At 38.9% G+C, this 72,089-nt stretch overlaps 1 protein-coding gene across 1 annotated transcript; it reads left to right on the forward strand.

The window, feature by feature from the left end:
• The first annotated feature begins 2,670 nt into the window (after window positions 1-2,670).
• meox1 (mesenchyme homeobox 1) lies at window positions 2,671-14,612 on the forward strand. The gene is made up of 3 exons (XM_047376221.1): window positions 2,671-3,539; window positions 8,978-9,150; window positions 13,887-14,612. The coding sequence occupies exons 1-3, from the start codon at window positions 3,038-3,040 to the stop codon at window positions 14,007-14,009; spliced, it is 798 nt and encodes a 265-aa protein (XP_047232177.1). The 5' UTR covers window positions 2,671-3,037; the 3' UTR covers window positions 14,010-14,612.
• The last annotated feature ends 57,477 nt before the right edge of the window (window positions 14,613-72,089 follow it).

Here is a 72,089-nt window from a genome sequence, read left to right on the forward strand (position 1 = left end):
TCTTACCAAGGCTCTTCTGTGTTTAGTTTTTTCCTTGAATTATTTTGTGTTGAAGTCAAAAAACAGGGACATAAATATACTTTGGTTTAAATACCAATAAAAATATAATCTTAATAGCTTGAGTCCATTTTTCTTTTCTTTGACAGCACACCAAATTTATCAACAGACGTTTTTCATATTTTTATCAGAGGTTTTCTATTCTATGCTTTTAATTATAATACTTATTTACATAACAGAAGCATTACATGCGGCATCTGCAATGCCCATTGGGGGTTTGGTCTTTTAGTTACAAATATTCAAGTTTAAAATACAGAAACAGGACAGAGTAAAAATAATGCACTCATAACAATCAGACAATGCAAATATCAAAATAATTAAATAAAATACAATGTGGTCAAAATAACAAGAATCTAATCTGGTAATCTGGTGATCATTTATGGCAAACATTGCAAGCATTCATTAAGAAATCACTTCAGTTTTAATCTTAATTGATGCCACTAAGAGTTTAGTTTCAGTTCGGCTGGTTGAGAACTCAACACATTGCTCTCTCGTACACAAAAATCAGTTTGCTCTGGTGTGGACCTCACCTTACAATTCCCAGGGGATGCTCCATGCACCCCCTTGGAATTACTAATTTTAAGTGGAAGTTTTTTCTTGTTTCCAAAATTAGCTAACTAATTAGTCATGGTATCTGCTCAGATAGCCAGCCTGTTGCCGGCTGCTATGGAGTTGATGTCCATAGCTCACTAACTGTAGTTTTAAACATTGTTGTCTTCATTAGACTTATATGAATCATTCAGTCATTCAATCATTTAGTTTCCACAATATGACTGTCTATGTTTTTCAATCCTGGAAAGATTTCAAGATAGTGAATTCATTCTTTCTTGTAGGCAAAGCAAAAGAGTTAGAGGCTGCTTTCAGCCAGCTAACCAGTAGTGTGTAAAAAGGTGGGGGAGGTATAGCCATGTTTCATATAACTGGAGAAAATTTTGACAACTTAGGCACTTCCACTTCGATTCTAATCAAAGACTTCAAGTTGTTGGAATAGTATTCATGTTGGCCACGAAGTTTTTTTTCTAATCTGACCAAATCACCATCTTCCACAAGTGTGCTGTGTTCACTGGATGACTTGTGGCAAACGTTACATGGGACTACTTATAATTTTATGCAGCAATAGCTTTCTACCTCCAAAATGCCCGTGTTTGCCATAACAAAGGCATTTGTGAAGTGCACAGATAACAGTTGCCCTGTCAACAGATTTTCCTACCTGAGCAGTGGATCTATGCAGCTCATCCTTTCAGTTGTTTTTGTTTGCCTCCTGAAGTCGCTGAAAACCCAGCCTGTCAGGTTAAAATGACGCTAGGTTTGCAGTTGTGCCATACTCTTTCTATTTTCAATTGATGGATTAGTTCCTGTGAGATGTCCAAAGCTTGACATTGTTTTCTACCCTAGCCCTGCATAAACCTTCTCCACAAGTTTATCTCTTATACAATCATGATAAAACATACTGTAGTTTATAGTTTTAATGTCAGAAAATGTGAAAAGGTTGCATACACTGTATGCAGAGTTAATTTTCCTCTGATTAGTTTGCTGTATATTAAACACTGAGAAAGACACGAGAAATACCAGCTGCATGCAATTGAATAACCATTAAAGGTTCTGAACAAAGATTTTTCCTATCCATAGCTTTTTCAGTCTCCTGTCAGAGAACGTGCAACTCTCCACCTCTCATCTCGAAGAGGTCAGGCCTCAGCTCACAAATATGAGTAGCATGAAGAAAAACTGCCCTTTTGTGTTGTGTGGTTCAGTGGATTTTGTGGGTTAAAGATATGCTGAGTCAGAGTCCAAAACCTGGGTTTTATGGGGTTTAGAAACATTACTTCATAGGTAAGGAGTATACAGAGATGAAGAATAATAAGTGATCAGAAAATAGACTAACTGCAACCTTATTCAGTTATGGGTATATGGGTAATTAAAATTCTATATCAGTCAAGTAAAAAGGCACAATTTCCCTGCCACAGCTTTTGCTGAGAGACAATATTAGTATTGTATTAGTCCATTTCTGTGAAATATGGCACTGAAATTCCATACTGTGTTTCCTTAACATGAGAAAACCTCAGGAGGTGTGAGTGGTTGCATAAAACCTATATCAGATTCAGTTGTTCTCTCACCTTGAAGCTTTAGAAAGTCCAGCCAGGTGGATTCAGCCACACATAAATGGACATTAAAAGAGAGAGAGGTAGGAAAAGAGATTTTTCAAATTTGATGGGACTGCCAGGGATCATGGTTCCAGGTAAAGGGGTTTCGGTTAACTTTCCTTTAAAGGTGTCAAAAATGGAACTAAATTGGGTGTCAGAAAGCAGTAAGGAGCTGAAATAAGTCAGGGTCTTGAGGTCCCATGTGGGTGGGTGCTTGCTTCATACTTTTCAAACAATGTCCCCTTAAAAAACCCTGCGTCTGGAAAGCCCATTAGACGTGCATATAAAATCCCCCCCCCCCCCCGTGATTAATAGATGATGAGGACGGGTTGGATGGAGGGCACTACCAACATGTGGACGGTGTGGGGCTCCTCCTCCTGCAGGCTCATGTTTCACTCCATAAACTTGCCACTCTTTCCCACCTATGTGTTTAAAAAGGAGGAGGAGGAGGAGGAGGAGGGCCTGCTTGTCAAGAACGCCTCAGAAGACTTGTGAAAACAGCCAGCCAAAGAAGGGAGTCACGCAGTTGCAGATGCAGCTCCCACGCTGAGCCACGAGAGACTCAGAGTGTGATAGAGTGTGAGAGCAGAAACGCCGGAGGACGTCACTTACACTCCCACAGAGAGAGCGCTGTCACTGAAAGGCATCTATCCTCACACGTTCTCAGCTGTGGAAGACTCAGCAGCCCCTGACAGAAATCAGCATTCTGCAGCAGATGAAATGAAAGCTTCGATAAGTTCTATGTAGTCAAAAGTGGCAAGATACAGGTTTGTAGTGCTAGTTTGCTTTCACAGGAGGGTTTAAACACTTAAGATTGAGCCTAGTCCATTTGCATCTCCATGGATCAGCCAGCCAGCAGCTGCATGCGGAGCACCCATCCTAGCAACCCCATCTGGGGGTGCATGAGGAATCCCCACTCTGGGGTCCCAGGAACCAATCTGCAGTCACCCTACCAACAAAGCCCATTCTCCCTGCACCAAAAACCAGAGTTTCTGGCCTATACGGACTTCTCCACCTCCTGCTTGGTGCCGAGTGCGCCCCATGCGGCCTACCCTCGTGACGACAGACTCTATCAAGATAGCCAAGGAGGTTACCCAAGAGCTGACTGGCAGTTCAACCCCTGCGAGACCAGGTCGAGATCTACCAACGCCTGCCCACCCGTTTCGGCCGCGGTAGTTGCCACCGGAGGAGGCGGAGGTCCTGAGCTCGAGAGCGTGGGGACTGAAAGGTTGCTGAGCAGTGTCCCCCCTGGGTGTCTGGATGGAGAATACTCACCCCAGAGCGTGGCATCAGCCGACTCGGACAAGAAGAGCTCCAATAAGAGAAAGAGAGATGCCACAGGTGAGTGTGGGTTTGCTGGGACAAACTTGCCAAATTTATTTTGCATAGCACCATTCATGCACAAGGTATTTTAAGATGCTTTATGGGAAAATATAGGAACAGAGATAAAAAGGAATTACATTAAAAAATGCATTAAAAGAATAATAGTGCAATAGTACAATCACATAAAAACCGATAAAATTATAATTTGACTTCAGTTCATCCAAGACCTCTAAACAGAACGGATTTTAAAATGAAACGTAAAATTAATATGAACATTCATCCATGTACAGACAAGTGGGTACAATGTCTGTACCCACTTATCCTTGCAAGGTCACTGGGAATCTGAACACATAGGAAAATTTAAATATCCAATGAAAATCGATCCATTCCAATCCAGCTTTATTTATAGAGCACTTTAAAACACCATAGCGGACCAAAGTGCTGCACAGAGTCAAAGGTAAAGACAAAACTTGTACTCTGGTGGAAAGAGAAAGGAAATAAAAGGGAAGGAATAATTTGCCAGTTTTATCTATAACTGTCTAGACAAATATCTAGACACACAGTTTATAAACTGATAACCAGGCCACATTTAAGCTTTTTGAAACCCTGTGTCAAGGTCAAAAAGGTCTTGCTTGACCTCTATCACACCTGGCAAAAACAAACATTTCTGTTATTTCCTCGCCAATTTCGCCTTACAGCAGTAGGACTCTCTGCAGATTGCTATGTGAAAGGTTAGTAGGTGACAAGACCTCAGTGTTCAAGACACTCCTTAAGCTGCAGTTGCATCCTCTCATTGTTTAAGAGCTTTTGTTTAAGGCATCCAAATGGTTCATTATGTCTCTGTATTTGTGGGAAACAGAGTATTGATTAAAACCATTTATCTACATTAAAAAGGAGTTTAAAAACTGCAAGTGGGTGTGAAAGTGGGAGCGTGTTTTGACCTGTCAGGTGCATCAACATGTATTTACTGCAGGCGACAAAATAGATGAGTAAATTCATCCACAGTTGGGTGGAAAGCAGTAGTTCTTATTAGAACATTTTTGTTTTCATTTCACTACACAAGAATTGATTCATGACTCCTTATAGAGTATATGCTTTACTTAATGTTAGGTGATGTGTTTACCCTTGAAACTAATAGCACAAGTATTGCTGTTGGATTTTAATGTTGTTTACTCATACTATCTGATTTCACTCTTGCTAATATGAGGTTAAAGTAACTGATAGGCATGGTGGACAGATTCCCAAAAGACTCAGGGATACCTTTAGTAGCAAAGACCAACAGGCCAAAGGAAACGTTTATTTAAACTGAATCTAAATGTGTGAAAGTGTCCGTTCTCCAGTTTTCACTCTGGCAAAATAAAACCGTGTCCAACAAAGTTTACTCAAAGAGCACCTGAAGCGTCTATGGTCTAGACATTTTGATTATTGCCAGACACTCCTAGTTCAAACATATATATATTTTTAAAGACAATTTTTAGTTTAGTGCTTTTAGAAAAACCATATGATTGCAGTATGACATTATATAAAAGAGCATGTTCTGCACATGTTCTCCTGTCTTTCCTATTTCCTAGTTGAGAAAAATTACATATTTATGTCCTAGATAAACAAGAAGTAAAAAAAATACCAGTTAACAGTTCCTAGAAATTGATAAGTTTAAAAATTAAAGTCTAAATTAAAAATGCTTCAGTTTAATTTACATTATAGGCCTTTTAGTCACGCTTATAATTGTAGAACCACCATTATTTTAATGTGTTCTTTTCCTCCCACTGAATAACTTAACTTTCAGATCAGCTTTGAAAGCTTTGAAAGTATTTTTACCGGGTTGCCAATAACAGTGAAGTGTGTTGTACCTGTATATTGACAACAAAGAAGCATCTTTTGCCACATTTTGATATTTTATATATTCCACCACAATAAATCTTCTTCGTCCTCAGTTGTTTGTGACCAAAATTTTTACAGAATTTAGATGATTTACTATACATTACTTATTGAAAATATATTATTAAAAAGTGTTTTAATTTTGGTTTTGATGCTCTTTGATAATAAAAAAACATTGACTGCAGCTGGCCCAGACACGTCCGACTTACTGATTAAGTTCACTGCCTTAACTAAATGGCATTTTCTTGTCTTTTCCATTTTGAGGAGTAGCTAAAATGATTGAGAATTTTATCACAACTTATTTATATGCAGTGAAACAAGATGTTTCTGATTGCTTCATAAAGGTTTCTAAGCACTCTGATCACCTGAAAAGTAAGGCATAAATTGATAGAGTTCCTTTAATTTTACGTTCTATGGATTTTTACTACTGCCCCTAATTACTCACCAAATTTAGAATATTAACAAGATGTTAATTTGTTTTTGAAAAAAGACATTTGGTGTTTCTTAGAAACCCAAATAAGAGCAAGAAAACCCGATTTGTTCAAAAAACCTTTAAGAATCAACACACATGACATGAATGGCATGTTCCTTTATTATCCAAAAAGGTATATAAGACAAATCGAAGTTATGTGTCGCAACTTATTATAGCCAAGAAAAACAAGGAGTAATTTATATTTTCCTAGGTGCTTTCATCCACTTTTTTATTGTATTCCAAACAAACAAATTCTGTTATATTTTCGTTATATTGACGTAGAAATGTTTAAGGGTGCTGGATGGCTTCGTGATTTTGCAATAACAGTTAATTGTGATTGTGTAAATGTGTGATTTGTTTCCTCAATTGAACAAATGCCTTTAAACTAAATTCTGGATTGTTTTCAAATATGTTCAGTGTGTAATTATGCTAATGCAAGATAAGATGAAGTTATACTGTTAAAAACACATTTTTTCTTTTTTTTTTTTTTATCCTCTTGACTGCAGAATAACCAGCCTTATAAATTAACATATCTGATAAAAGCTACAGAACCAATGCATGCAGCAAACATGAGGCTTATTAAAAAAAGAGGAAGATGGGGTGGGGGGGGAGACACAATCCCCCCCCCCCATCCCTGCTCTCTGCAAGCACCCACCCCCACACCATTCCCTCCCTTTCTTACCTTATTGTAACCTACACTCTCTCCCCTGAAAACAAGCCAGACCACGTCTGGTAAATTCACTTTCCTCCAAGCCCACTTCTTACATTCTTATCCATTGACATTTTCCTGTCGTTAAGCCGTAACACAATCTCCCACTGAGTGCATGCAACATGCCTGACCACTGCATCAGATCTTGGTTTTTAAAAAAAGAGCTATTCGCCTTTATAAAATTGACAGGCTGGTAGAAGAGCATATATTAGGAAAATGTCTTGAAGGCATTTGCATGATAGGCACCGCTGCTGTACAGTCAGCCTTCTTGAGTTTTTGCTGATATTGTAATGTAGTGCAGATGGGGGATGCTGCCAAAGGTTTTAATGTAAAAATCATATAATCCGGCATTGAATTCAAGCCAAAAGAATGACCCTATTCTATTGGGTTGTATTAATTTATTTCAAAGATGTTGATGTAAACATCTTCTTTTTAGCATCAGTACCGACATCATTAAGTTTCCCTTTACTTATCTTAGTGTGTTTAATACTGAGTTCAACCTAGGGACGGTAATTTGGTCCAAAGGCGTCAGGCAAAGAAATCACTGCTTAAAAGCTAATAGCCATATGTGGTTTATGAAATTATCATTTCCAGGACACACAGATCAGCTTTCTACTTAACATTTGTGTATTTTTATTGTATTTCTTCAGCAAAAAAACAAAAAAGTTTTTTTTTTTACTGAAGCAAAAATATAATTAAGTTAATCAACATACATTGTTCAGCATCTTAGTTTTTGCATATTAGGTAATGAATATAAATATTAAATACTGATAACTCCTTTAAAATAAAGGCTAGTATAAGGCAAATGTAGCTACTCACATAATTGTTTTCTTGGCTTTATTTACAACAGCTTTAATTCTGTTTATATTGTGACAAACTGCCTGCGGACCGTCCTCCAAAAGCACCAAATGCTGTTTTCTTAGAGAACCCCGATGAGTGCAGAAGCCTCCATCATGCAAGTTTTACAGCCTCTAGCTGAGCAGGATATTTATTAGTGGCTCAGTAGGGGGTGGGGCGTGTTACTCAGTATGTGGCCTGCCAGGTGTTCACCTTAACTGTAAACCTGTTGGACAAAGCTCCAGAGCAAAGCACTCTAAGCAGAGAATCCTTTGTGACAGTTTATTTTCGGCACGTACACGGATCAAACTAAGCATGCACAAGCAGATGAATGTCACATTTGAGCCATTTTCCACTTTGATCCACTGTTCTGGCAGGCACAAGGCAAAACTTCTTACTTTGACAAATTAGAACAATTTTCTGGAAATTACATCAGCTCATAACGTGGCTACAGAGGAGCAATTATGACCCAAAAGTATTCTCTTCATTTCATTATGTAGAGGTTTTACAACAAATTGATCTGCATTTGTTTGTGTTTTTATTCTGATTATTGAGGTATAATTTTAAGACAACAGGAATCAGTATATTTTAACAAAGTATGGAGATCCATAAATGCCAAAATTCTATAAATCAGTGATTATATTATCACTTAAACATGTCATACATTATTTAAAATTTAAAACAAATACATAAGTAATTGATTAAATCTAATTATTTATCAATCTAACAATATTAAATTATTTCTTGATCATGTGTTGCAGCACATCATATAATTTTTTAGGTGTGAAATATATATAGATTTTATCATTTGCACTGACAATAAATTATTGACAATATTTACTGATAAATGTATTTACTAAATGCATTTCTTTATTAAATATTCTTAATTCTGATAATTATAGACTTTTTTCCATAGAGATATCTTTGGAATTTTTCTTTTATGTTTGCTGTCATGCATAGATGAGTTAATGCTGCTCTTCCCTGAGGACTTCTGTGGGAATCCGTCAGTCAGACCCGGACACATCCGCACCTTTGTTCTTTTGTTAGATGCTTTAACGATGTTCCGCTGCATTCCTCTCCTAACTCAGTCCCTCTGTGGCCAGTTTGGTGGCCTCTGCCCTGGGCATGATACATGCTTACACACAGACACACACATTAACACATACACACACACAATCTATATGACCGCTCTGATTGTGGAGCGTTGATTGCACTGTGATGCGTAAACATTCAAGGATAATTAATGGGAAATGCATATTTGAGGTGAATTTGAGTAGTAAGTCAGGGTGGTCTCTTTCTAAATTATTGTTTTAGTGTAAAGTGTACAAGGGGCCTCCCTTTAAAAGGCCTGAGATACTGTGATTTATCAGCTTGCAAAGGTTTTTCTGGTTTGTTTGATAGTTGATGGCCGAGTACTAAAAAGCCTGAGAACTAGCTCTGATTATTTGCAGTCAATTAGTGTAAATATGAAGGATTAGCTACATGTTAAATAAATTAAAAAAGAAAATAATACACCAGCAAACAGTAAAAACCCTTGGATCTGTTTCTGCCTCTGCCTAGATATACAGGATTCCAGTTTTAAGGTAGATTCCAGCTGCAAGGCCAGGAAAGAGCGCACAGCGTTCACCAAGGAGCAGCTGAGGGAGCTGGAGGCGGAGTTCACCCACCACAACTACTTGACAAGACTCCGTCGCTACGAGATTGCCGTCAACCTGGACCTCACAGAAAGACAGGTGCCTAGCTTTTAATGAGAAAAAATGTACTTTCAACACAAATACACTGATACTTTTGGAATAAAAGGGATTACCCTTAAATACTGCTTGAGGGACAATCAGAATGATTAGAAAGGAAAGGTCTCAAAATCCTGCATTCAAAATGGCACATTCAAGAAAAAAATGTTAGTGAAATAAACAAACACAAATGCTCAGCAATGCTCAGCCCTTGCTCATACTGCCATCCTGATGCACAGGTTTAGCTACATCTGAATTACAAAAAGATTTTTCTACAGTGCATTTCAACCTGGGGTTTGGCCAAGATTACATGCAGCTGTAATTGGTTACACTTAGAACTGGTATTAAAATCGTCTTCAGTCAGTAAAACATCCACAGGAGAGAGTGTTGTGAACAGGACCAGGTAGAGCTTATGAATGGTGTGTAAAAAGGATAGTATTGTTAGTTTCCGACTGATAACTTTTCATGGCCAATCAAGCATAAAACCATCAGGTTACCTGCTGGTTATCTATACTTTTCACCGGTTACATTTACAGTTACAGTTAAATTCACCAAACCGCGATTAAATAAGAAGCAATTTTTGACCTGACAGAAACTAAGGGCAATGTTCATGAGCACATATCATCTACTTTAATTAACAAAATAGATAGGCACCAGCTTCCCCGTGACCCACTATGGACTAAGCGGTAGAAAATGACTGACTGACTGAGCTTTAACTGCTTGGATAAGTATCCAAAGAGTGATTATAATTATTCCTCAGTGCCCTCGAAGAGGTTTTAATAATGATTCCTACAGCGTGACACTCTCAAATGTAACTTTTTCTGGGTAAAAGATATAATCACTGTCAAAAATGTCAGTTGAACAAGGTTATCCACAAGTATTATTTTTATCCATTTAACTTTCGGTTTTAACCTCCTGTATATATTTTTTAAATTTCATAGCCCTCAGTTCTCCCATTCTGATCCATCAGCCTACCTGTATCTGAATCAAAACAAGCATTTCTTCAATAATGCCTGTGGTTCAGGCAGAAAGCATGCAGTTGAAATTGGCATTAAAATATTTGTCATCAAATCTTCAGTTATTTACAAATCATCTCGTATCAAGTGTCAAATAATTTTCTAATACCTGCATCTGTATGCACAAAATTATTAATAACATTTCTGAATATTTAAGCATCTAAATATTGTTTTAAATATTTTCTCTGTGCCCTACAGGAGTTCCTAAAAGTCAGTGTTAGAAACTTTCAAACTAAACTATTGCTGAATAAAAAAATAAAATTCAAACATTGTGGAAAAAGGCAAATAAACAACCTTATAACGGAATAATTCTATTATTTTTATCCATTTGATTCTGTTTTTAATTTCTTGTATAACATAATCAAATTTTCAGCCCTTGATCATACTGCCATCCTAATGCATAAAGCGTAGCTGCATCTGAATTACAATGAGCATTTTTCCACAGTGCTTTTTTGCCTGTGGTTCGGGCAGAATGACATGCAGCTGTAATTGTTGGGAGGCAGCTCCAGACTTGGTGAAATCGGGCAAAAACATGTGTCGATGCTGCTGGAAAAAACCCTAGTCTGCTTGTCAGAGCCAGCGCTCTTCCTAATGAGGCCACAGCGCAGTGACCACACACATGCTGTCGTCGGCTGCTTAATATAAATCCCAGACTCTCTTAGGAACACACACACACCCAAATACATACACTAACATCACGCTCATACAATCAGGATTCATCTTCTCTCAGCATTCTTGCACCAACTTCAAACAGCCTTCCAATGACATGCTCTGGCTATTTGCCATAATAGGTTGGAATGAGTGGACACACTGGAACAGGCGACAGTAGGTGGAAACAGATTTATCCAGACATAGAGTCCCAAAGGAAGATGCTCAGAAGTCAGCCAAAGCTTTTGTTTGACCTTCACATGAGCTGGAGAGAAACTTGGACAGTTTAGAGACTACTATTATTTTGTCACTATGAATCTTAAATTCCCTTAAATCTAACTTTGTTTTAATTGATGATTTACTGTCAGTTTCCAGATTAAGGTTTCTTTAAAGAGCTTTCAGTAAAGATGTAACGGTTGAAAATCCAACATTTTTGAGAATCTCATGATACTCATTTTAGTTTTTTGCTATGTCTCTTAACAAGTATTAATAACGCTGTCAGGTGGGTGGAGTGGAGTGGAGGGTGTTGTGGAGGAGTTGCAGCATTTGCGGGTGAGGGGGATGGGGGGGGGTATCCTCTTTTTGGATGTGGGATCACCGGTATATGAATCGGCTGTGCGGTGTCAGTGGACCTGAGCTGGTTGGTGTTTCTTCCTGGGCTGTTGTTGCAGTGGCGGTGATGTGGTGTGTTTGTCTGGTTGGCGGGCTCATTTGGTCCAGGTAGACCTGTGAATAAATTTGTGACCAAATGTGGGGGTCAGGGTCTAGGCCGGGTTCGCTCTGGTTTGGGTAGTGTCGGCACTTGTCTGGGCTGGTGCTGGGGCAGTCTGTCTGTCTCCACCCCTGAAGGAAGGGGACCACCTGTGTGGGTGTGAGCATTTTTATACGTACGCATAAAGGTGGGAATGTATAATTGTGACTGTGTGTGTCTGTTTTTGTCAGGTTGGGCCTTGGGCTATTTCCTCCCCGCTATACTCCCTGCCGGTGACTGGTGTCTCTGCCCACTGGTGTATTGGTGGTTTTTGGTGTCTGAGTGTTTGCCGGCTCATTCCCAGTGGCTGGTTGCTTGGGCCAGGGCCCCCTGGCTCTGTTGAGCCTCTGTTTGGGGAGTGATGTGCCCCGGGGTCTCGGGTCTCTGGATCCATGGCTGAAGCTGCTCCGGTGCACTGTGGATGCTGGGTGGTTCTCCTGGGACTCTCCCCTGCTCTTCTCTGGAGGGTTTGCGGTAGTCCTGGTGGTGGTCTTCTCGGGGTTCCTGTGCTTTAAGGAGCCTTTGGATGCCTGTGGCTCAGATCTCCTCCATGCATGTTTTGGGTCCAGCGGGGCAGGTCTGTGGCTCCTCACACTGGCTATTGCATATTCTTATGGAGAAACCTCGTATACACAAGGGTGCTCAGACTCAAACTCACAGGTGTTTAGATTCAGGTGTAAACAGATAGAAAGATGTTATATATTGAGCTGCAGTTACCACTAAATACCTCCTGCATTCATTAGTACGGTGCATTTTTTGGTACCAACACTGTTGTTATATATGTTTCTGCAGGTGCATTCTCTTCACCCTTCTTTCTCTCCTTTATTCCTTTCTCCTTCTCTCCCTCTTTCTTGCTTATTTTCTTTCCTTTTCGTTTCAATGTCCATGTCCATTGCAATTAAAATAATAACAAAGCAGTTTCTAATAAAGTTTCTTTTATAAATATCAAGCAGCGCATTATAGCATTATTGTGTTAGCCGTAATCCTACGTGGGCAACAAATTTCTCGATGTTAAGAGACTTATCTTGCTAGCCGGTTGGTTTTAGCACTATGGCTGTTGCTAAACAAGCTGGAGAGAAACATAAATTATTGCTTTTACAAAGAAACTTTCAACTATAAGTCTAATGATTGTTCTTAAATCAAGCTGATAGGATCATTCATAGTGTAACCCACGGACATATCAATTTTACTGTTATCTGCGGGACTCTGCACTTACAGTTAAGTGAGCCAACATCTTTATTACATTTGGATCATCTATCTAGAAAGGATTTGTAACCAAAATAAAGAAGTTAATGTTGATAGAATTTAACTATTATTCAACTAAAGCAATGCTTGATTAAATTTTTTTATGGCTAACATTTCTTACTGTCAAAAATCTTAATTATAGTGTACATGATGCTCAAAAATAATTCACTAAGCCTCAGTGTTGGTCCTGCTATTACTTTTAGCATTGAACAAACGTCTAACAAACCTTCTGTTATAATATTTGAGCATTCTAAGTAGTGCAGTGCAATATAATGTAATAAATGTATGAATGTCAAAACAATCAAACACCAATATATTGACCCTTTTTTTTCTAGCAGAGAGTAGCATAGTGAAGGAAAGACACACATCCTGCAAGTCTTTTGTGTATCTGATACCTTGTTTGTATTCTAAGGGGTTTTTGAGCCAAAACCAGAAGCTTTGTTTTGGCAGTTCATGCTGTGCAAAATCCAAGTGATTTTTATCCTTCACTCTAAGATTTGCGGAGGATTACTAGTCAGTCTTTTTTTTTTTTTCATTATTTTCTTCTGACTGTGTCATAAATTTTGTTCTAAAGAATTGCAAAAGGAAGGAAGAAGTCAAATCAGTTGTGTTATGAGAACAACATCTGGTGTAGATTTGTGTGTTCTTAAGCTCCTAAGAGCTTTGTTAGGGCCACTTAAGAATCAAATGTGTTGCTATTAATTAATTGGGCTCATTAAAAAAGTTTTTTCTTTAACAGTATATAAAAATTCAAAACCCAAAGAAAACTAAAAGTTCACTTTTTTTTAGGTAAAAAAAAAAAAATGAATAAATCTTATGTATATTAACATTTATATCCAAGAGACCAAAAGTGGTGATCTAAAATCTTGGGGTTATAATAATTAATCATTTGTTAGACCTTAAATATTAACTATTTTTGAAATCTCTTTGTTAATAAAAAATATAATCTTTGTTGAATTCTATGTTGTTAAAACTAAGTTTAAAAAAAGAAAAAAGCTTGAGACCAAAATGGCCTAATATTGCTTAATACTCTTCCTGTGTTTTTACTTTAATGATATATCTGTATTTCCTTATCCCAGGTTAAAGTCTGGTTTCAGAACAGGCGGATGAAGTGGAAGAGAGTCAAGGGAGGACAATCGGCTTCGCCCAACGACCTGGAAAATGATGACATTGACTCGGCGACTTCACCCAGCTCTGAATGAAGGAGGCCAGAACTGTAGGAAATTACAAAAAAAAGTTGTAACTTGATCAGCTGGACATGGACACATTTGTTTAATTCTGTGGAAAGTTGGCTGCAGGAAGCTTTAATATTTGAGACTTCTTTTTTTAATTATACTGTTGGAAAAAAAGACTGAGTAGAGCTTTTATTGTTTTTTGATGTACATAGTTGATGTAATAATCATTGTTTTGACATTTTACTGATAAATACTCAGACTGACAATCGCTCTCTTTTTGTACTGACTGTTTAAATATGAATGAAACTTGAGCTCAGTGTGGATTGGTGGCAGACAGAAGCTTTAGGTGTCTCGATGACATATCAGACTGTGATTGTGTTTGAAAACATACCCTCTTTGGCCTTTGATGCTTGACTACAACCACCTGGAAAAACTCCGACTGCACTTTCATTGCCAAGTCCTAAGTGCCTCCGAGTCAGACGTTTTTTAAATAATTTGTCTGTTTCTTCTTTTGCTTATGATTTTTTTCAAGCCTTTTTTTTATTGTTCTTTTTATACTATTTGAATGCCATTCATAAAACACAGATGTTGACTTTTTCTGCAAAGAATAAATCATATTTTCAAAAACAAGTAACATCAACTGATTTATTCCATCTGCAACAGCTTCTGAATTACAACTGAACATTTGGTACAGAGTATGTCCCTAGTTGAACAATTTATTTGAGGACAGTTTGGTGAGACAGTAAGCACATTGAGGAATAAAGGTTATGAAGAGGTAGTAAAGAGAATGAACCATTTTTTTCATGAAATCATTTTTTTAGGAATGTTGTGTGATACACCACCAAAAAGTAGTGCACACTGTACCTGTGAAAAAATGTGTGGCAGACATTTGTATTTGTTCTCCTGAGTCAGTGCTTTGTTAAACAACCTCTCACATCAGGTCTTTTGGTGTGTGTCTCTACCAGCTTTGATCATCTACAGAGTGAAATATTGACACAAAAAGCCCTGAAGCTCAGCTTATTCAGACTGGATGGATCATCTTCAACTTTCAGGTCTTGCGACTGGTTTCTAACTGTAGTTAAGTCTGGACTTTGACTAGGCTATTCTGATGCATGAACAGGGTTTAATCTAAATGGTAAATGGCCTGAATTATGTAGCACTTTTGTAGTCAGACTGAACACTGAAAGAACTTTACCCTAGAGTGACATTCATACAAAGTGTGCACATTTACACACCAGTAAGCAGATCAGATAAGTGCTTTGCCCAGGGGCACACCAGCATGTGACAGGAGAAAGCTGGAATTGAACCCACAACTTTTGGATTGCAAGATGACTACCACACCCACTAAGCCGCAGTCGTCCCCTAAAGCATTCCATCATAGAGCTTTGGATGTACATTTGCTGTGGCCGTGCTGGAAGTTGAACCTCCGCTCCACACTCAAGTCTAGCAGATCTTCTTCCATTACTGCCCTGAATTTATCTCCATCCATTTTCTCTTTAACTCTGAGCAGCTTCTCTGTCCCAACTAAAGAAAAGCATCCCCAAATCATGATTATGCCTCCACCATTGTTCGCTGAAAGAAAGAGAGAGATAGAGAGAGAGAGATAGATAGATAGAGAGAGAGAGAGAGAGAGAGAGAGATTTCATTGATGCTTGTCCTTTTCTCTCTTATAATCATATTTACAAAAAATTGTATGCTAAGAAAACTGTCTGGCCAAAATGCCAGAAGTGGGTCATCCAATGAATAAGAGTGACCTTAGCCTATGTGAGAGTTTCTTTCTTTATCTACCAATTAGATAAAGAAAGATAGATAGATAGATAGATAGATAGATAGATAGATAGATAGATAGATAGATAGATAGATAGATAGATAGATAGATAGATAGATAGATAGATAGATAGATAGATAGATAGATAGATAGATAGATAGATAGATAGATAGATAGATAGATAGATAGATAGATAGATAGATAGATAGATAGATAGATAGATAGATAGATAGATAGATAGATAGATAGATAGATAGATAGATAGATAGATAGATAGATAGATAGATAGATAGATAGATAGATAGATAGATAGATAGATAGATAGATAGATAGATAGATAGATAGATAGATAGATAGATAGATAGATAGATAGATAGATAGATAGATAGATAGATAGATAGATAGATAGATAGATAGATAGATAGATAGATAGATTTGATTATTGACAAGATATCCACATCATCTCCCCTAAATCCCACATCAAATCATCACTTTGTTTTAACAGTCAACATTTTTGCATATGGCTAAAGACCTTTTTTTTATTAACCGAGTGTTATTAATAGAGATGATTCAGACTAACCTAAAATAAATTAAAATTATGTTTTAATCTACTAACTACAAAATTGTCAAATTGTATATTTTTTAGGCCTTTGAGGTGGTATTAATCCCGTTGAAGTAATAGAAATGGAAATGTGTTTCAGTGGAAACAGCATAATGCAGCAGCTCTTGTAACCGCATTATAAATATGTCCACAAATGTGGGATTATTTTAACTTCGTACCACATGCCCGCTCACTTAAATTAAACACTTGGCTGAATTTGCTGGAAGCCTGTTTTAGGAATATTGCTGCTGTGTGCTGAGGGTGAAGTCAGTGCCTGTTTGGAACACTGACGAATGTTTTCTTATTGCTCTTTGCCCACAGAGACTGTTGTGTTCAAAGGAGAGGAGTTATTTCAAGAATGTTTCCTGCAGCTGAATCTGCTTTTTCAATCAAAGCTTGTGGAGAAGGTCTTCAGTCTCACTTTGGATGCGACTGCCGAATGGATAGGTGCGGTGACATTCTTCAGGCATGTCGTCTGAAAGCTGTGTGGTGCATTTAAAAAGTCTGCACAACCCTGTTAAAATAAAAGCTTTTAGTATATAAAAAAATAAACCATGATGAATCATTTCAAAACTTTGTACACCTTTATTGTGACTTTTATCCTGTACAATTTAACTGAAAACAAGCAGAATTGAGAAAAAAAAACATATGTCTTCTTGTTCTTCTTGGACTCACAGTTATGCTGGAATATAAATTCACTGTTCATTTTTAGTTTCCTAGCAGACACCAGAATGTTTTGGGTCAAAACTGACTTGTCTTTACAACTCTTCATGATTTCCTTCACCTTCACAAAAAGGTATAGCTCCATCTGAGGATAAGTAATCCCAGAGCAGTGTTAGCATCAGAAATCCTTTTAATATGTAATAATATTCCGGTTGCTGTGGTAAAGGGCAAAGGTGTAAATAATTCTGTCTCATTTCAAGGTCCTGGAAATGTTTCGCCAGGTCTCAAACTGTCCCTCTTGCTCTTTCTCGTATATTTGTTTTCCAACAATACAAAAGAGAAATGCTCTCACAGTTCATTAATGTAACATGAGGGGTCAAAGATATTATATCATAGAAGGCTAAAAATGCATCTTTGCAGCATAAGAGCCCCTGAGAGTTGTTAATGGTATATCCGTGCTTTTATGATCTTTGCAGCATCTGGCAAACCTGGTGAAACTGTGCCTAATAGTTTTCCTCGCTGACTACATAGCCAGTATGCTTTGTTGTTGCTTTGTTGTTGAACCTAAAACTGCTAAAACCTCTCTGTTTAGGCCCAAACAGAGAAGATGCTAGTGTCATTTTGTCTTCATTGTCTGAAATTTAAAGGAATAAAAGACACAATAAATTTTCTCACTAGATCTGCCAGTCACCTGTTAAACGGATGTGAAATGAGGTCATAGGCTCATCTTCATTTCCCATTGTCTGATTTTATTTTTTTGTTAATTCATACTTCTATTCATTATAATTGATTGCTTATTAGGGTTTCTTTTTGCTGTTTAGGTTAAACTTAAACTCAGTCAGACTATATTACAGGAAACTGAAAAAAGGAAAATTCTATATTAAATATTTATAAATAATACATTTACTTCGAGTTGCTGTGGGAGTTCTATGTCAAATTCAGGGGGAGCTATAGCACCTCCTAGTGCCCCCTTGGTGCCACCACTGTCCCAGAGCATAATACTGCCACTACCATATTTCACTGCAGATATGGTGTTCTTTTGGTGATAACCATATATAGAAATAAGTTGAATTTGGGCCATATATAAGGCTGTGTACATATATACCAGCTGATACCTTTTCACGATGAGATTTTACTAGGACAACTGAACTTTATTGAAGGTTAGTCATATTTTCTATCATTTATGGTAGGAGTCTCAGGAATTAATCCAATATGGAGCCAAAAAGTGGTTCAGCAAAGTATTTGGCTACATTTACACTACAGGTCCTAATGCTCAATTCTAATTTTGATTTAGACCTGATATGTTTTAGTGTTGTTATTCACAATATCATTTTTATTTGTCATCAGTCTCGAGTAAGAACAGTTTACAGGCCTGAGGTAACCCATAAATATTGACAAAGAGTTCATATAGGCAAATATGGATGTTACACATTTGATCATATGTGGATCAATTCTGATATAGTTGTGCAAACAGAACCTTCAAAACTATGACCAGCTTGATCAGTGGTGTCTGCTGTAATGTAATGAAATACTGCTGTGGCAAGACATTTATTTTAAAAGAGAGCGTCTCTAAGAAACATATCAAGTGATTAGCTTGACGCACATGTAAGCAGAATACTTTTGTGTAGATCAGACTGTCATAATCATTTAAATATGGGTAATTTATAGGCAAAAAAGTTTAATTTTTGCCACTTTTGCCTGCAGTGCGGCCATAACCTAAGTTTGAGAATTGACAGATTTACAAAACCAGGTTATTGCAGCTTTTTTACTATTTATATTTTACCATCATGCAAATTTGTTTTTATATGAATTGTACAGGATATACGTCAAATTAAAGGTGGAAAAATGTTTGGTTTTATCATGGTCTAATTTTTTTAATTCTCAAATCCTGGCATTTTACTGGGAGTGTTCACACATTTTTGACCTGTTGTAGCTATAAATAATACTCGAAAGACCTGTTAAATCTTTGACGCTGTAGGAAAAAAGTTTAACACAGATGAACCTCTTTACAAACAGATAAGTGAAAAGAGAAGCGTTCATTTTAGTCTTCTTGGGTGTTTTGGCAGAATCACAACGCCGGCAAAATAAATCTGATCCATGAATCTGACCACCCCAGTGCCTTTTAAAGAAACCTCCAGAGTGAAAGAAAAACATTCCAGCCTCATTAGTTTACACTGCTGATATTAATACTATCATTACAATTGGACATGGTTTATTTGGACTACTATTACCACTAATACAATAATAGACCCTAATAGAGGCTGAGTGAGGGGGTGGGGGACAGGATTGTCTTGGAGTTGTTCCTCCCCCAACAGCTGCAATGGGAGCCCACCGGGGTCAGGTGTACAGTAACACTTGACCCCAACTCTGCTTGTGTGTACGTGTGCATGGACAAACCCTCCCACAGGTTCCGGTCCCTACAGACCAGCAGAAAGGGCAGTAACCTCTGAAGGCTTTGTTTGGCTGGCCGAAGTTGGAGCATAGGCCCACCATTGTAAGTCTGGGGACTCCGGAGCTCCAGCTCTTGTTTTCTTTGGGAAGCAGGAAATTGGATGACTGGCTACCTGCTACAACAACATCCTGTACTTGAGAAGTCGTCTTTTCACCCATACCCACCTATTATTTCCTTTTTCCATCATACACAAGTGGTCAGCCAACAAGGGCTTCTTTTTTCTTTTTTTGGTCCAGCAAGCTCCATCATGCGTGGGTTTGTCTCAGTTCCACTCAGGTTGAGATCAAATTGGCCTCATCCAGATGCTTCCGTTAGAAATAGTGTGCAGCGGCCAAATGCTTTTAGCTTTTGGAGCCTGAATCCAACTCGCCAGGTTAATGGCTCTTTATGAGCTGGCTGGAATGACAGTGATGATGTTACTGCTCTGTCAGTGCTTCTCAGGTCATTTTAATCCAATAAGAATCATCTACGGAGACCACTTGTTACTATAAAAACATTCTTTCAAATTATTGAGATCTGCAGAAGATCTGTGTGGGCGTTGATGGGAGCTTATTCAGATCAGACTTTATTGACATTCCACCTTAGTTTAAGACATTAATAAACATCATTACAATAATTCCATCATTGAATGGAGTTTAGATCTTCCTGGGTTGTTAGAGGAACCCAAAATTAGAACTGCACCTGTGACTGTGAATGCAGGGATCCTTGCACACAAATCTGCAGTGCTTTGCAAAACTATTCTAACTTCAATGTATTTTATTGGGATTTTATGTAATAGACCAACACAAAGTAGATCACAATGTTAAAGTGAAAGGAAAATTACTTATGGTTGTCACAATCATTTACAAAAAAAAAAAAATCTGAATTTGGCCCTCTTTATTCTAATACCTTTAAATAAAATCTAGTGCAACAATAAGTGAAAGCTTTGAAAATCTCACAGAGTATTGTTTAAGACATCTTCCAACAATGGCAAGAGCATAGCATGTCTGCAAACCTAAGAAATCACAGCCGCCCACCACAATTGTAGGCTGGGCAAGGACAGCATTAATCGGAGAAGCAGCCGAGAGCAGCTCAGGAGGAGAATTTATTCACAGGACAAGTATTACTTGTTCACTTTCACACATGTTCCTCTATGGAAGAGAGGCAAGAAGACAACCATTGCTAAAAGAAAACCATAAGAAGTCCAGTTTACCACGAGCCATGTATACACAGCAAGCATGCGGAAGAAGGTGCTCTGGTCAGATTAGCCAAAACGTTTCTCACTTACATGCAAAACACTATTTGTGGTGGAAAACTAACACTGCACATTACTCTGAACATACTATCCCCACAGTGAAACATGGTGAGGGTAGCATCATGCTGTTGGGATGCTTTTCCTTTGCAGGGACAGCACAAGGAAAGGTGCTCAGAGTTCATGGGAAGACGGATGAAGCTATATATATATGACAATCTTGGAAGAAAATCCATTAGACTTGAGATTGGTTCAGAGGTTACAGTGCAACAGCACAGGATATTGCAGTAAATAGTGGGAATCAAAATTTCCCTTTCTATTTGTGAAACTCTTTTCAGAACTTCTTTGGATATCTAAGTGTAATTAATTAAATACTATCATGATTTTTTTTTGAATATCTAATTACATTGCTTTGAAATTCTCTAAATATTCTCAAGGTTTTAATAACCGTAGTTCACAAATTACTTTAGATTGCTTACCTACTCTCCCCAAGAGCCTACTTACCTGGAAAACCCAGCAGCCTTTGACTTCAGTAGCTCCTGTAAAAAGATCTTGATGGATCGCCAGAGGTGTGAAGGTCATCTCTACAAGCATTGGCCATTCAAATTAAAGCATGTCCTTCTCCTACTGGGCTTCCATCTGCAGGCTGTTCTGACATTCAGAAATGGTAACTCTTCAGTTACATCAAATAGTTTCTCTCCTCAAAGAGCTTATAAGGGCACTAGATGCTGTAGAGATGTAAGACACAGATTCCTGGTGGTATTTTACAGGAATTATACTGCAGGAGCTCTGAGAAAAGACAATAAGACTTTGCATAAGGTTGATTTCTTAAGACTCCAATAATAAGTTGCGCTATTCTCTGTAATACATTTTATAAACATGACAAACAGGTCGCTGAATATAAAAAGCTCTACTACTCCTCATTTTAAACTTATTAGTAAGAATCCGCCACAGATATCTGTCTTACCTCACATTATTCTGCAGTAGCTGTTTTTTGTCAAATGAAATGGGACCCAAGAGAAACTCAACAGGGCAGTTTTCTCCTTTCTCTCACACTCTGATCCCACTTTCAAAGTTTTTGAGAGAAGGGTGCTCACATCCTATCTTTCTCTTCACTCGCATTGTTATTTTAGGCCACCTGCAAACCCAGTTCTTTCAGCTGTGTGTGTCAGTGTAAGTTTGTAACACATGTAAAACAGAAATGTCAAGAAAAAGAGGGGGAAATGTGCATTGCCTTCCCCACATCCTCCCAAGACAGCTGTTGTGTTGAAGGAGGGATGCAGGCAGCACGTGTTTGCATGGGTGTCATGTCAGAATGATCCTGTTTGCATGTGTGTGAGCTTCCATGTTAGATTGTGTACCTGTGTTGAAGTGAACAAGCCTGGTGACGAAGTCCTGTGTGAAATGGTCAGTAATGCAGCTCTTCTCCATTCATCCCTCTTCCCAAGCCTCTTGTCTCCAGTGATTAGTGGCTCCTCTAGGAGTTACAAATCTTCGATTTCCATTCCACAATCAGTCAGGATGGGCCAAAGTTGAGGAGCTACACAGCATTAAATTATGTAAGACTTCCTGCTAAGGCTCTCTTGGATGTAGCATCTCAAGCAAATTGGAAACCAGAGCCTCAGGCCCTGTAAGTCAGGTCTAAAGCTCCCACTGGTTGGAACTCTGACCTGCTGTGTCCTGCCTTGTGTGGGAGCACAAGGCAGGACACAGGAAGTAAAGAGGCATTTTATCTCTGAAAATAATCACACAAAGGACCAATCAATCAAAGTGTTTGCAGACCAACCTAAACTTTGAAAGCCTTGTTCACCTGAAAGCCAGGGTAGCATGAATGTTTGTGGATTAAGCATTAATGTTTCAATGGATTCAATGTATGAAAAGTAAACAAACCAAATTTTCAGGCTCATCATTACTTTAATTATTCTGAAATTACGGCTAAATGTACATCAAAATAAGCAATAAAGATATTTTAGTAGTCATTACATTTAAATTACATCATGTCTTGCACCACCAGCCTGCACCTGTGCAGGCTGGTGGTGAAATGGTATGGGGATATTTCTTGGCACACTTTGGGTTCCAGACTACTAATTGAGCATCTCTCACTCACAAAAGCTTACCCAAGTGTTGTTGCTGACCATCTCCATCCCTTTATGACCACAGTGTACCCATTTTCTGATAGCTACTTCCTGCAGATTAAAGCACCATTTACAAAGTTCCGATCTGGCTTGACCACAGTAAAACAGAGGCAGCCGCCGTGGCAGCATCTTAGAGGCTTTTACAGCTGGTCTGGCACCTTTTGGTAACCTGTGGCAGCCTCGTGGCCAGGGACTTCTACAGAGTGCTAACGTGTCTTTAAGTAATTCATTTTATTTTCTGTGAGTAACGTCACAGTAACCATTCATGAGCTATAATATACCGACTGTTTGTGAAATGTCTCTTCATCCTCCTTTCAGCACGTTATACATACACATAATGCTATTTAGGGCATAGTTTATATCTCAAGTAAATACAGTCACCTTATACTAACACTGTTTATTAAATAATAACCAGTAATGACATCATCATGTGAAAGTGATTAATGACTAACAGTCGATAGTTAATAACTATAATGACAACCCATTTGCTGATAATCAGCAAATGGGTTAATCAGCTTCCACAAAAACAGCAACAGCTGCCATGGCAGCATCTTTTACAGCTGGTCTGGCACCCTGTTGTACCCTCCGGTGGTGGAAGTACCATTTGTAGTAGCCACTACATGAATTGAACATGCTGTCTCTCAGATTCTAAGGACCGACCTCACGAAAAACAAAACCGCATTAATCTACTCATATGTGTGCCACAAAATGCCACTTCATTTCTGTTCATCTTGGGTTGCCATGAGCATTCCCGTTATCACTAGGAGTTGGTACATTGCCTTTCCGTTAGATTTTTTCATTTGCATATGTGTTTTGTGTGTTGTTAAAGTGATTTCTGAAATGTAAATTTTTTTTCCCAAATGTAAATTTGTTTTCTCTGTTGGAGTCATCCATTGTGGTCACACAGTTGAACATGCACAGCTCAACAGACATCGCAGCTCTGACGTGACCCGGGATTATAAAACCCATGGAAAATAAACTTTCGTTGCCATTTCCAGCGTGTTTCACGGGACGACGCAACAGAGGCGCATATATTTTCTTTTATTATTATTGTTAGGTAGTCGTTTTTATCCCCTTTGTGTAGATTAGTGCTTGTTAGTGAGGTGAAGGTTTTTTTGGACCAGAATAATGGTATATCAGAATTATATGGCTTCAATAAATCTTCATATATACAGTATAATTAAGAAAAGCGTTCGTGTTTATTTCGTGCAAGAGTGAATTATCTGTAAAAACAAGGCCGAAGTTCCCCCACCTTTGGTGAAGCGGTTGAATAAACAGTGACATGTAGTGGTTTTGGTTAATAATTTATCAATTATTAGTGATGAATAACTAATTGTAATTATTAAGAACTTTGAGCGCGTAGCCACAACACCAGAGGACATCTCTAATTTCTATTTGTAAGTAATGATTTTAGTTAAAGCAATTATTTTCCTGAATTATGATATTTTTAAATTATAATTTTTGATAAATATTAATCAATAATCATGATCCTTACATCTCAAATGTTAATTTGTTTAACCAAATGTAAATTTGTTTTCTGAAATGTGAATTTGTCTCAAGCTTTGCAAAAGTTTCCGACTGTGTAATGTTGGTTTGCACCTCCCGGCCACCGTACACAATCGAAAAGAACACCTTTGAGATGTAGTGGCATTTGAGATTCACATAATGAATCTACAGCTATGAAATCTGCAGCAACTGTCTGATGCTACTATGTTAATGTGGAACAACAAGTCCGAGGGAGGTGGAGCATGGCGCTGATAGTGTAGGGGTTACACCACGCAACCTATGTACAAGAGGCTTTAGTCCTTGACGCAGTTGTCCGAGGTTCAAGTCCTGGCCCTGGCAACATTTACTGCTTGTCTGCCCCTCTCTCTTCACCCTTGTTTTCTGTCAATCTACTGTCAAAATAGTCTGGAAAAAACAAAGGCCAATAGCGCCGCAAAAAAAATCTAAAAAAGGAAAAACTGAGGAATGTTTCTGGCACGTTGTTGGAAATATGCCACAAATAATCAAGGCAGTTTTGAAGACAAAAGGGTGTCTCACACGCTACTAGCAAAGCATACCTAATAAGGGTGTGTTCCAATCTTGATATATGGCACAGTGATATGGATACCAGATGAAGGCCTCATAGGTGGCAATGAACAGCATAACCTTCTGAAAAGACTGCATCTATCCATAATGTTATTTTTTAGTCAGGATCCATATCTCATGACCATAGGTGATGACTGGAATGTACCTGTGGGTTTGGCTCGTTCATCACAACCACCGACCAGCGCTACACCCTTATAACTGCAAATAAAGCTCTGATCCATCTGTCCATCTCTCACTCCTTCATACCAATATTTATGAACACAATTTCATGATACTTGAACTCATCTGCTTGCAGCTTAGCCTCATCCTTGACCCTTCACTTGACTGTGAACTGCCTCAGTTTGAAAATAAGCTCAGTGCAAATCATGTTCAAAAGGTGAGAGCCTAATATTGTCAAACCCAATATCATGTCCTCCACAATTATACCTTCAGATCCTAAGTTCATGAGCACCAGAAACTTTGTCGCAGTTGTTGGTATGTACATTCTATTTGGTTTCTCTCAGCCCCAAAAAAGCGCTGTGCCTGGATCTTCAAGAAAAAGTGGAGCTAATTTCCAGTGTGGACTGGAGTATGTCAGGGATGCAACTCAAATATAGTTGCGGTTTCCTTAATGTAAAACATCTGTGTAAAAGAGAATTTGTCTAACTGTCCGTCTTTCACTCGATTCTGCCATAACTTGCAAACAAAACATGAAAGAGTCACTCCTATGACAGAGGAACATCCCTTTTTCCAGTTAGGAACAAGGGCCTTTAAATTTCAAGAGTTGATTCTCTCCAATACTGACATTTTATTTTTGTCAGTTTTGTTTTTTTACATATGCAGCGTTGTGTCCTAATATTTATTATTTATCTATGTTTTTGCAATGCTGAGAATTGGGGAAATTCTAAAAGACTTAATGTCTCATAATCTACTAGTTATTAACCTGTAGGTAGATCAAAACCAGGCAGTCACAGAATTGTCCCATTTTTAAGTGCTTATATAAGTTTTCACGATTAGATTAACCATACTATCTCAGACGTAGATGGTGATTTACAAATAAGTTTCTGTGTTTCAACACTCACTAGCTGATGAATAAATAGCCAAGTAGTTGGAAAGTTAATGCATGTTACTGTCCCCAGTAAATTCTGGGGATTTGGGTTTCCAACTGTAACTTTAGATGCAAGATGGCAGAGGCTTTCAACTACAGGTGTCATAAAAGAGATGAGTGTTATCTAACAATGAGCAGCTTGTCTGTGGTAATACCGTCCATAAGACCCTGGCAGGAACATTGCAAGCAGGAATGTGTTTTGTGTGATTTTTATATTGTTAAATGCATAGTGGATTTTGAAAGCTGAGGGTGCTATGAAATCATAAAATAAATGTTTAAGCTAAATTTGGCCTAAAACTACAAAAGTCAGCTGCAAGACTAAACGTTTCCATATATATTTGCATAGTTAAGGACTGCAGATGTGGATGCAGTCAAACAATAAGTCTGTCTCTTATGGAGGATAGACAGACTCCCCGGCTCTCTATGTTTTAACGACTTGTGAAGCCCAGACTGTGACTGTGTTCACCTGTGCCAGTGCACTGAGCCTGGCCTGTGTCCAAAGATGCTTTGAGAAGAAGCAGAAGTCAGCTCAGCTACTGCAAACCAATCCAACCCACCACCATGATCTATCCTTCTCTCCACCAGCTCCCAATGGCCCTTAAGTTTGGGCTGTAAGAGCCTCTGTCATGACAAACTGTACTTGTGCTTGCCTACTTCGTGAGCGTGTGTGTGTCCGCATTGTGTCTCTGCAGGTATGTGTGTGTGCGTGCAGAGTGTACAGTGTCTGGGAGCCTGGCGTTTGTTATTCTCTCTACAGTCACAGTGTCTTTCATCAGGGCCCGTCCTCCAGCCAACAGACTCTCAGTATACAGTTTCATAGTCCTGGGCCCCTGTCTGCTGGAGCACGTGGGTGGATGATTTCTAACACATGGGAACCTTGGGAGCCCACGCTTTGCTGGAACAATGGAGGACCTGTCAGCATCAGGGGCACTGGAGGAGGACGAGACGGCAAGCAGTGGTGATGTCACACCCACCCACACTTTATACTACCCCCCCACACACACACACACAGATAAGTTCCTGCTTATTCAGATGCATGCATACAAACAAACAGACGCATCAACAAGGAGAAAACTGATGGTGGTCCAGAAAAGATGTTTCTTACCTGTACTGTACATGTGCATTGGATACAGATTTATACCAAAACATTGAAATCAATCAAATATGAACCCCTCAGATGCAGATCATTCTTTAAAGTGACTCGGGTCCCATTATCCTAATTTTGTAACTTTAGTAAGGTTGATCAAATCTAAAGGATTTGAGCAAACAAACATACTGATTAAAGATTTACTTTTAGCATTAAAGTTATCTTTGTTTTATGTATTTTAAATGCACACTAAACATTAGTTTTATATGTTATATTGATAAGACACTGTACTGTCTCCAGATAATTTGAAACCATATCAGTTATTTTATCATTACTATGTCATGCACTCTAATAAGGTTCCCAGGTCAGTTGAAAGAGAAACATGCCCAGAGCATCATAGATTTTCCACTACACTTAACGGTGTGTCCCAGCAGTAATTAGCAAATTGCACGTGTTTACCTTTGTGTTCGTCACAGTTCCAGTCGTTTTAAATATTTTTTAAAAAGGCTACACCTGTGACTTAATTTAGGCAGTCAACTTGAGTTGCGCTGCTGCTTCACACAAGACTTTTAACACAACCTGCAGAATATACCGATCATTCGCTAATAATCTGTGCCCCTCCACCAAAGCGCCACCCCCCTTGGGCTCAGAGACCTTTGTCTCATTTCCGGAAATGCGGAAGAGATGGTCAGGGAGATAGATGCACTTATCACTGACATTTTGAGCAGCATGACCATGTTGTAATGAGATGAGAGGCTAGATGTCCAACTCAAATATACTATACTGGCTAATAAAGGTCATTTAAATAGTTACATCCGTTGTCTGACTGAACCAATGCTCTGACTCTAGATATGGAAATGTTTAGCTATTTTTCTTGTGGCCATTTCCTGACTTATGAAGGCTAACATCTGTCCTTTACTTGAATGGTTATCTGATCTTCCTATTTTGAATAGTTAACTTTAATCTAAATACTAAATACTATAATAATAATAAAGATAATAGTCATTTTCATAGATAGAAATATGCTGCTGTCTTTTGGGTTATTTATCCCAGCTGAAATAATGCCCATTATTCTTTGCAAAATAGCTCAAGGTCAACTAAAATAATGGAAGAGAATCTGTCAATAGAGAATTTCAAGTCTTCCCAAAGATTTTCACTTGGATTTAGACTTTGACTGGACTATTCCAACACAAGAAAATGCATTAATCTGAATCTTTCTATTCTACTTCAGGCAGTATGTTTAGGGTTCTTTATCTCCCGGAAGGTGAACCTCAGTCTCAGCCGCAAGACTTCTGCAGCCTCTAACAACTTTTCTTCCAGCATTGCCCTTGTTTTTATTATTCCTAAAGAAAAGCTTCACAACAGCATAATTCTGCACCACCATTTTTTAACATGAATGTCATGTGTTACGGCAGTTTTGATTTTCAGCAACACATAGCACTTTGACCAAAGGTTTCAATTTTAGTCTCATCTGACCAGAGCACTTTCTTCCACATGTTTGCTATGTCCCCTACATAGCTTGTAGCAAACTGCAAACAGGACCTTCTCCGTGCACAGATAATACTTGTCCTGTCAATATATTCTCCCACCTTAGCTAGGGATCTCTGCAGTTCCTGCAGAGTTACCATTAACTTCTTTGCTGCTTCTCTGGTGAATGCTCTCCTTGCCTGACTTGTCAATTTGGTGAACGGCCGTGTCTTTGTAGGGTTGTGGTTGTGTCATACTCTTTCCATTTCAGATGATGGACTAAACAGCTCTTTAAGATGTTTTAAGCAAAATGAGAAAAAGGTTCAGTAGGTAAGTAAACTATTGCATAGCTCTGTAAGCTGATTCCTCACTACTCAGGGGAAAATGTATTTAATTTTCTGGCATTTATAGCAATAAAATGAAAATAATGAGGAAATCTGTTTTCAGATTTTCTAAAATTAATCTGGATGCAGTTTATGCATCAAATGCTTGAGAGTTGGGCAGTATGTGAAATATTCAAATGGGATACTGGTGAGTATACACTTTGCATTAATTTCAATATAGAGTTTAAACTATTCCTGTTAAGAAATAACATTGAACACTGTGTAAGGAAATCTTCTCCCAGACGATTAGCACCTGTGTTCTCCCAGACAGCTCCCATCTGGGGGAACTACTGTGGGAACTCCACCCTGGCATCTTTGGGGATCTTATGGGGGTCCCTGTCCTCGGTGCACCTTGGTGCCCATCCCCTCCTCCCTAATAAATGCAACACCACACATCATTAGAGTCTTGAAGTATGGGACAATAGATTGTGCAGGCCCTCCGTTATGTTTGGCCCCTGTGTATGTCAGTTTGGGGCTGCTGTGGTATTTCGGAGCTGAATCCATCTGTCCTTTGCCGTTCTTGTGTCCTGTATGTTGCAGACCTTTTGTTGTTCTCATCACTGTAGCAACTGTGAAACTCAAGGTGACAAACTTGCTCTGTTGTTTCTTGTTAACTAAGGCATCAAAGTAGGTGCCACAATAAGAAAATAATCGATGAGAAGTGTTAGTAAAATAATCTGTCCGTGTTAATGTAAAACCTGATTGGTGCAGGGCGAAGATAAATATTTTTTGGGCCCAGTATGCCATCTTTGAATACACCAAACTGCATGTGCTGTAAACTACATTAAATAACCTTAAAAAAAACACTACAGCAGGAGCAGACAACACAAAGGAATTACTAAGTCAAGGATAGCTGCATTTTTGTGTTTCTAGTAACAGAAAAAAGATAAAAATGCTGAGTTTAAATATTAGCTAATTATTCTATTAACTATAAACTATTGAAAAGACCATGCTGATTTGCTTTAATTTGTTCTATCACTTTATATGTTTGTGCATACATGGAGGAGGCTTTCGTGTTTCCTTCCTACAGATCACCCATCTTGGGAGTGTCTGAAGGTGCCGACTCCCTGAAAAAAGATTGTGTGGAAGCTACCAGCACAACACAATGAGGCTGGGCAGCAAACAATAGTCACACACGCACACAAAGCATTTAAGTCCATTGTTTGGTTGCCCCCCTTAGCAGCTACTTTCTCCTTTTCCTGTGGGCCTCTGATGATTGATAGATTTCCTCACTCTCTGGACCTGATGTGTGCCGTCGCCTCATCAGACTCTCCAGCCGACCCCTGGGAACTGCCCTGTTTTTCCTTTCACTGACTTCAAAAAGTCTCCAACTATTATCCATGAAACCCACCTACACTTTAACAGTATTGTGTTGCCTGTTTTTTTTTTTTTTTTTTTTTTTCACAAGCAGATGAACAGAATGGAAAGAGATATTGAGATGTGAAAAAAGATACAGAGTGATGTAACAGAAGTTATTTTTCAGCTCTGCAATGCTTGAAAAAATATTGTTTCCAGCTTTGTTATGCTCACTCTCCCATTTTGCTGACATGTAGACAGGCCAGGTGATCCCATGCCCACATGTGACTAAAGTTGGTTCTCTCTTTCAGAGAGGAGGAGGTGCAACAGGAAGTCAGTTTGCTAACCACTAGGCGTGCAAGTGGTGTGCAGCTGGAGAGGCCTTATCCTCTGGGAATTAAATGGGATTTAGTATATACAGGGTGCACATAAAGACCAGCGAAACACTTGAAGGCTGGAATACTCTCCTGCATGCAAATGTAGAAACAACTTTAAGAGAACTTTTTTTCCCATGTGTTCTGTCTTGGCATTGCAGTTGTCTACCTGTGCCAGGGCAGGTTTTGCTCTACAAAAAGGATATCTCAAGACAATATCCTAATTGCGTAATTAAATTTAATAAACCAAGACTGGATCCAGCATCAAAGCTAGCAGGCCACATTAATGTAATAGTAACCTGTGTTTGTATGACCTTTAACCATTTAAACTATCCGCATGTCAGTGCGTGGGTGTGTATGTATGTGTATGCATGTCTGTCTACATTTTTCACTGTAAGGTCCATTTTTCCAACATATACCAAGTGGTGAGGACCCACTTCACCTTATGGGGCCCAAAGCCTGGGCCCTATAAGAAGATTTGTTTTTGGGTTAGACATTAGGTGTATGACTGATGTGTGTCTGAATTGAAGTTAGGTTTAGTGTTAAAGTCAGGGTTAGGCCATAGAAATGAATAAGAAATTAATGATAAAAAAAATGGTAAAGTGTGTGTGTGTGTGTGTGTGTGTGTGTGTGTGTGTGTGTGTGCGCCACTTACCGGAGTAACAAATAGCACCTGGATGCCCAGTAGGAAAGCAGACGGAGACAGTGTGATGGTTTCAACTATGCTGTGCTGGAAAACCTTGGGTCCTACCATCAATGTGGCTGTTATCTTCTACCACTTACGTAGGCCCTGTTGAAGCCCATGTACACCATTTAATGGAAACAGCTTTCACTGATGGCTGTGGCCTCTTCCTGCAGGAATATGTACAAAGCGAATTGTTTGAAGAGCACAATAACAAGTCTGTTTGTGTTTGTTTGGCCTTTCAAATTCCCCATATCTCATTTCAACCAAATATCACTGAGATGTGCTGGACAAACAAATCCAACCCATGGAGGCCTTGCCTTACCTCACAACTTACATGACTCAAAGAATCTGCTGCTAACAACTTGGTGCAGATAAAACATTATACCTATAAGGTAAGAACGCTGCAAAAACAATGTGTATGTAAAGACGGAAATGTGCGCATATTAGTCATTAGTTGTGCATAAGTAAAATCCAAAGGAGGTATTGTATATTTTCTCTATAAGAATACAAAATAAATGTTACAGCTTCAAGAAATTACAAACACAAAGTTCAAGTTTACAGTTGTGGTTTATTCTTTATGAATACAATATGCTATAACAGTTTATGAATACGATGTATTTTCTATGAGAATACGCATTTACATCAGCGACTTGGTGTCACGTGATCTCAGGCTGGTAGGTGGAGCACAGTTAGTCGATTCGCGTTGCGCATGCGGTGTCACACTCCTCACCGCCAGTAAACGTAGTGCCGGAATGGGAGATAATTCAGTCTAAAAGGAATATTAGGAACAGAGGGGAGACAGGGGGGAAATTAAGAGTATTATAAATAAAGCATTGTTCTTATTTTTATGAAATACAAAACTAAAACATAGAATATAGTGGGTGGAGTTATACAATGATGTACAGTAGGTGGCAGTATGCACCTCAGAATTTGTTGTGAACTGCCAGCAGAAGAAGAAGCAGCAGCACTAGTGCCAAGATGACGGACCAAGAAACTACGGTACACAGCCAGGTAATGTTAAAAAGTTTATATATGTCTTAATGTCGTTAATATATGCTCTTGGTCCACTTTATTAATAATACTCTTGATTCTCCCCCCTATCTCCGCTCTGTTCCTAATATTCCTTTTAGACTGAATTATCTCCCATTCCGGCACTACATTTACTGGCGGTGAGGAGTGTGACACCGCATGCGCAACGCAAATCGACTAACTGTGCTCGTGCTCCACCTACCAGCCTGAGATCACGTGACACCAAGTCGCTGATGTAAATTCGTATTCTCATAGAAAATAAATCGTATTCATAAACTGTTATAGCATATTGTATTCATAAAGAATAAACCACAACTGTAAACTTGAACGTTGTGTTTGTAATTTCTTGAAGCTGTAACATTTTATTTTGTATTCTTATAGAGAAAATATACAATACCTCTTTTCGATTTTACTTATGCACAACTATTGACAAATATGCACACATTTCCGTCTTTACATACACATTGTTTTTGACAGCGTTCTTACCCCATACATACCTTTATAAATGCAGTTCCTGCCATGACCGGTCAGGGTTGTTTTAGAGACAAACGGAGGATTAACACACTGTTAGGTTGACATTCATAATGTTTTGCCTGGTGGATATATAAAATCATAGAGGAGAGTATTGTGTATTAAAAAGATGCATCTAAAACCGAACATTATTCATTCATTCAAGTTTTTCTGCTCCATCATCTAACACTCTGACAAAGAAATGACATAACAGCTAAAAATAGTAGATATTTCCTCTATTTCTAGAACTCACAAAACAACACAACCCATTACTTCATAGGGTCATCTAATGTTGATGGAGGTAAAAGGTTCATTTTGTCATCACTGGACCCTTCAGAAATATCTCTGACTGTACTTTTCTGTGTAAACTGACAGCTTGTTATGCTGATCAGCAGGCTCTGTGGACAACATCAAACAACCTCAGCATAACCTCTGCATTTGTTTGACTGTTTATTCGGGGTAGGGTAGCTGCCTACAGCTAACAGCAACATGGCCCATCACTGTAGGCCATCTGTGGCCACGGGTCAGTGTTGACTTATTGCTTTCAAAACATCTCTCAGCTTCCCCCAGAGGGATCCTGTTCGACCATGCAACACAAATGTAGTTTATGAGAAAATGCATTTGCTGTCAGTTTTTAGATGGGTAATACTTGAAACTTGGAAATTAATTGTATTAAAACATTTAATATTACTTAGCCACTGATAGATTTAAATTGTTATAAATTAATGGGCATTTTTTCCTTAAAAAGAGTTTTTATATCAATCCATTTTCTATAACAGCTAACGTCTATGCATGTTGCCTGCATGTTGTGGTATCTATAACTATTTATAGGTGAGAATCTATGGATGCATACGGAAAACGTATAAACTTCATGTAGAAAGACCCCTTCCAGGATTTGGATCCTTTGGAGGAGTGGGTGGAGGCTAAGTGATGGCAACAATGTTAACTGTGCCATCACATATAAAAGGACACCTGTTCACAGATTAAAATAATTCCATTCAACCTCTCCACTCCTGCACCTCCAGACAATTTGCCAAAAGACATCAAAGCAAGATAGATAATCAAGAGCCCAATTGTGACGCCTGCTATAGAAAGCTCATCCACAGGCCTCTTTTAAGTTTGCTAGTGGACATCTAAATAATTCAGAGAGGCTTGGGAGACGGCCCCTGCTCAGGTGAGACCAAAATCAACTCCACTAACTTTATTTGGAGGATAATAAATTCTGAGTATGACCTGAAGGACACTATACCCACAGTCAAACAGTGAGTTTGAAACATTATGCTTTGGAGGTGGTTTTCTTCAAAGGGAATAGATATCACTCCAACACTTTAAGAGAACACCCTTGATGCAATCACAAACAAGATCAATACTTAGCACAGAATCTTCTCATATTTAGAATCAACCTCTCCAGGATCTCAAGCGAAGACTCTAATGCAGGTAACCTAAACCATCAAGTAAGAAGATTAGGTCAATCATACTTACTGACATGCATATCAAATCATGGACGAGAACCCTTCATCCCTTAGCTTAAACACTGAAGATTGATCATAGATGGGTCTCTGTATGATTATGACTCACGACACACACCAACAAGGTAGCAAAAGAGTGGCTATAAAAAGAATCCCATTAATGTCACCATGGCCTAATGTGGTCAGTCTTTAAACCTCAGTCTTATAGATTATGTATGAAGGGAGCTGAGACTTTGAGTTGCCAAGCAGCACCTAAAAACACAAAGGATTTGTTGAGTTTCTGTAAAGAGAAGTCAGCAAAAATCTCTCCTGAGAAGTCACCAAATGTGGTAACCACCTACAGGCCTTCTACCGAGAACAGACGTTTTTTGTGCTTGCAAGCTAAGTAATATTTTGATGAGTGATCAAATACTTATTTATGACAATAAAATTATAATTTTTACTTTTTAGGTAATAAATTTTTTGTTGAAATTCTGTCCATTAAAATTAAACCACAATTAAGCTCCAGTTCTTTATAGGTCAGCAAACATAAACATCCAACAATGAATCAAAAAATTATATCCCCCAATATGTTTCTGTTTTGTTGTCTGTTACAGGAACTTTAAAATTCTCTTTTGTGTTGCACAACATACACGATGCGCAGCAATTTTTAATGAAGTCTCATTTAATAGAGCCTCATTTTAATGGAAAACTCTAAAAAACTATTACTTATACAGTACACAGTAAAATGAGTTTTTTGTTTATACTGTATGTTTAAATAAGTTGATGCAGTATCAGTAAGCTTGGGTTTTATTGCATTATCTATTCTAGAAAAGTAACAGCAAGGTATCAGTCATAAAACGATTTGTTCAGAATGTTAGAGCTGCAAAAAAGAAATGTATATGAGGAACTCTTTATGAAAGTATTTACATTATCTAGTTATAGCTTTTAAGTAATCTCCTAAGCTCTCAACACTTCCTACTGTCAGGCTGTTGATTATTACGGCCATTTAACACCACATCAAAAACTATGGTGCATTAACCAGATACATGCTGAAATCTAGGGCAGCAGCTGGTGTGAATCGAGTGGAATTTATCCTTTTTCTTAATCTCCTCCTACAGAAGACAGAGCCTTTCTTTCTGCAAAAACACCAGATGAAGTCCAAGTGCAAAAATGCCATTGCCATGCTATATATCAACATCACCAGGTTTCAAAACCCAACAAACAGTCATCATCACCCTGTCTTCTTCCATCATTTTGTTTCCATGATCTGCACAGGTCTCTACAAATAGGTAGCCAGACAGGACAGCTACCCTTACAGCTTTGCTTTGAGTTTCCCTCTGTCTGAAGGGGAAGTTGGTGTCCACAAGTGTCGACTACCTCGGCTGTAAACCAATTCCTGCCAGGCTATCGTCTTTCAGCCCCCCAGTCCCTGAGTTATTACAGCACGGCTGTTCACTGCAGCGTTGGCCCAGCAGGTCTTGGCCTGCTTGGGTCCAGGACTGAACTGAAGTCAGTCACTTCACCCCTAAAAACACCCCCAACCAAACAGCAAGCTTCCGCCACAGGTGTCTCAGACTTTCTTATCCTTCTTCTGTCAGTCCTTTTCCCATTTGACACTTTAGGCACTTTAGTTCTCTCTCCTCTCAATGCTTTACACACTCAAGGTTCTTGTGCCCAGAGCAGATTGTTCTCATTTAGTCTGGTACTTTCCTTTTATAATATCTTCCTACAGACCCCCAGAGCTAGCCCATTGTCCATCTATGTTACACAAGCACACACAGACGTTCCTTCCTCATCCTTTGGGTTTTACATGTCTGAGCAGCTGGTTTGACCTCTAGATCTCCAGGGATTTTGCATAGGCTAGAAGACAAAGCTTGGAAATGGTGAGAGAGGTAAAGTTCATCCTTAACACCAAAGGTATGTAAAAAGGTGTGTCTCATTTGCTTAGAAAAACTAGACCTTCTCCTACCCTTTCCATGCCTGTTGCCCTCTTGTCCTTTCACACTTAGCTCAGACTAAAAGCAGTTTGGACGTTCAACTTGCACTTATGTTGTCTGGTCAGCCATGACCTTTCCAATCAAAATTACCTACATACACACACACACACCTTACATAATTTTTTTTTTGGGATTCACAAAGGATAAATAAAAAATTCAAGAGGTATAAAGGGTTCTGCAAGGCAAAGTTCAGAAATTATGTCAGTTTGTGTGACCGTGTTTCGGTAGGAAGTCACTAAAGCTCTGTACATTCTTTCTGACGCAATCCAAAGAAAGTGAAAAAGTGCAAATCTGTCCAACATGGTAGCACCACCTCTACCTCAGCTGGTCTGCTGAGTGGGAGGCCACATTGTTTGTGTTGTGTAACTACTGTTGGTGAATCAAACTAGCACCAGCAGTACTAAAGTCCAATATCACAGCCTTGAGCTGAATATTTACTTTAGACTACTTTGACCATGGTTTATATCATCTGGGGATTGGAAAAGATCCAGAGAAGGGGCACTTTTGCTTGACCCTTAGCAAAAACCAGTAGACACTTTTAGGGAAACCTGATCAGCAATGAAAACAAGTATGAAGTCAGCTCTTTATTTTAGGTAGTCAGCAGGAGCACATATCTATGATATCCAGAGGAGAGGAGACAGGAGGGGGAAGGAGAAGGAGGGGAGGCCAGTGTGGACTACACCCCCCGTTCAATCCCTCATCCCCCATCCTCCACCCACTCCTCCATATTTCTCTCTACCGAGTTGTTTTCTGAATTCCAGCCAGGAAAGTTTAATGGCTGTGGAATTTGGACAGGAAAAAAGCGGCGCTGGAAGTTTCAGAGGAAGTGGGGATTTGTGCCTCACGAAGGCAGCACCTCTGTTTGTGTTCCTGGCCTGACAGAGAGCGAGGGAGAGTGGTGGACAGTAGGAGTGAAAGACAGAGGAAGGGCGTCAGAGAGCTTTTCCAGCAAACGGCTCAGGCCTCATGGGGAGGTATATCTCAGACAGAAAAGCCGCAATCATTTGACCTCTCAAACACATGACCATGCATAGAACAATACACACACCCACTCACTAGCCGAAGATGCTCAATTCATGCACATACACGTACAAGTGTGATCAGATTTGCAAACTGGGGACGTGCACTAAACCACATGAGCATATACAGACGCAGATGCCTTCACACACTATTTACATCTAACCTCAATTTGAGAAAGGGTCTTCAGTGACCAAAAGCAGACCAGTTGTTTTCACAGAGCCAAGATGTCAACCTTAAAAAAAAAACAACTGGAATACTTTTAATCAAGAAAAAACTGTCAGGAAATTCAGGTTTTAAAAAACTTAACTGTTTATCAGATGCCTCAAATAGAACAAAGGAAACATTGCTTGGTTTTCTACATTTCTTCATGATGATTAATACATTGGGCTTATTATGTAATTGTCACATGCAAAAGGGCATTTATTTTGTATGGAATACATGGCAAAAATAAGTAGTACGTTTCCTTTTTTATTCCTGAAACTGTTCAATTTTTTTACTGCATTTATAAAACGTTTGGCAACATGTTTTTTTCAATTTGGCATATTTTTAGTCAAAACCCTAACTTTGTTTAAAGATTTCACATCAGCCTCTTTCAGGTTATAGTCACACAATTAACACTGCAAACCCCCATTACAGATCCCTTTGTCCTTTTACATCATACAGCAGATTCTGCCAAGATGGGCCATGTGCACTTAAAAGGGGCAAAGCCTACAACTCCCAGCATTCACCTATGTGAAATGTGTAGAATTGTACCTAAGGGACACCCCAAACACAATTTTTCTCCAGGCAGGTTGTCCAAATGCTTTCAGTGCTTTTAATATAAGCCGAGTTGTTGTGTGTCATTTTCTGCATTGATTGGCGGATTCTGCCCATCAATGCACACTGGAGGAGGCTGCTGGTGTTTTTGCTTTGTTCAACGTCACCCTCGTTTCACAATCCCATATTACCCTTTACAGTTCATCGCTGTATCGTTTTATGACTATCATTCAAGGTGGATCGGGGCACAACTGGTGGGTCAATCTTACCGGCCTATTGTGTGTTGGAACTTTTGAGTTGATCACGAGGTGTAATAAACATTTGTAGATCACTGAACAAAAGGATGACTTTCAAGGGGCTTTTGTTTGCTATTCTGTCATGTATGTTGGTGTGTTGAAAAACAGATGTTGTGCATGTCGAAGTTTAAGGAAAAAAATTAGATTTTTTTGTAACATTAAATACTCTCATGTTATTGTAGTATCTGTGTCGCTTTTGATGTGCTCCCATTCTGAATAATGTTATATACACTGAACAAAAATATAAACGCAACACTTTTTTTTTTTTGCTCTTAGTTTTCATGAGCTGAACTCAAAGATCAAAAACCATTGTCTATATACACAAAATAACCATTTCTCTCAAATATTGTTCACAAATCTGTCTAAATATGTGATAGTGAGCACTTCTCCTTTGCATAGATAATCCATCCCACCCCGCAGGTGTGACATATCAAGATGCTGATTAGACAGCATGATTATTGCACAGGTGTGCCTTAGGCTAGCCACAATAAAATACCTCTCTGAAATGTGCTGTTTTATCAAACAGCATAATGCCACAGATGTTGCAAGTTTTGAGGGAGCGTGCAATTGGCATGCTGACTGCAGGGATGTCCACCAGAGCTGTTACCCATGAACTGAATGTTCATCGCTCTACCATAAGCCATCTCCAAAGCTGTTTCAGAGAATTTAGCAGTACATCCAACCGGCCTCACTAACGCAGACCACGTGTAACCACAGCAGCCCAGGACCTCCACATCCAACATGTTCACCTCCAAGATCGTCTGAGACCAGCCACCCGGACAGTTGCTGAAACAATCCGTTAGCAAAACCAAAGAATTTCTGCACAAACCTTCAGAAACCGTCTTAGGTAGGCTCATCTGCATGCGTCGTAGTCCTCATCGGAGTCTCGACCTGACTGCAGTTCATTGTCGTAACCGACTTGAGTGGGCACATGCTCAGATTTGATGACGTCTGGCACAGTGAAGAGGTGTGCTCTTCATGGATGAAACCCGGTTTTCACTGTTCAGGGCAAATGGCAGACAGCGTGTGTGGCGTTGTGTGGGGGAACGGTTTGCTGAAATCCTGAGGCCCATTGTTGTGCCATTCATCAACGACCATCACCTCTTGTTGCAGCATGAGAATTTGCCATCATGCTGCAAGGATCAGTTCACAATTCCTGGAAGCTGAAAACATCCCACTTCTTGCATGGCCAGCATATTCACCGGGCATGTCACCCACTGAGCATGTTTGGGATGCTCTGGATCGGCGTATACGGCAGCATGTTCCAGTTTCTGCCAATATCCATCAACTTTGCACAGCCATGGAAGAGGAGTGGACCATCATTCCACAGGCCACAATCAACAACCTGATCAACTATATTCGAAGGAGATGTGTTGCACTGCGTGAGGCAAATGATGGTCACACCCAATACTGACTGGTTTCAGACCCCCCCCAATATGAAAGAAAATAGAACATTTCATAGTGTCTTTTATTGTGGCCAGCCTAAGGCACACCTGTGCAATAATCATGCTGTCTAATCAGCATCTTGATATGCCACCACTGTGAGGTGGGATGGATTATCTATGCAAAGGAGAAGTGCTCACTATCACAGATAGACAGATTTGTGAATATTTGAGAGAAGTCGTTATTTTGTGTATATAGACAATGTTTTCGATCTTTGAGTTCAGCTAATATCTGGGAGCAAAAACAAAAGTGTTGCGTTTATATTTTGGTTCATTGTATATATGAGGTAAAATGGTGTGAAATTCAGTGTTCGACTGCTTCAGAATCTGGCAGCTTACTTTTCTGTGTTGTCACGTCTGAATTATTTAATTTTTTTCAATAAATAAGGATCAAGTGACAGTCTGGGAATGTAATTTCAATGCTCCCTAAGTGCTGCCAAGTGGTCAGATCATTATTCTCTGTGGAATAGGGCCAGCTCTTGGCATAGGCCATATTGGCGGTTGCCTAGAACAAATTCTGAATCGGGCGCTGCTGGGACAACTAGAAAAAAGAACAAAAACAAAGTCTTGGAATAAAAGAAATAATGACATCAATATGCAGCCCTAAATGGTGTCCTTTTCTCAGGGTCTGTATTGAAAATAAAAACACAAAATATAAATAATAACTCTGGACCCTGAATTGCAATAAGGCCCATAATTATTTAGAGTTTGCATCTTCATGATGCTCAAAAAGCTAAATGTTGTATTATTTGAACATTGAATGCTTGTGGACATGATTGTCATGAGCACAGGTTTGTGTGTGTGTGCAGTTTTTTCTCTCTCACCTTTTCCTGCAGGGTGCAACAGGCAGGTGCAATCACACAGCTGAGACTCATCTGGGCTTCTTCCTCTTCTTGCTTTGTATTGGTGGTTGGCAAACAACAAAATTCATGCATTACCGCCACCTGCTGGTATGGAGTGTGGACCAGAATATCTCTCAGGGGCAAATCAGTGAAAGAGCTCGTAAGCAGCAGGAGCCCTGAAGGAGGTGTCAGATTGTTAACTCCAAGGAGTGGTATTTAGACCAGCAGATGTAATTCTGTTTCTCTGATCTAGTCTCTTACTTGAGCTCCTCTCTCCCAGAGTGAAATTCTCCATGGAGACAATTCTGCTACTGGATAAAATGAAAACACTGTCTCCCAGTTTTAAAATGATTTGATAGGATAAGACTCCCAAGATAAAGATTTTCATTTTCTCTTATCTGTCATATCTTTAAATTCACATTCTGTCACATTCTTGATGTTAACAGAATAGGATAGCAAAACTTTCAATGAAATGGTAAAGAAAAATCTTTGACCCCCATTGATTCAGAAATCTGATGGTACCTTCAGATGCAACTTTACATTTTCAGTTTCATATTTTTTCAAAACAACAAGCTTCTTTCCATGAACCTTCCCAAAAAACCTACACTTCAGTATTTTACTAACTGCGCAGTCATGAACTCGAACATTTAACTGGTTTTCTGAGGCTTGTAGAGTCTAAGATGCTCTGTTAATTCTGTTCTGCTTTGTGGTTGAGTGCAGCACTTGTGTTGTTCCAGGTGAATTTACACCTACCGATGTTGGGCTGAGGCAACTGAAATGTCATTCTGATTTCATAGAAAAAATGGAGGTTGGTTGCCAAGAGATGATTTGAATGGGGAAAGACCAGTGGCAGAAGAAATTTGGCTGTTGTGGGTGTATTCCACCCAAGGCAACCAGGAGCTCCAAGTAACAGGGTTAGATGAGCAGAGGCAGTGGAAGGTGGCCTTAGCTTCCTGGTTTATACGCTCAGTCTGGCTGTTGGTTTGAAGATGAAAAGCAGAACTGAGCACTACTCTTGCTCCCAGGGCTGAACTAAGCATCTTTCAAACAACTCAGTAACTGAGTAAACAAATGGAGGACCAAAATCTGACAGGATCTCAAGTGGAATTCCATGAAGATAGGAAAATATGTTTTATAAGTATTTAAGAGGTTTCTAAGGATGTAGGGAGTTTCTTTGAAAGAGCTAGGGGAAAAGCCTTGGAGAGGTGATCAACAATGGTCAAGATAGTGGTAAACCGGTCACAAATTCATGAGCAATAATCGACCATGAGTGCTTGGGAATGGCCAAAGGTTGAAGAAGCCTACAAGGTGGCTAGTATAGTCTAGTTTCAGGTACAGGCTGGGCAAGCTGGGACGTACTCCTTAATCTTGTTAGGAGATGGCCACCAGAAGATGCATCTAATAATAACAGTGGTTCGATTGCCAAAGTGGCACGGGAATCTAGCAGTGTAAGGGGAGCATGAACTGCAGGTACATAGGTGCAATTGGGGGACCAGTAGCAGGATCTGAGCCTGAAATACAGGATATTTGATTTCCCAGGTAAGAGAACCCTCAACACAGGAGAACGGCAGTATGTTTTTTAACAGGAGCAACAGGAGGAAAGAACTATCAGGGTATCAGACTACCAACAAAAATGCTCTCAAAACAATTCATATATGTCAATTTTTGCATAAATTTGTCTGTTTCATACTCCTGGCTGTATGTTCTTGTAAGTGTTGTTTTTTTCTGTATGCCTCATTTATTTGTTTATTGTAAACTTGTTATACTTCTATACTTGCCTTGTTCAATGAAGTTGAACAAGGCAAGTATATTAATTTCCTACATCGAAATTGACATTGCTTTAAACATTTAACTTCTTGGAGATAAGAAAGGTTTTTATGGTGTGTTCAGACAATGATAGGATGTTCTGCTCACTCAAGACAACAATGTCAATGTTTAAAGGATTTTGACAGCAAGCAACTCATCGTCACCTATATCATATTTTTTCTCTGTTGGAGAAAGGCAATGAGAAAAGGAGGCCTAGGGAGGAAGCTTGTAATTAGATTCTGAATTCAAGAAAGAACCGTTCTGACAGGACTCAGATGCATTAACCTCTATAATGAATTGTTTACTGGGTTCTGGGTGGGTAAGGATAGAGGTGTTAACTAGGGACTAAAAGTTAATGAGAGTATTAGTAAGCCCAAAAGGCATAGCTAGGGAGTCAAAGTGCCCTAGGGGCATTATAAGCAGTTTTCCACACATGTCCTGTTCAAATCCTGACTAGATGGTATGCATTGCAAAGATCTGGCTTCAAGAGGACAGCAGAGTACTGATCACGTTCAAAAGGAGAGGTCAGGAGAATTTTTATAGTGATGTGACTGAGGCCACAGTAGTTGATGCAGGGACCAAAGAGATCCATCCTTTTTAGCCACGAAGAAAAAGCCAGCACCCAAGGGAGAAGTGGTGTGGTGGATGATGCCCACAGCCAAGGACTCATTCATATACTTTTCCATGCAATGCCTTTTTGGTCTAGAGAAAGACATAGCATGGAGAAGCCAGATGACTTTAGCTTATTTGGAAAAATACCTTTTTAACCCGCTGCAGATTGATGCACACCAACAATTGCTTCTGTAAGGTCAATACTGACCTCTTGCCATCTTGGTATTACTGTATGTTGAGACACACCTGTATGCTGCAGAGAAGAAAACTGCCCAAGCCCTTTTTTTTAGGTGGCCACATTTGCTTATTATTAGTTAAATAAAACATTTAATTAGCAGCTTCTGGCTGCTGCTATCCTACTTAAAACCTATGGAAGCAGCAACCTTTCCATTTTTATCCTAATCACTGTTTAAGAAATAGTGATAGCATGAACGCTGTTGCATGTCAATGTACACTTAAGGTTAGATTTAAATCATTTAAGAAGCTGGTAAAGAGCCTGGTGGTTTTTATTATGTTCATATATGGAAGCCTAAAATTCATCTGCGTTTAATAAATAATGCCAGCTTGGAAGCTGTTGTGTGTCCACAGTCACTTTGTGTTCATCCAAGAGGAGCGAATGATCCAAATCAGTGACTCAATGAAATCTGCTGGGTTTCCTTAGATAGAAAACTATTTAACCAATTTGAATAATAAACTGAATTTGATTGTGTTGTTTGATAACTAGGATCAATTGGAATGTATGTATTTGACTTGGAATCTGTGCCTTGAGACGATATGTGTTGTGAATTGGCATTAAATAAATAAACTGAACTGAATTGAACTGTTTTTTTTACCTATTTTATACAGTGTCTTGCAAATGTGTTCAAAACCCTGAACATTTTAACATTTTGTCAGATTACCACCACAAACCTTAATTTATTTCATTAGAATGAAGTAGAGGGAAGATAATACATGGTTCTAAAAATAAGATTTAAGCAAAGCTTGTAGAGACATACTCCCAGTGACTTGCAGCTGTATATCCAGTAAAAGGGTGTTCTGCAAAGTATTGATTCAGGATAGCTGAACACAAATGTTCACCACACTTCTCAGATTTCCATTTGCAAAACCAATTGAAAGACAGGTATACTTTCCATAGAGATTTGTCGTTTTGGTTTATCACAAAATAATCAAATACAAACCCCAAACAAATGAAGTTTGTGGTTGCAATGTAACAACATGTGAAAAAGTTTAAGAGAAGCAGGTACTATACCATTTTGTTTGTGAATTGTCTTTTCTAACACTAATATCCATAAAGTCTTTGTACATTTGTGGCTCTGCCTTCTTCCACATCCTAGGGACCAGGACCCAACCATGTCATAATTTTAATGGCTGTTCATCTGCTATGCTCCCCATTCTTCACCTCACACCTCTCGAAGCTGTGTCCAGAGACAGATGGGTAGACATGGGAACAGACATGCCAGGCGCCCTCAGCCAGCCAGCCAGCCAGCCAGCCAAACAACCAGTCAGTCAGTTATTCAGTCCTGGAAATAAGGCCTTGATACTGGAGACAACTGTATCCATTACACACTAGCACCATTCCTTGATCCCACATCATAGCACCAGCTACCAGGGGATTCTTTAACACTCACATGAAAACACTGACTCACACATGTGTGTTACATCCCCAAAACATGCAAAGAAGGGCAGAAGAATTGATGGGGACACATTTAACCCTCATCACTCTGAGAGCCACTCAGCCGAACACTCAGTATGTAGAATCATTATCAGTGAATAAACTGAAGCATATGTTTGTCTTTTGTGTTTAATCAATCATCACCTGGATCCACTGGACATTGTGAGATCATTTTAGATAAGGCCTGCTTTCTTAAAGCTGGCTCATTGTGTTACTTTTAAGCTATAAATGGGGGTTTTCCCTATGAAAATCTAACCAAATGATCGAATTGAAAATTAGTTCAAATACTCGAAACATGTGATTATAAACCTGTAAAAGTAAATTTCTGAGTCCTTTTTTAATAAGTTCTGTACTTATTGTTCAAAGTTTTAAAATAATTTAACTTGTCAACATTATGACCTTTGGTCCTTTTGGTTGTGTTCACATTTGTATTTTCTATGCACATTTTGACTTTGAACAAAAGCCTGCTAGAAACATATATCTAACAGAACAGGTTGTTTGCTACTGTCTGTGTTGTTAGCTATTGCAGCTGCAATATTTGGTGCGGGTCAATCACATAAAATTCCCTTAATATATCATAAACTTTGGTTTTAATGTGACAAAAAGTGGAAAATCAAATACTTTGGCAATGCATTATGGATAAAGTAATTCAGATTTTGCACTGATCCAATGTTTGAGAATACAGTTCTTTAATAATACATTTTATCTACTAAAACCAGATTAAAAGTTTACAACTGACACATTCAAATGGAATGAAGTAAATTATTGTGCACATTTGACACACAAATAATGAAAAAAAAAGTATGGCAAGTGGAAGATAAATTTTATTTCTGAGTAAACTATTTTTGCATACAAGTTTACTGTTAGTAAAAGTGTGCTAACGTTGACACTTTGAAAGGCAAACATTTCCAAAAGGAAAATGCATAAATGGACAAATGGCCCCCAAAAGGAGATGACCATTATAATAGCCTCTCACATCAGTAAAAAGAGGGCAATGGTGGACATTAGACCTGTTAAGTCCAAGCCAGGACTGTTAGAGGTGACAACATCCATGCTGGGTCTTGAACACAACATTTGACACCACAGCCTGACAGGACAAACAAGTTTTGGGCATGTGTTTCCATGCTAAGCAATGTGGGAGCACTGGGGAGACACAAGTGGAGGCTAATTTTGATAGTAGGAAAAATCAAAACAGCACATCAAGTTTGACATGAGGAATTTCTCCACATGGAAAGTATTAAAGTATTTCAAACCCTTGTGTTCCCATGGTTCTGAAACCAACCATCATTGAACAAAGATGTTCTTAATTCCATATGTTGCTGGCAATCATGTTATTTTCTACCCACCAGTAATGTTTCTAGTTAAGGTATTTAGGAATTCCTGTTAGATCACAAGAGAAAAAAACTGACCATAAAGTCATATTACTCAAGCTGGCTGTAAATTAGAAAATTCACATTGATTTTACAAACTATAATCATAAAGTTTGCTGAATAATTTTGGGAATCAGTTCTGGCTATACAGTGTATATAGTATAGTATAGCATAGTATAGTATAGTATAGTATAGTATAGTATATGACACCTTCTAAATTTATTATTTTACGTTTTTGGTCAACCAATTATTTATCAAACAAATTTTAATGTCAGATAAGGATTACCTTGGTAAATAGAAGTACACCTCACTGACCCCCATCCCTACATAAGATCATAAATTTACAGTAATTAAATCAAATTTTCAGTGTTCAGTTTATCTATTCACATGCTGTCCTGACTTGTAGAATCAAGAAATCACTTTAACAGAACCCATCTGGTAATATGAAGTAGACTAAAAGATTTTAAAAAGCAACACATCATAGACCAACCTAAAGAAAATCAAGAACAGATGAGAAACAAAGTCATTAACAGTGGGACTAAAATTAACCACAGTTACAACCATTTTCCACAAATGCAGAAAATATGGAACCTTCCCAGAAGAGGCCGATCGGCCGAAATTACTCTAAGAGCACATACAGTTCTTCATGGGCATCACAAAAGAACCCAGAACATCTAAAGAACTGTAGACCTCAAATGCCTTGGTTAAAGTCAGGTCAGTGTTTATGAATCAACAATATGAGGGTTATGCACGGTTGCCAGGTTATGCAAAATTGGCATCACTGAGACAATTCCAAGGCTAAAATCACTACTGATAAAAAATAAAAAAAAATACAAAGCCTGTCTATCCTGTTTTGAAGGATTTTCCTGACCCACATGCAGAACAGATAGAAAAATCAAGGGGTTTATTTACAAAGACTCTTTAACAGTGATATATGTATATACAGTAGATAAAGTTGAGTCTTTCGTTGGGCAGCGTGTTTCTGTATAGGATGGTAGGACTGAAGTACCTGGTGGTAGCTTTGGAAACGAAGGCGTCTTGAAGAGGGTTTGTGCTGCAGAGAGTTTTACGTAGGAGGAAGGAAGAGTTAAGTTTGACAGAGATCCAAGTGAAGGAACATCTCACTGCTGGAGAATGGACAAGTAGATGAAGTCTGGGAATGACAAAGCACTTTAGAAGGCTACAGCTCATTTTTTGCAATTAGATTTCATTCGAAATTGATCCTCTGCATGTGATTGACCCTAAATAGTTTGAAACAATGCATGTTTGTTTAACTGATTAAACTGAAAACCTTACTTAAACCAGAAGGATTTGTCATCTTTACTTGGCAGTCCACAGATCCATTTCATGTCATGTATTTCTGTATTTTTAATGATGTAACATGCTCTCTGCAGACGCAAGAAACCACAAACCTGGTCACAGCTTACATTCAACAGAACTTTAAGAAAAATAAATCAGCTTTTTTTCTAAGAAAATGGGGTCTCTCGTGAACTTGCTGGCTAGAAAGCCAACATATATGCGCCACACGTGTTCAAGAAATTTTTAAAAGATGTTTTATTTATACTTTTACCCACAAATTTGTTGATAAATCTGTTGAACTTCCCTCATTGTCATACATCTAAATGCTCAATGAAATTGGAAAACTTGCACGGCTCTTATGAGTTGCTACCTGTATTGGGGGTTCCATGGTCAACCAAACTAAGAACCAGGGCTGAAGCACAGTGGCTGGGCTTGTTTACTCAGCTGTGGGGCTCCCTGGGTCTGAGGGAAATAGGGGATGTGTTCAGGGCCTCATTAATCATGGCTTCTTCGGAAGAGATAAACAGGCAGCACCCAGCAGGGATGCTGCAATGAGGTAGACAGAGAGGTAGAACAAGAGGAGGTGGGGTGGTTGGAAGGCCAGAAGGCATGAGGATGGGGGGATGAGGGCAGGAGGCGGTAGACATGCACTCGGGGGGATATACAATAACACTCGCTCTTTGGTTCCACATCTGCATGGCTTTGCAGGCTTATAAATCTGCTGTCCAGTGTCTTTGTGGCAGGATGCAAATGAAGAGCCCAGTGCAAGTGCATGAACCCACTGTGTTGGACTGTTAGTATGCAGTCATACTCGTATCAGATCATTTCTGTGATACTATGACCAGGATTCAGTTGTTCTGTTTGTCTTTGAGTCGCCAACAAATCTGTTGCTATGCATATCACTTACTGAATTTATATGTAGATTTTAGAACATGGTTTCCAAATTGTATTAAAGATTCTCTAACTCTGTGTAAAAACATAGCTGGGTGAATAAGTGTGTATTTACACTGCATGATTTCACAAAATACAAACCAAAAATACAAACCAACAAACCGTTTGTAAAAGAGGGCTGAAGTAAAAAAAAAAAAGAAGAAAGCCTTGCAAATTGTTCTTGTGTGTATTTAATGGTTTAATGGTTTAGTAACCATTTGAAGGAATTTGATTTAAAAAAAAATGCAAATAAAGAAGAAAAACAAGAAAAATACAGATGGATGAACTCAAAAGAGATCTGATCATGTGGCTTTTGTGATGTCACCAGATACGTCTGCCCAACTGATGCTTCCTTTTGGGAGGGTAAGCATCATCTTGAGTAAATAGGAATTTACTACAAGACAGCAAAACAAATAGAAAACAAAACAGGACGTGTTACTTTATATGTGACATGCTGTATCTACAATGGGTGTAATAGATTTTATAGAAAACGTTGGTGAGTAATTTTATAACAGAGATAATTCTGGATTATATATCACTGCTTATAGGCTGACAAATCCCCCTGACGAAGTTCATGACTCGTACTTACAGGAATATACTTGACCTCACAAGTATTTTTTGAGGGCTTAGATAAATTGAGGTGATAAATTGTCTTAACAAGAAAAGAGGGAAGATGACTCAAATCCAGGACAGGTAGGCGTTGCAGAATTAAAGGGAAGTTCAAGAGTTTTGTTTAACACAAAACAAAACAACACTGCCCAAGCAAGGTCAAGTCAACATTTAAAATTAACATACACAGATGCCAGTTACATAATACACAAAGATCTGATGGTGAGTATCAAAAAATTGGAGTGAGGAAGATGAGGGCTGAATGGACAACTAGAAATCAAAGCCAGATAGAGGAGAGGAGGAGGACTGAACAGGGAACAGATTCTAGAAATTAAAGCTAAAAGAAGAAAACGGATGCAAAAAATTAGCATGCTTTCCTCCAAGATTAACATCTGGCCTCTGTAACATTTCAAATTATATTGTAATTTAAAATACTTTCAATATTTCAAAAATGTTACAAATGTATCATCCTAACTCTTTAAACAAATAGACTTCATAGTTTAATTTTAAACAGTATCAAACAAAGAGAATCAATTAGATTTTTTTCCATCTGTTTTTAAACATGCTGAGACACATGTTAAAGCAATACAATAGCCCCTCATAAAACTAGAGTGGAAGAGCAATGTTGTTCAAGGGAACATCTGAGTGTTTGCTTAAAAATGCAAACCCTTCGTTGTAACGTCACACAGCCCCTGAGTCAAAGTGAATTCGTCTTACACAAATACTTTCTTTAACTCCTTTCAAAAGGTAAAACTCATTATATATATTCATTACAGAATGTTATATTTAAAGTATTTATGTCTGTTTATTTTTATGATTATGGCTTACAGCTAATGAAAACCCAACATTTGGTTTCTATGAAATTAAAAATTTTACTTAAGACCAATAAAAAATAAGTTTTGATACAGAAATGTGGGCCTACTGAATGATATATCCAGGTAAAGTATAGTATATGCTCTCAGTACTTGGTGGAGCCCCTTTTGCATGAATGTTGTGCATGTACTGCATCGATGTGTGCCATTTTTAACTCGATAACACACACTAGACCATTAGCAGCAGATGGCATGTCATCACAAATCATCACTGACTGTGGAAACGTCACACTGGACCTAAAACAAGTTGTATTCTATGCCTTTCCACTCTTCCTCCAGACTCTGGGACCATGATTTCCATCTAAAATTAAACTTTGGACCAATAAGCAACAGGTCAGTTATTTTTCTCCTTAGTCCAGGTGGCTCATGAAGCTCTGACTCCAGCTGCAGTTAGAAATGAACTATTGTAGCTTACCTTCCTTATAGAAGGTTTTAATGACTGTCTGCTAGACAACAGTGAATTCATAATATAACATTTTGGCATTAAAACTATTTCATCTTGATCTTATTTAACACTCACATTTTCAGAGAAGCTGAAAAAGTGCACCATAATCATCAAAATTACCAGGAATAAACACTTTAAATACATCACTCTGTGTGTAATTCTTTACTATGAGTTTTGTTTTTCTGTGATTCAATTTTTTAATTGATTCACATAAATACATTAGCTTAAGATGTTCCTGTGTTTGCATATACATTACACATTTTACATGCAAAAGAAATAAAATTTAGTTAAAGTAAAGTAAAAGTAAAAAGTGAACACACTGATAACAAATATTTTGCTTTTTATGATATGCAGACACTACCTGTTTCCGCAGTCCTGCTCTGTGCCAAACTAATGTGCAATAAAATGTTCATATTAATCAGTCTGCCCTGTTGGACAAGACTGCTGTGATATAAAGCACAAGGCCTGCTTCATTGATTAAAAACAAATTCTAGCTTTCAAAACTCTAACCACAAATACTGAGCTTATTTAATGCCACTATAAATGTTAACTCGACCCCGTTGGCTTGAACCCCACCAGATGTTTCCTTATCACTTACATGCTTCTTGTCTTTCTCATTAGGAGAACAGTGTATTCATCTCTGAAGTAAAGGACAGAGGAGAAATAGTGCTGTACATCTGTCAAGAGGCGAGACACCCGGTCAGCGGTGTTATTCTACACCACCATTCCCTAAAAGGAAAAAGAGAAGCTTGATAAAAAAAATTTTTTAAATGTTATTACCTGTTTCTGCTTGCCCCGGCCTGTACTTTCTCCTCCTGACAAGCTCTTTTTATTAGAGCAGGCAAGATTTCACTCATCTGCTGCTCAGTGTTTCATCATAAAGACAAAAAAATCCCAGCAATGGGGGAGGGGTGGGGGGACACGACCAATCTGAGAGCTGACAAATGCAATAAGCGGAAGGTTTATTTCAGAGCTCTCTCAAAATGGGTTTTAAGATATTGTATTACTCTGTTTATATAAGTCTGTTTCTTAATTATAGTGTGCATGCATGTGTGTGTTTACGTGCCTCTGTCTGCGCCTGTTTGCACGTGTCCTTGTGTGTAATGCTAATTGCTCGTGATAGGCTCGGAAAAGTGACATCATTACCAGATTGGCTAAATTTCCTCCCGAGGTCAAACGAGGGGGCAAGACTGAAACGGTGCTCCAAGACATGGGGAATAAAAGCAGAAATTTGGAAGTAAATTATAGGCTGTGTGTTGTGATATCTTTAGTGGTGAAAGTTTTAGAGGAAGAAACTAAATATTTATGATTCTCTAGCAATCAGTAATTTCATGTTTCTTGAAGCATTCCAACATAAAATGAGGTTTTTTTTTTTTTAATGCATCTTAATATGGAGACCTTACAGATTTATCATCATTATCATTACTTTATCATTATTTAGATCAAACATGTTCAAAGGTCCAAGTCGGGTTATTAGATAAGCTCACGTTAAATTTGCTCAACAAGCAGAGGAATGGCACTTTATATCTGCAATTGTTTGTGACCCTATGCCTACATAGGGCAGTAAAATATAATGAGCTCTTTAACTGAATAAAACATTTCTTATAAACCTTATTCTTAACCCACAGGAATAAACATGATCAATAACCTCTACAGATTGTGCAACATTAAAAGATGTCTAAGATCTTAACAGATCAACAGAAAAACTACCAAATTTTACTCGGATCAACAAAATTGTGGAAAAAAGTTCAAAGGCTATACGTACTTTTGCAAGGCCAAGTATGTCTATGTATGTCTGTGAGTTCACTCACTGGCACTTTTAAGTTGTTGCAAACTAAAATAATAAAATATATTTATAGCATTGAAAGTTGTTTGAGTTTTTCTATGGCCCTTGGCTTCTTTTTTGGTTTAGCAGTCCAATGCTGCCACCTAGAGTTCAGCTAAGTCACTGTCTTTTTTGCCTTGATTTAAAAGCGATAAGCTTTTTTAAAGTCTTGAAAGAGTATAAGTTACAATTGCCATGACTTTTAATAAGAAGACTTTGGTGTATAAGTTTGAATTCATTTTGGGGTTTCTCTAATCCAAACAGGTTTAAAAATGAACATAGAGAGTAAAATATATAAAATCCAAGTCAGAAATGTAAATACAGTGGCTTGTAAAAGTATTCATACCCCTTGAACTTTTCCACAAGTATAAATATATTTTCTTGGAATTTTATGTGAAAAACTAACACAAAGTGGTATGCAATTGTGAAATGAAACAAAAATTATACATGCTTTGAAACATTTTTTACAATTAAAAAATTTAAATTGTGGTAGGCAAAAGTATTCAGCCCCCTTTACTCTGAGTGCAACCAATTCCCTTCAGATATTGCCTGATGATTGCTAATGACTAAATAGAGTCCACCTGTGTGTAATCTAATCTCAGTACAAATACAGCTGCTCTGTGACGGCCTCATAGGTTGGTTAAGAGAATATTGGGGAGCAAACAGCATCATGAAGTCCAAGGAACACACCAGACAGAACAGGAATACAGAGGAACAGGAATGGAGAGGTTTAAAGCAGGCTTAGGATATAAATAGATTTCCTAAGCTTTGAACATCTCACGGAGTGATGTTCAATCCATCATCCGGAAATGGAAAGAGCATGGCACAACTGTAAACCTACCAAGACAAGGCCGTCCACCTACACTTACAGAAGAGTGGCAAGAAGAGAGCCATTGTTCAAAGAAAACCATAAGAAGTCCCATTTGCAGTTTGCCAGAAGCCATGTTTGGGACATAGCAAACACGGAAGAAGGTGCTTTGGTCAGATGAGACCAAAATTTAACCTTTTTGGCCAAAATGCCAAACCCTTTGTGTGGCGGAGAACTAACACTGCACATCACTCTGAACACACCATCCCCACTGTTAAATATGGTGGTGGCAGCATCATGCTCTGGGTGTTTCTCTTCAGCAGGGACAGGGAAACTGGTCAGAGTTGATGGGACGATGGATGGAGCCAAATACAGGACAATCTTGGAAGAAAACCTGTTGGAGTCTGCAGAAGACTTGAGACTGGGGCAGAGATTCACCTTCCAGCAGGACAACAACCCTAAACATAAAGCCAGGGCTACAATGGAATAGTTTAAAACAAAACATAATCATGTGTTAGAATGGCCCAGTCAAAGTCCAGACCTAAACCCAATCGGAATCTGTGGCAAGATCTGAAAACTGCTGTTCACCAATGCTCTCCATCTAATCTGACTGAGCTTGAGCTGTTTTGCAAAGAAGAATGGGCAAAAATCACAGTCACTAGATGTATGAAGCTGGTTAAGACATACCCTAAAAGACTTGCAGCTGAAATTGCAGCAAAAGGTGGTTCCACACAAAAAAGTGTGCAAGCAGGACAGTGTGCAAGCGGGACAGTACACAACCCTGACTGAGTTACACCAGTTCTGTCAGGACCAAGGTCATGAAGTTTAAAATGAACACAATGAATCTCTGAATTTCTAGAAAGGTAATAAAGATCTCAAAGGATAAACCTAGTAACTGACCTAAGTCAGGATAGGCTTAGTCTGATTTGATTTCAATAAAAAGGTCGTGTCTTTTTATGCAGTGCATGTAAACATCTGGTTTCAACTGTACGTACAGCCCCACTAATATTTGGGTGAAATGTCTCTTTGGAGGTCTCAACTGGATGAAACACTTGCAAACCTAAGTACATTTCTGAAATATTTCTGAACATATATTTCACTTCTCTTTGCAGAACCCCTAGAGTTTATTAAAACTGGTTAATTTCTTGGCAAGGACCCAGCTTTTAAGCATATTGCATAAATCTTCATTAGTTTTGAGATTGGAGCTATTCTCATTCCAGAACCAGCTGTGATATGTTTCAATGTGAAAATGCACAAATTTGATAAAATTTCAATCTGAAGCGTCACGTATTCAGAGGTTTTAGTGATTAGTTAAATGACAGTAGAACAGTTTTTGTTTAAACATACAAAAAATCTAAGTTAATTTTTTATGTAAAATGATGAATACACATAGACTGTATGGTTTATATGTATCCTGAATTGGTGATAACTCACAATAAGTCTTTTACATAGCTGTGGGGGAAGAATTGCCTGTTTTAAGGTCATGACAGAACATTTCAGTAAAATTGTAGTTAGCACATCATTTTGTTTTTTTCTTAGTCTGCTGTATGACCTAATACACCTTGAGCTTGAAATCACAAACTGATGGCCATCATCCATCTTCAGGACATTCTGGTAGAGAGCAGCAAATAAGGCATGTTCCATTATAGATAACTGACTTACCTCCTTCTTTCAATTCTCCATTGTTCTATTATCAGTATAATTTGTTTTATATATCTGTTAACTTTGATCATTTTACCATGTTAACCTCTCTGGTGGTTTAATGTGTTATTCTGTTTTTATCCTCCTTAAAGCACATTGTACCAATAGTTATTTATAAATACAATTCAATGATTTATTGAATGATTAATTGATCCATGGATTGATTGGTTGTTTGATTAATTGGTTTATCTATTATTATAAATTTCCCTTTTTGAAAGGTTCTGTTAGATTTACACCTGAAGTAACAGGACACACCTTAAAAAAAGTTCAGTTTTTGTCTTTTCTTGTATATTTTTCAAAAGTCAAAAGATGTGTTTGGGATGTGTGAGATAGAACTTTGTGCTCTTTTTTTTGGTCGGCACGGGTTGGATCTGCCATAATGACACCCATCCTTTGTCTATTGAGCTCATACTCTTTCAGTCGGTCATAAAATGTAAAATCCCTAATATAAAGACCAAAAGTCATAGGAGCAGTTTTGTTCCCACTGTATTCTTCTTCTTAAATAGGTCTTAATTGAATTGTTTTACTATTTTCTTACTTGATCTTAGTTTCTGGAGCCATGCTTTATTTATTCTATTTAAGATGATTTTATTAACGCCCATAGGTATTAATAAAATCATCTTTCCTTACCTTTGTAAGGAAAGATGATTTTTTGCTTTGTTTTGGTTTTCTTTTTTGTTGTTGCTTGCTTTTGAGAGCAGGTCAGTTTTCATAGTTTTTCATTTAACCAGACATGTCTTTCATCTGTAACCAACACATCTTCAGTATTGGTCGCCATACTCTGATCCTCTACTGACCTTGGTTCATGTCAGTCATATGCCTAAGTACTAGTTGACATCAGTAAACCACTTTACCATAAAAATGGTAGAACATAAAAACAAAGTGTTAGTTAGGTATTTTTAACCACAACAAAACAAAGATATAATTTTTCCAAATGTATATGATTTCAGACATCAGTCTAATTTGCGTAAAAAGCTGTCTTTTTTCTACTTTTTAAAATTCTGTGACAAATATCTCACCATCCAACACTAACAGAAATTCTGCAGTGCCGAAAGTGACCTGATAGTGGCGTCTGTGACCACAATATGTTGAGAGAGCAAAGAATCAGAATCTGTTTTCTTCAATAATGTTTAAACAGGATACATAGATGTAGAGAACATAAAGCACCAGCCATTAGCCAGGACACTGAACAAGACAGATTTGTTTACAGTCTTCTGTTCTCTAACAATATTTACTCGAACCAAATAGAACAGCAGCGATTTATGTCACGTCACATACTGTTGCCTGGGGACGTCACCATAAACCTTGTCGTCTACCTCGACCATCTGTTCGCTTATTTAAAGCTTAAAGGCCTCCTGCTGAGGTTTATCCCACAAGCAGGACTTCATTGTAATGCAAAGCAGATTTTTTCTCAAAATAAATTTATTATAAGGGTTATTAAGGGTTACTCACTAATGCTGCAGGACATGAAGAGTATCTTGTCAGGGCAGAGTACACCAGACATAATGATCATTTAGAGGTTGATTTTTTGTTTTGCCTTAGGCAAACCTGCTTGTGGGAAACAGTGCAATTAATCGTCAAACTGACTACTCCTGAGTCTTTAGAACTTTACTTCAACTGTGAAAATGTAAAGACTTGATTTTTTTATTCTGTGTTTCCATAATAAATTGTTCATTCACAAATGAGGCATATTTTATATTGCTCAATATGTGTCATAAAATTCATTTTGCTTCACCAGTTACTTCCCTTTTTATTCTTTTTTTTTATAAATCTACATCTATTACAGCATGATCTCTATTATCTTAATTTGTTTTTCACTTAGTATCACATTATGTTTGTTTGAAAAGGCTCCTAGAATTAAGAAAGTAGTCTTCACTTCATATATTCTCCAGTAAGGGATTTGTACAGTGTTAAAAGGCACGTATTGTTTAAGAGCACTATGCATTAGAGGGTATTACAATGCAGTTCTGGGTTTTCAGGCAGTGCTGCATTCCTCAGAATAAAGAGAAGTCATTTCCTATAATGAAGTTTCTTGAAGTTTAGTTTAGTTAGTTAGACTGGATGTTTTTGAAGGATATGAGAGTAAAATCTGCTGAAAACCTACATCATTTACTTCATTGTACAATAATGTTTACTGGTCTCTCACATAAAATCCCAACAAACCATATTAAATGCTTGCTTGTAAAATGACAAAGTTCAATGGGTGTGAATACTTTTGTGAGAAACTGTATCAATATAAAATGCCCTCTTATGCTGACATAAACACAGTATCTTTATCCTACAACTGATCTCCATGAAAAACGTAATACTGAACACAATCAGTCAGTATTACAGTCAAAACAGGTCCTCCAAAGATCTTAAATAACAAGTGCACAGATGACCCATTTAGGACCACTTGAGATTATGCAATGGAGCTGGTAACAGTATAGTGGAGAGAACATTTTTTCACATAGACCCACCCATATCAGATGTCCTCTCTGACATAATTACTGTTTTATTAGTTTCTGCAACATGATCAGCAATTGTTAAAGCAAAAAGAGTTGGAAGAAAGAGAATTTACTACATTTTTGTAAAATTGTGCATGATGTGGCTTCAGTCTAGGTGTAAGCGGGTTTCAACCTCTTCAAAATGTCTTTAAATACATAAATAGAAATTAGTTCTGTGTTTTCTGGATACTGGGTGGATTTAACAATACTAAACGGAGCTAAACTACTGGTATAAATGAAAAGATTTAAGTAAAAACACAAACATCCTCACCATTTCTGTCTGCTTTTACCAGTAAGCCACATCTCCCAAGAGAAAGCAACATGAAGGATATATGATATACCTGCTCTCATTTCTGCAGAGTTCTCTGGTATATGACAGTAATATGTAGGGAACATAAAAAGAACTTATTAGTTGAAACTGGGAACAACATACCTAGCAAACATCTTGTGACCTGCCAAACAAAAATAGGATTGAATGAGTTTCCACTTATTAGCTTATTGAAAATTGATTCACCTCTAGGATTCTTTGGCTACAGAACCTATTTTGCAACTGTATGTATTCTTCTGTATCCTGCTCCGCAACAATGTGTGAGATCCCATGTGCATTCCTTCCTCAGTGTTGTCAGTAAGGTGATTACGGAGTATCATTTCCTTTAGCTGTTGAAACCCATTTTCTGGGTCAGCGGACCCTACCAAAAGACTGATTGAGCCTTAAAAATGGACTCCCTCAAGCATACATTTGCTCTCCTTGTAACAGTGAACGTTACTGGAAAACAAAACAACACCAAAGGAATTCAAGTCTCCTACCTAATGTACCTACTTACAATCCCAATAAAATACGTTAAGGTTTATGATTGTAACGTTACAAAATGTGAGAAGTTCAAGGGATAGGAATACAGCATATTGTAAGAAGCTAGGATAAAAAACAAACAGGTTCAACTGAAATTTTATCAAATTGTCTGTCAGTCACGACAGTTCAGTAACAGAGAATCTAAGTTCCAAACAATCACTTTGAGGATATCATGAAATGTGTAATGGAATCCAACAAATTGTAAAGTCCCTCATCCTGTAAAAGCATAATGGAGCAACTCCCTTAAAAAAAGAAAAAAAGATGAGATGAGATGAGATGAGATGAGATGGGGACTGTACTCTAACCATTCCTTTTCACTCTGTACACTTCAGACTTTCAGTACAAGACAGACTCCTGTCATCTGCAGAAATACTCGGATGTTTCTCCAGTTGTGGGGTGGATCAGAGATGGACAAGAAGCTGAGTACAGGGAGCTGGTGGACCGCTTCGTGGCATGGTGGGGAAACAATAATCTCATCTTGAACGTGACTAAAACAAAGGAGATGATTGTAGATTTTAAGAGAAACAGGAATAAGTCAAAAACAATTTCCATCTTGGGAGAAGAAGTGGAGGTGGTGGAGGAGTATAAATACCTCGGTGTTCACCTGGACAACAGACTAGAGTGGAGATGCAACTGTGACGCCATCTACAAGAAGGGACAGAACAGACTGTACTTCTTGAGGAAGCTTAGGTCCTTTGGTGTTTGCAGCAAGATGGTGCATATCTTCTATAAGTCTGTTGTGGAGAGTGTGATCTCTTCTGTTATCATCTGCTGGGGAAGCAGCATCAGAGCCAGGGACTTAAAAAAGCTCAACAAGCTGATAAACAAGGCTGGCTCTGTTGTGGGGATTCCTTTAGAACCTCTGGAGATCAATGTGCAAAGGATGTTTCATAAAATGAAGAACATTATGGAGAACCCTGAGCATCCTCTTCATGAGACTTCATCTAACAACAGTGTCTTCAGTCAGAGGCTTCTTCAGATCTGCTGTAAGACGGAGCGCTACAGGAGATCCTTCCTGCCCACAGCCATCAGCATCTACAACGACTCTTTGAAGAAACCTTCATAATATGAGCTACAACAACATTTAACTATACCTTTGGGAATAATAAGGTATATTTGAACTGAATTGAATTGAATTGAATTGAATTGAATGAGACAAGACGAGACGAGGTGAGGTGAGGTGAGGTGACTTAGTGAACAAAAAAAAATTGTGAATCAATTTTAGGCCTTACAATTTCACTAGTAAAATTCAATCATTTACTAAAAATAATTATTTATACAAATTATAAACAATGTTTGTGTCTAAAGAAGAATCGTCAGGTAAGTTCTGGTTGTGCTCAGAAATTTGTTTCTTTATCTGAGATGTTATCTGACACCACCTATTGACATCACAGGGATTTTTCACTATCTTTCTGATTCATGTGGGTATGCAGACTTTTTTAGGAGGAGGAAAAATATTTGCTGACAAAACAAAATGGCAAAAGAAGTGTGGTGGGAAGCCGTGGCTGGGTGGATTTACAGAACACATACAGGTCCTTCTCAAAATATTAGCATATTGTGATAAAGTTCATTATTTTCCATAATGTAATGATGCAAATTTAACATTCATATATTTTAGATTCATTGCACACTAACTGAAATATTTCAGGTCTTTTATTGTCTTAATACGGATGATTTTGGCATACAGCTCATGAAAACCCAACATTCCTATCTCACAAAATTAGCATATTTCATCCGACCAATAAAAGAAAAGTGTTTTTAATACAAAAAACGTCAACCTTCAAATAATCATGTACAGTTATGCACTCAATACTTGGTCGGGAATCCTTTGGCAGAAATGACTGCTTCAATGCGGCGTGGCATGGAGGCAATCAGCCTGTGGCACTGCTGAGGTCTTATGGAGGCCCAGGATGCTTCGATAGCGGCCTTTAGCTCATCCAGAGTGTTGGGTCTTGAGTCTCTCAATGTTCTCTTCACAATATCCCACAGATTCTCTATGGGGTTCAGGTCAGGAGAGTTGGCAGGCCAATTGAGCACAGTGATACCATGGTCAGTAAACCATTTACCAGTGGTTTTGGCACTGTGAGCAGGTGCCAGGTCGTGCTGAAAAATGAAATCTTCATCTCCATAAAGCTTTTCAGCAGATGGAAGCATGAAGTGCTCCAAAATCTCCTGATAGCTAGCTGCATTGACCCTGCCCTTGATAAAACACAGTGGACCAACACCAGCAGATGACACGGCACCCCAGACCATCACTGACTGTGGGTACTTGACACTGGACTTCTGGCATTTTGGCATTTCCTTCTCCCCAGTCTTCCTCCAGACTCTGGCACCTTGATTTCCGAATGACATGCAGAATTTGCTTTCATCCGAAAAAAGTACTTTGGACCACTGAGCAACAGTCCAGTGCTGCTTCTCTGTAGCCCAGGTCAGGCGCTTCTGCCGCTGTTTCTGGTTCAAAAGTGGCTTGACCTGGGTAATGCGGCACCTGTAGCCCATTTCCTGCACACGCCTGTGCACGGTGGCTCTGGATGTTTCTACTCCAGACTCAGTCCACTGCTTCCACAGGTCCCCCAAGGTCTGGAATCGGCCCTTCTCCACAATCTTCCTCAGGGTCCGGTCACCTCTTCTCGTTGTGCAGCGTTTTCTGCCACACTTTTTCCTTCCCACAGACTTCCCACTGAGGTGCCCTGATACAGCACTCTGGGAACAGCCTATTCATTCAGAAATGTCTTTCTGTGTCTTACCCTCTTGCTTGAGGGTGTCAATAGTGGCCTTCTGGACAGCAGTCAGGTCGGCAGTCTTACCCATGATTGGGGTTTTGAGTGATGAACCAGGCTGGGAGTTTTAAAGGCCTCAGGAATCTTTTGCAGGTGTTTAGAGTTAACTCGTTGATTCAGATGATTAGGTTCATAGCTCGTTTAGAGACCCTTTTAATGATATGCTAATTTTGTGAGATAGGAATTTTGGGTTTTCATGAGCTGTATGCCAAAATCATCTGTATTAAGACAATAAAAGACCTGAAATATTTCAGTTAGTGTGCAATGAATCTAAAATATATGAATGTTAAATTTTCATCATGACATTATGGAAAATAATGAACTTTATCACAATATGCTAATATTTTGAGAAGGACCTGTATATGACACAAGAAGGTAAACAGTGTCAATGAAAACATGAGCTAATTTGTCTCTTCAGCGTAGCCCTAGTGTTCTGCACAAGTTCTTCTTTGTTTTAATGTTGACCAGTGGCGTGACATTCACAAAAATTAAAATATTTATATTATATTTTCAAAAATGGATCATTTGAAAAACTCTTTTCAACAACTCTTTGATGTGAATGAATCCTAAAGATTTTCCTTCAAAGAGCTATCTCCCATCACTAATGTTGACATAAATGACAACTTGCCACCTAGTAGTGTGGATTAGATACTACTGTGTATTTTAGTTAAAGCTATACATTAAAAGCTATTGTTTTATCTTGAGTAGCTTAGCTGGTGCCTGAAATATAGGGAGTTGCTTTGTATTATTCTGTTAAACATTTAACTCCATCTGCCATTGGGCAAAAAATAATCAGTAAATCTACAATCTAGAAAATACACAGAGAGGCATCTGTTACACTTAGCAACGCTAACTACTGAAACAGTGCTATTCTCAAGTAAAAAAAGATTTCAAAGCATTTTCAGAAATGTCCCCATTGTATGTTCTTGTTTCACTAAAATAAACTCCTCCTTTTTTCTGGTGTTTGGTGTGACTGCTCTCAGTCTCTTGGTCTAAACTCTCAGTTGCCACTTTTCTTGAATAATTAATCATCTTTCAATGCAGAAACACTAAGTAAATTGTACTGTGTATTTTGCCAAGTTTTGTGAGTATTATGCCAAAATTATATACCCTAATAAAGCCACAAAGTTGACAGCACCTTTTAAAAACTATTGTTACTTTCTGTCATCCACTGAGCCCCTCCTCTCCTCGTTTGTCTTAGCAGTCTGTACACAGATTTAGCAGCTCTGGAGCTGACAATGATATCAATATAGGATGTAAGGACCATTCTGAGTCGTATTACATAATCATAAATCTTGTCAACATAAATACATGTTCACATGTTTGAGCTTTTCCTATCTGTGTGTACAGCACCAGGACAAAAACAACCCTGAATGCTGAAGTAAATGTCTTCTGAACCAGAAAATATTGGTTTCATCCTGTGCAAATTCCTGGTTATTTAAATTGAGATATGGAAATAGGATTAGGATCTAAAATTTCTGCTTCAAAGCATCACTAATTGATTTAGATGTTGGATGTTTTTAAATCGCTGTTTTGCTTATGTGTTCTATTTTATTTGGGTAGCTGTGACTTAGTAGGAAGAGTACTCTGGCAATCAGAAGATATGAGCTCAATTCCAGTTTTCCTGCAACATGATAAAGTGTCCTTGGAAAATATACTGAACCCCTAGTTGCCTACTAATGTTGCGTATATGTTAATGCTGTGAGTGAAGATATCTGTATGTCACTTGTGGTGTAAAAGTGTTTTGAGTGGCCTGAATGACTGGAAAACCACTGTACAAGTTCAGTTCATTTAAACAATTTAATATCGATCATCATTTCTGCTTCAGAATCAGTGATGTGTGACTTTGGTAGTGGAGAAGCACTAAGGAGGAAGTATAGGAGGAAGGGAGGGATCCATTGCTCCACTGTAACGAGATTCCCAGCTAATCAGTGACTTTCCTACCTTATCTCTGCTATCAGGACACTCTGGAGGCCGGGTAACCCAGGATGAGCTGATGTCATGCTTAGATGGGCAGAGGGGGAGGATGAGTGTGTGTATGTGTAGAGGGAGCATGTGCTTTGCAGATTTTGTGTTTATGAAAAGATCGATTTCTGTGTGGATGTTTTTTGTTTTTGAATCCACGGAGATGAGGTTAAGTCATGTGAGGATGACTAACCATCCAAATGAACCACATGACGTAACACAAACATAACTAGAGGAATTAATTCTGGTGTGTGTTTGAACTCATTGAATGGACCCTTCTGCATTGTACACACAGCACCTCTTAGTTGTTAGATGTGGAATTGTTTAGTTTTAGAGGTGCAGGTCAGAGTACAAGTGTCCTGTGTTTTTCTGGGTATGAGTTAATGTGCTTTGTCTCAAATTAGTCAATCTACCAACTAAAAGGGGCAAAACTTTAAAACCACCCCTAATTTCTTTATTCTTCTTTGAAGCAGCCAAACCATCTCATAATCTTTAAAGTGGTCTTAACTATTAATTCTCCAAGTTTTCTGAAGAGCTAATAATTACGACTTGATTTTCATTGGACTTTGGCTGCTTTCTTAACCTATTTTACTCTCTTGTAGGGAATTATGACAAAAGATGGGAAGAGTAGTCAAAATACTTAATCCAGAAAGAGTAAGAATATTTTAGAGAAAAAGACTACTGAAGTACTGATGGATAGCGATGTGTGATTTGTTTTTTTTTTTAAAGGTTCAATTAGACTGACAAAAAATGCCCAAATTTATAATTCTAGTGTTCAACTAATAAAATAAGATAAACATTATTACAAAATAACAACTTCATTTATCAGAAACCCAAATGTACACTTCTTCTCTATGGAGAGAAAGGCATCTTTAGTAGGTAGGTGACAGTTAAGTCAAAACTTATTCATACTGCCAGAATTAGGTTCAAAGTAATCTTGTAATTTTGACATGTTTCCTCTGACTGCAGGTAACATTAATGTTTTGGAGTGACCCGGCCAGAGTCTTGGCTTGGTATAAAGACCTGATAAAAAAATCTGTATCTCCACAAAGATCTATCTCTACAGATAGAAAGATCTGTGGAGAGAGTTAAAGATTAGGGTGGTGGCACAAAGGCCTTTCAACCTTAAAGACGTGGGGTTCATTGAAGATAAATCATTAAATTATACCAGTGGGAACATGCCAAAGTTTTTCAGGAATGATAACAAAAGGTTTGATTGCTCTAAACCGTAGAATAAAGATTTTTCCATTGATTATTGTAATCAGGATAAATATATTTTCAATATACTAATTATAACTGAACTTAAACAAAAGCAGATAACTCATATTTTATTTATACTCCTTTTACATTGTTTTATTCTTTATCTCTGCTATCAGGACACTCTGGAGGCCGGATAATTCAGGATGAGCTGATATCATGCTTAGATGGGCAGAGTTTATGTTTTAAGGGATTCCTGTGTTATTTTAGAAACGAACTTCTTGGCAAAGTGAAATTTGTTTTAAATCTAAATCTGCCAGGTTCAGGGTATGGAGGGCTTAACTTGCTTTTTGCTTGATTGCAGCCCTTGTCCCCAAATGCCACAACAGCCCCAGCAGACAGAAAATAATGTATGAACAAGATAGCTTGTATACATAAAAGTCTCACTTAACTTTAACTGTGTCTGAGCATGTTTGCTTAAAATGTGTGCATTGTGCTTCATTAAATCAAGTAACCAGAATAATATGACTTTGAATAATATTAATCAAGCAGTAAAACAACTTTGAAAAGTACTTTTAAAAATGTTTCGAAAGTCAATGTAACAGAGTAAATACAACTCATTACTACCAGCTTCTGACCATAGGTTCTGAGAAAAGTGGAGGACAAAAGAAGGACTGGTCCAAAACTACCTACAGCAATTAAATAGTATCTTAAAGGTCTTTTTTTATATCACACAGGACCTGAGAAATTAATCATCCTTTGATTGTTCATCCACTGCATGCCAAATTTTATCAATATTATATAGCACATTTCATATCAACCAAGGTTTACCAAAGTGCTTTAGTTTCAAGCAAAAACAAATTGAATCAATCAGATGCAATAAAACCAAAAGTTGCAATTAATAGGTACAGAAAAAAACAACAAAATGGACTAAGAACTCTGCAAAGATATGCAATATCTACTAAAGTCTGATGGCATTGAAAAGAAACTGCCGGGTTCACTGAGTACTCTTTACTTGTGTGTGGATGTTTAGGAGATTGGTGGAATGATACAAGCACAAACTGTTTAAAACTTTAAAAATAAGTACTAGCATTTTTAAATCAATTGGGAAACAGTAAGCCCACATAGGAGTAACATGTTCATGCTTTTCCAGGGCAGTTAAAATATGAGCTGCCACATAATATCTGTAGAGAGATAACTGATGATAAGTTAGTTTCAGTTATTAGCTCTTTGAGAATAACCTTTTCTGAAATTGTGTCTGCAACTGTTTTATTGTTGGTATTATTAACAGAATAAAAAAATGGGAGCGAATTGTGTCTTTGTAACAAGCTCCTAAAAAAACTGCCTTAGGAGCAAATTAAAGACTGCTAATCTGCAAGAAATCTTTTTATTATAGATGTATCATAGTAGTTTAAACAAAAAAACATTCTCCTGCAAATTGTAAGACACTGAAATTGAATAAATGAAATTTATGAAAACTTGAACTCTTGGTGAACTATTTTAGTGACCATTTAAATAATTTACGTAAAGGCTCGGCTCATTGGAAGCAATAAAACAAAGAAATTGGACACTCAAGACGTTGCATGATAGTTATTTTGGCACTTATCATTGGATGGAAACGTTAAAGACAAGCGACCTCTATAAAGTCCGTGGTTATCTCTTTTGTTTGTGTACTTTCTTGTAACATTATTTTCCCTTTCACTTAACTTCCCATGTCATGGAGTGAGGTGGAACAGGACCAAAGCGCAACCAGGAGCACAGGAGCCGCATGGTGAGTAGAATGGTTATTTAATAAAATAAATGAGCTTAGGCACCGCAAGGAAATACAGGTGGGGTGACAGGGGAGAACACAGAACCAGAACAAGGAGAATCAGAGGGTCTACGTCCAGGGGCAGGATGAAGAATGAACCAATGAACACATGGAGCTAATCAGGGAAAGAATCAGAAGCAGCTGGTGGAAAGGAAGCCTAAAGAATACTGAGGGTGAGTGACTAATTAACACAACTGAGCAGGGAGGTGACAGAAAAACATCTAAACGAACCTGGAGCAAGTAAACAGAAATACTAACTAAAGAACATGGAGGAACCAGATCTATAAGGAAAATATAAACTAACACAGGAATCTTAGAATGTAATCTAAGCACAAGAATAAATCATGAACCCAATCCAACATGAATAATAACTTGAAGAACACAGACAGAGAGGTGCAGAGAAACCAACAAAGAACCAAATTCAAAACCTAAGGCAGGCAGATCCTGACATTCCATTAAATTTGGATGAACCATTGTCATAATTCTTGGGTGTTTGGGTTTTGGTTTTCATTTGTGTTGGTTTTCTGATCATTTCTCTGTTCATTATTGATAGTTAGGTCTTGCCCATTTTGTTGTTAATTATTATCTTTAGGGGTTTGCCATATCAGTTAATTCGTTGTGATGAGATTCTTAGGTATTTTCTTGTGTTCCTTTCTCTGTGCATTTTGATTTATCCTCTTAGAGTTAGTTTTTTCCCCTTGGTTTGTAGTTCCTCTGTATTTAGTTCAGCTCTCTTGTGTTAATTATTCACCTTTTTCTCAGTCTCCCTGTTTTGCTCTCCTCCACAGCTGTTCCACATTCCTCTGATTAACCTCACCTGAATCCAATGCAGTTCTCCACTCTTACCTCAGCTCACTGGTTTTCATTCTTCATTACTGGTTAATACTTAATGCCTGTACCCTGTGAGTGCTTGAAACCAAAATCTAATTTCTTGTTTATGCACACAATCTTGGTCAATAAAACTGATTCTGATTCTAATTCTGTGTCCTTCCGTTTTGTTGCCCATGCTCCACGTCCTGTTCTCCTCATGCAAAATCTCTAGGTTTTTGCTATTCTTATCATTAAACCAACTACCATATTAATCACTAGTTTTTGTTGGCATCTTGGTTCTGCTTCTAACCAAAAACTCATGAAATTTATTTAATTTAACCTTAAAAGCACAGGTAATGAAAAAGCAACAACTATTCCAAACATATAACACGTTATATGGAGGCAAAAAGAAAGAGGATATATTGAGCTATAACTACCCAATCCATCAGGTATACATTATATATAACTGTTATGTTGGAAAATATGAACATAAAGACCTCATTGTGGGGGGAAATCCCAATGGAGTTACATGCATGCACTTTCAGGCAGATAGTTGCACATGCAAAATAATATGCAGGCAGAGAAGAAAATGTGCATAATGACAGCAGATAGTCAGGTAGATCCATGGTGAGACAGAAGAAAGACCAGCAACATATCCCTGATTGCAACAAGAGGTGTCCATTACAATGGTCCACTTCACAGTAAGTGGAAAAAGGATCTCACCCCTCAGACCCCAATGACTTCATACACTGACGTGAGGCTGAGGGAGGCCTGGCATTAATGCAGCTCTACCTGTGCAGAGCAAACAGTGTGGCATGTGAGGGGAACGGTCACCTCCCCAGAGGCCTTAGTGTTTTTCAGTTGAGTACTGTTGGTATCATTTTATACAGCACACTCACTAAGCAAAGAAGATGAAAAAAGGTGATCTGTTACTTGAAACTGCTGGGCACTCCTATCCACAACTTCTTTTGTAACATCCAGATACAGCCTATTTGTTAAAGAATGGCTCTAATTTATTCCAGTGACATTCTTGTTTTCAAAACTTTTAATATGTAAACCCAACTCCTGATATCAGTTAAGTAAATCAAAAATATTAAGGATGCACAAACCCCTCCTTGAATCGCCACCTTAACGTGGTGGAGGGGTTTGAGTGGCCAAATGATCCTAGAGGCTATGTTGTCCGGGGCTTAAATGCCCCTGGTAGGGTCTCCCATGTCAAACAGGCTCTAGGTGACAGGTCAGACAAAGAGCGGTTCAAGACACCCTCATGAGGACTAAAGAAACGAGGCACATGACATCACCCGGTACGAGCCAGGCCTGGGGTCGGGACCCGTCAGAGAGCGCCTGGTGGCTGGGTTGCTCCTCGCGGGACCCGGCCGGGCCAAGCCCGAAGGAGAGATGCGAGGCCATCCCCCAGTGGGCCCACCACCTGCGGGGGAACTGTGAGGGACTGGTGCAAAGGGGATTGGGCGGCAGACGAAGGTGGAGACCTCGGCGGCCCGATCCCTGGATGCTTAGGCTGGCTCTAGGGACGTGGAATTTTACCTCACGGGGGGGAAAGGAGCCTGAGCTTGTGCGGGAGGTCGAGAGATATTGACTAGAAATAGTCGGGCTCACCTCCACGAATAGCGTGGGCTCTGGAACCCATCTCCTCGAGAGGGGCTGGGCTCTCTTCTACTCTGGAGTGGCCCACGGGGAAAGGCGGCGGGCTGGGGATTGGTTTGCTTGTTGCCCCCCAGCTCAGCTGTCTCATGTTGGGGTTTACCCCAATGGATGAGAGAGTTTTTTTCCTTAATTCGATCATGGACACGTGATCCCCCCTCCCCTGTTAAAAATATAATTACCTGTCAGGTATACACAGTGTTAAACTGCAAATTGCACGCTATTTTTCCATTAACCCTCTGCATACACTGCAGACCCTCACAGAAGTGATTAAGAATGATTTAATGGACACACATGCTGCCAGAGATTTCAGGCAAAGTCTTATTAAGAGAGGTTGGTTCATCAGTAGACAGCCCCACTGAGGTATGGATACCTACTTGCCGAGTTCTGCTGGATTTAGTAGAGAAAATCCTAAAGTCCACCACAGCAGACAGCTTGCAACCTCCACAAACACACCTGGCTGATAGCCTAAGTAGTACCGTTCCATTATTATTACATTACTTTTCTTTCCTTTCCTTTTTCCGATCTAAAATGTCTCAGAAACAGGAGTTATGTTAAATCCCATCATCATTTGAAAGAGCTAATTTGTTTAAACCTAAACTCATGTTAAACGTTGGTTTTGTTAAGATAACACACTGCATAGTTGGTTACAAACCAGGATTGACTCCTTCACATTTATTGACCCATGGTTCAATAAATGTGAAGCGCTACCTTTGCCAATGCCACAAGCTGATTCCCGTGCCTGACTGGAATTGGACGACTAAGCTATGACCCCATTATTTGGTTATCTTGTTTTTCCTTCTTTCTGTTTATTATTGTTCCACTTTGTCTCAGGGTTACCAGAGCTGATGACCAAAAGAATGTGATGATGATGTGAATATATTGTTTTGTATTTTTCTCATTTAATGACATAGATGGGTATGAGTTAGACAGAGTTTAGTCCTGCCCAGGCTAACCTTGTCCTGCCCAGTTATAGGCCTTTGAGAAACAAACTGAACTGTGAACTCCCGTTCCTGCCAAGAGGAACACAGGGACAGTACTTGTGTTTTTTTTTTTCTCTATTTCTTTTGCTTCTTCACGGATCATGGATCATTGAGTCTCAGCTCCTATGATGGATGGACCCAGTAGCTTCAAAGACTGCGATTAATCACACCCTTCGAACCTATGGGGGATGTTGGGGCCATCCATTTTGGTCGCACATTTTGACGCACGCAGCTCAACAGACGTCGCAGCTCTGACGTCACTGGGAGTATAAACCAGCTGAGATGCAGAGTCTCAGGGCCATTTCCCGCCTGTCACAGGACAGCGCATTTCTGGAGAGACAAAACTCGCAGGCGAACTTTTGCTCCACAAGGCCATTCCCGGAAGAGCTTGAAAGCTGGAAATCTGTCTGATACGAGAAGATCAGAGGATTTATTTGCCAATCGAAGACCGCGCCACAACCGGCGCAGGTGAAAACCTACAGAGGTTCTTTGTCCAAGGAGAAGAGTTTCCTCCTTGTGTATGCAGTCGACTAAAGGTTCTTCATATTTTCCCCTCCTGGACGGATGAGAAGTTACCATTTTTTTTTTCCTTAATTCGATCCCCCCCTCCCCTCCTTTTCTTCAGACCTGATACATCCTCAACCGGTGGAGAGCAGAAATCAACTTCAAAGTAATTTCGTTCTTTTCATAGTAAACCGGATAGGTGCATTTAGAGGTCTGGGCAGGATGAGGCAGTTAAGGTGATGTAGGATCACCAGTAGTTAATCTAAGGTATTAACTTGTTGCATGCTATACTGATTGAATTATGTTATGCTGAGCTGTATTTTTATTTGCTGCGCAAGCGCTGCTGAATCATGTGTGGTTAATGTTTTGTCCGGCTGATCCCAAATCAGACTTTTAAACGTTTTTCATTCAAGGCATATATTTTTTTCTTTTATTATTATTGTTAGGTAGTCATTTTTATTCCCTTTGTGTAGAACGGCGCTTGTTAGTTAGGTGAAGGTTTTTGGACCAGAATAATGGTATATTAGGATTATTTGGCTTCAATACATCTTCATATATATAATTAAGAGAAGCGTTTGTGTTTATTTCGTACAAGAGTGATTTATCTGTCAAAACAAGGTCGAAGTTCCCCCACCTTCGGTGAAGTGGTTGAATAAACAGTGACAGTTGGTGGTTTTGGTTAATAATTTGTAATTATTAAAGAGCTTTGAGACCATAATCACAACACCAGAGGATATCTCTGATTTCTATTGGTAAGTAATGATTTTTGGTTAAGAAATACATTTTTTTCAAATTATGATTTTAAATTATAATTCTTGATGAATATTAATTAATCAATAATCATAATCCTTTCACTGTCGCAGTGGCAATCCCCGAACCCGGTGGTGGACACCGGCAGTAAGGGACACTGTCAAGCTGAAGAAGGAGTCCTATCGGCTGTGGTTGGCTTGTGGGACTCCTGAAGCAGCTGAAGGGTACTGTGAGGCCAAGCGTGCCGCGGCCCAGGCTGTTGCAGAGGCAAACATCTGGGCCTGGGAGGAGTTCAGTGAGGCCATGGAGAAGGACTGCCAGTTGGCGTCGAACCTATTCTGGCAAACCGTCCGGCGCCTCAGGAGGGGGAAGCAGTGCTTCGCCAACACTGTTTACAATGGGGGTGGGAGGCTGCTGACCTCAACGGGGGACATTATCGGGTGGTGGTAGGAATACTTCGAGGATCTCCTCAATCCTGCCATCACGCATTCCCTGGTGGAAACAGAGGCTGGGGACTCAGGGTTGGACTCTTTCATCAACCAGCCTGAAGTCACCGAGTTAGTTAAAAAGGTCCACAGTGGCGGGGCTTCGGGGGTGAATGAGATCCACCCTGAGTACCTCAAGTCTCTGGATGTTGTGGGGTTGTCATGGTTGACACACCTCTTCAACATTGCATAGCGGTCGGGGACAGTGCCTCTGGACTGGCACACTAGGGTCCCCCTTCATAAGAAGGGTGACCGGAGAGTGTGTTCCAACTATAGGGGGATCAAACGTCTCAACCTCCCCGGTAAGGCCTACGCCAGGGTATTGGAGAGGAGAGTCCGGCCGATAGTCGAACCTCGGCTTCAGGAGGAGCAGTGTGGTTTTCGTCCCAGCCATATACCCTCTACAGGGTACTTGAGGGTTCATGGGAGTTTGCCCAACCAGTCCACATGTGTTTTGTGGACCTGGAGAAAGCATTCAACTGTGTCCCTCGTGGTGCCCTGTGGGGGGTGCTCCAGGAGTATGGAATCGGGGGCCCTTTATTAGGGGCCTCCGGTCTCTGTACAAGCGGAGCAGGAGTTTGCCCTTTGTCACCAGTCCTGTTCATAGCTTTTATGGACAAAATTTCTAGGCGCAGCCAAGAGCCGGAGGGGGTCTGGTTTGGGGACCAGTGGATTTCGTCTCTTCTTTTTGCGGATGACGTGGTCCCACTGTACCCCTGTAGCCAAGACCTACAGCATGTACCGGGGCGGTTTGCAGCAAAGTGTGAAGCGGCTGGGATGAAGATCAGCTACCAAGGGGAGTTCTTGCCTCAAGTGGAGGAGTTCAAGTATCTCGGGGTCTTGTTCACAAGTAAGGGAAGAATGGAGCAGAGATCGACAGACGGATCGGTGCGGCTGCCGCAGTAAAGGGGTCACTGTGTCGGTCCGCTGTGGTGAAGAGAGAGCTGAGCCGAAAAGTGAAGCTCTCAATTTACCGGTCAGTCTACGTTCCTACCCTCACCCATGGCCATGAACTTTGGGTCATGACCGAAAGAACGAGATCCCGGATACAAGCGGCTGGAATGAGCTTCCCCCGTAGGGTTGCCAGGCATTCCCTTAAAGATAGGGTGAGGAAGTTGGCCGTCCGGAAGGGGCTTGGAGTAGAGCCGCTGCTCCTCCACATCGAGAGGAGCCAGTTGAGGTGGGTCAGGCATCTATATTGGATGCCTCCTGG

Source organism: Girardinichthys multiradiatus, chromosome 10, assembly GCF_021462225.1.
Source record: "Girardinichthys multiradiatus isolate DD_20200921_A chromosome 10, DD_fGirMul_XY1, whole genome shotgun sequence".
Taxonomy (NCBI): Eukaryota; Metazoa; Chordata; class Actinopteri; order Cyprinodontiformes; family Goodeidae; genus Girardinichthys; species Girardinichthys multiradiatus.

What these genes read in the sequence shown, in the direction of transcription:
- meox1 (XM_047376221.1), top strand. Translation starts at nt 3,038, where the DNA reads ATGGATCAGCCAGCCAGCAGCTGCATGCGGAGCACCCATCCTAGCAAC. An exon ending in GAGAAAGAGAGATGCCACAG is followed by an intron (nt 3,540 to 8,977) that starts GTGAGTGTGGGT and finishes GCCTCTGCCTAG; the next exon opens with ATATACAGGATTCCAGTTTT. An exon ending in TGGACCTCACAGAAAGACAG is followed by an intron (nt 9,151 to 13,886) that starts GTGCCTAGCTTT and finishes TCCTTATCCCAG; the next exon opens with GTTAAAGTCTGGTTTCAGAA.